We start from the raw sequence: 72,089 nt of genomic DNA on the forward strand, positions 1-72,089 counted from the left end.
TGAGGGTGGAGTTTTTTTATAGCGACAGAAACTGTGCTGGGGTAGGGTTTATTTATAGTCACAGTAACTGTGTTGAGGGTGGAGTTTGTTTATAGCAACAGTAACTGTGTTGGAGTTTGTTTATAGCACCAGTAACTGTGCTGGGGTAATGTTTATTTACAGTCACAGTAACTGTGTTGGGGTAGTGTTTATTTACAGTCACAGTAACTGTGTTGGGGTGGAGTTTATTTACAGTCACAATAACTGTGTTGGGGTGGAGTTTATTTACAGTCACAATAACTGTGTTGAGGGTGGAGTTTGTTTATAGCGACAGTAACTGTGCTGGGGTAGGGTTTATTTATAGTCACAGTAACTGTATTGGGGTGGAGTTTATTTACAGTCACAATAACTGTGTTGAGGGTGGAGTTTGTTTATAGCGACAGTAACTGTGTTGGGGTGGAGTTTATTTACAGTCACAATAACTGTGTTGGGGTGGAGTTTATTTACAGTCACAGTAACTGTGTTGAGGGTGGAGTTTGTTTATAGCGACAGTAACTATGCTGGGGTAGTGTTTATTTACAGTCACAGTAACTGTGTTGGGGCTGGAGTTTGTTTATAGCAACAGTAACTGTGCTGAGGTAGTGTTTATTTACAGTCACAGTAACTGTTGGGGTGGAGTTTGTTTATAGCACCAGTAACTGCTGGGCTAGTGTTTATTTACAGTCACAGTAACCGTGTTGGGGTGGAGTTTGTTTATAGCACCAGTAACTGTGCTGGGGTAGTGTTTATTTATAGTCACAGTAACTGTGTTGGGGTGGAGTTTATTTACAGTCACAGTAACTGTGTTGGGGTGGAGTTTATTATGTCACAATAACTGTGCTGGGGTGGAGTTTGTTTATAGCGACAGTAACTGTGTTGGGGTGGAGTTTATTATGTCACAATAACTGCTGTAGTGGAGTTTATTTATAGGGACAATAACTGTGCTGGGCCTGAGTTTGTTTATCCTGATATCAGTTTATTAGTTAAACGCTTATTATCTGGTTATGCATCTCAGTAGCAGCCTTGCTAAGTTGCATCTCACTGAAGTTCTGAGTTTTTCTCGTCGTACCATGTGGTTGCCTAGTTACCACATATGAACTTCACAGCCTTCTTCTAAATAGCCATGCATCCATTAACTCCTCTGCTGAGAATGCCGTTTTTTTCATGCGTACACTGGGTTAGAACCTACAGTACTGGGTAGTTCCAGTTTGCTTTATATCACTTTTTTTTTTTAAAAAACAACCGCGAGTGATGCTGTGCCACTTGGTTTAAAAAAAGAAAAAAAAAAATCACAAATAACCCTCTTTAAAACATCTGCTAACTACAGAGGAGATGTGGGTGCCCATTTAAAATAAGAGAACACTGCAAAATAAACACCACATGGAAACGAATGTTTAAAAGTTTTTTTTTAATAATAAGTCGACATTCAAACATTAGAAAATTTTTCAATGCGTTCCAATGGTAACCTGCCACACTCGGATCAGATTGTCAGTGTAGCCAGCGAAGAGCGTCTATAAAATAAAAAGAGAAATCAACGGTAAGGAACATGAACAGATGACTTACAAGGAAACACAAGACAATTCCATCTGGTCAGCAAAATAATCCCCTCATAATTGCAGGACTCTCACCATGTGGTTTCAGAATTCATGTGATTATAAAATCACTGGGGTCTCCAGAGATCAGTTAAAAAAAAAGTCAAACAAAACAAAAACGCATGTTAGAAACTGTACCTGTCCATCAGCAGACCAGGCCAGAGCAGTGCACTGTGGGGGCTCGGCCTTGCTACTGGTGCTGATCACTTCCTGTCTCAGTTCATCGACGATGACCTTCCCCTCGAGGTCCTGAAAAGCAGACAGTGAGTCAGAGCTTCCTTCAGTTACAAAAGAGCCATTAGAAAGCAAGCATGTGTTGATCAGTGCTCTCAGAAACAGCCTCTTTTATCATCACAGGATTGCAGAAGGCATTTACGTTTCATCACTGAATCCCTCATGCTGATTCGTTACCAAAACTGCCAATCATGTAACTAAAACCTCAGTCTAACAATTTTTGGGATTTTGCTTTAATGACCAAACTCAGAAGTGTGTGAGGTATGATCAGAGCAAAGAGCTCACCCAGATCTTGATGCTGGGGCCAGTGGCAGCACAGAGCCAGTAGCGGTTGGGGCTGAAGCAGAGGGCGTTAATCATGTCTCCTCCATCCAGAGTGTACAGGTGCTTTCCCTCGTTCAGATCCCACAGCATGGCCTGGCCATCCTATAAAACCAGACCGGAGACACAAACACACATCTGAGCAGCTAAACACCATCGTTTCACAAACAGACCTCCTCAAACGTCTGAGGAGTGTTCAGAAACAGCCTCTTTATCATCACAATGACACAGAAGGCATCAAGGTTTCATCAACACACTGGACCAGGTATGAGAACAGGAGGAGATTCACTATTCACTTGTAATAGTGAACTCATTAATGAATACTAAGCAGGTCAAAAAGCAGCAGCGTACAACATTTAACGAGAATTTTAATTAGAGCATACCTTTCTCAACCTGAAACGTCAAGGTTTCTATAAACCTGCTTTGTGTCAATATTTATGATTAAAAACACTAAGGTTAAGACTGATTTAGAGTTAAACCGGTATGTAAAATATAACAAGCAAAAACAAACTGTGCCCACATGACGCAAGAGGTAATTAATCTAATTTAATATATTTTTAGATTACAATACTTAAAACAGATGCTTGTTTATTCTGTCGCTCTTTAAAATATTACAATTATTTTTATTAAAGGGGAACAGAGGGCAATATATAGGCTACGTTCACACTGCAGGCTGAAGTGACTCAAATCCGATCTTTTCGCCCATACGTGACCTGTATCCGATCTTTTATTGACAATATGAACGACACAGATCCGATTTTTTCAAATCCCACCCAGGCCATTTGGATATGTGGTGCTAATTCCGATTCCTATCCGCTCTTTTCATATGCAACTTCAGTCTGAACCGCCAGGTCGCATTCATCCGACTCACACGTCATCAACAAGCCACAAACGTCACTATTCTGCGCTGAAGTAGGCGGCGGGTCTCTCAAAAAAAGTTACAACAACATGGCGCATAATCACGGGTGCAGATAGAGGGGGGGACTCGTCCCACCCAGATTTAAATTCACCTTGCTCGGTCCCCCCCACTTATAGGGAGGAAAAAACGTCTATGCTGTCTTTCTTTGCATAAGGCAAACCTCACGGAAAAATCAAAAGACTAATTACCATTCGGTTTATTGAGGTGCACGGCAGTGTATACATAGTTGCAACAATTCACATAAAACAAAAAGACTGATATTCGGTTGGTTGAGCTGCGCAGACTGCACAGGTTGCGAGCTCGAGCTTGGCTGCTATGGTAACCCACAACAAGTTTGACAGGCATATCGGGGTTGGTTTGCTGGCAGCTTTGTCCCCCCCAGTTTTTTGTCCCCCCCAGTTCAAAAAACGTATCTGCGCCCCTGCGCATGACATCAATGCGAGGGACGCTTCGGGCTGTGAAGGTTCTGAATCTTCTCAATGGAAGGACGCAGAGGTTAGGGAGCTGATTTCCATTTGGGGGGATGCAGCTATTCAAGCTAGATTGGATGGGTCATACCGCAACCGGGCGGTTTTACTTCCGTAAACACTGGCCATGCTCACTGCGTGTGACGTCGTCGTATCCTGCAATGCGCATGCGGAACACTTTTAGGTCGCTTTTCGTTCATACTGAGGATCACATACAAGTCGCATATATTTGTTAATGTGAACGACCTCACAAAAAAATCGGATTTCACAAAAAAATCGGAATTGAGCATTAAGCCTTGCAGTGTGAACGTAGTGATAAACATAACAATAAAACACACATTAACGAACCTTATTCAAGACTTACAAAAGTTTTTTGTTCTAAGGTTGGAAAGTTATAGTGTTTTGAAAGTAGCTCGAGCAAACTATTCCCGCAGTTTGAACAGCCCGCCATGATATTAATTTTATCCAGTCAGAATGCACGTTCATTTTCTCTGCGTAACGCTCATGACGTATGTATGTGCCCAGTTGTGTTGGCTCATTGAGGTTGGGAATAGCACGTGTGAAATACCCGTTTCTGCCTCTTGCGACGATTTCGCAAGTCCACGGGTGGCGCCCATCTCATTGCAGCAAATAAATTCTGCTGGACTCGTGAGCAACTCCACATTACATTTTCCGCACGAGCACCACGCCGTGTCACCTGCACGCAGACGCTCTGCCCCACGCTCGCCATGCCCAGCATCAGTCTCATCCTTGCCGTCATCCGAGCTTTCTTCTCTTATTTCATCACCGGAGTCGAGAGTACCTCTCCTAGCTATTTTAAGTTCGTTTCTTAAGACAAGGATTTTTTAAGATGTTACCTTGTTGACAGTTTCGGCGAGAATCTTCCGCCTTCTTCAAAACAGTCACCAGATGTGTCCTGGGGGGCAGGAGGCGTGAACTACCTGTCAAATTGGGCGGGACGTTCACGCCTCCGTAGCCTAACATCAGCTGATAAGGCACGTCACCACTCGACATCTGGTGACTGTTTTGAAGAAGGCGGAAGATTCTCGCCGAAACTGTCAACAAGGTAACAGCTTAAAAATCCTTGTCTTAAGAAACAAACTTAAAATAGCTTTAATAGTTAGACATAATGAACTTCCACTACATAGTACCTCTCCTAGGTTCAAACTGGTACCCTTCTAAGCCGTAGCCTGCTTGCGGTGTGTCTTGCGGTATCTCTTCGTATGATTCGACAGAGCTGTCGCTTTCACTTGATGCGCCCGACGCCATGATTACACGCTTATCTCCTCTATTTCGGAGAGTTCCGCTAGTGCAGTGGGTAGCGCTGACGTCACGGTCTTTTAAAAATGGCGACTCTTGTGCGGTTTAGCGTATAAAGTATTATATTTACAATTACCAAGATATTTCGTTGTTTTCTAGTATATAAATTTGATAGAATACGTTACTTTGTCACATCAGCAACTGTATATATTATATTTGGTACCCCTTTAAATAAATGTAGTGTCCTAATATAAATTTTAACTACTACTTTATACAATTAAAAAAAAAAAAAAAAAAATAGTCATTTTATTAAAGTGATCTTGCTTATTTATTTTGTAAGGAGCACAAATAATCAAAAGTTATTTACTATATAATCTTATAAGTCATTATTTTTCATGTTTGCTAATCATACTACAGCTCCTTAGGAAAAAAAATTCATTTCAGGGAATTATTTTATTTAGTTAAATTTGTCCGATATTAAATATTTATTATTTTGTGTAAACATTTTAATTATATCTCAGCACTTATGCAGTTTGTTACAGTTCCCTACAAAATAAATCAGTTTATTTTAATGTACAATATAATTTTTAATAATTTTATATTTCATATCAAGAATTTTGTTGTTTAGACTATAGCTCCTGCCCTCCAGAGGTCCTTGATTACATTTTTTTTTAAAAAACCTTTAACCAACAGACTAGAATTATATACACGTGTGCTTATACAAGTATATATAAAAAGTGTCACCGATTCTTGACACCCTCCGGACTGAATCAGAAATCCAGCGTAACGAAGTCGTACCTTTCCCCCGGATGCGCAGAGCGAGCCATCAGGAGACACGGTGACTGTGTTCAGGAAGCCTGTGTGGCCGATGTGGTTCGTCTTCAGCTTGCAGTTGGCGAGGTTCCACACCTTCACAAACAGACCAGGTTGAAAATACACAACAAATTACAACAGAATAATACGTAAAGGAAATTCCTTTAAACTTCAGGCTGCGTCTTGGGAGCGACATAAAACACATTAGCATTTTAATGAAGCAAACAATGGATCGAATAATCAGGGATAGTTTAGTTTATTTGTATTCTGAGGCTTTTTTAAAAAAAAAATAAAATAAATAAATAATATATTATAAGCATATTACTCATGTACATTACAAGCAACATATAATAACGTCCTGATAAAATCATTCAGTTCATTAAGACCAGCCCAAGTTTAACTGGTTTCGGAATGAGAGGTGGTTCCTAACCCTTTTCTCTACTCCTAGAGAATTCTCTGTTCCGATTGGTTGGTCAGGTGTTGACAGTCTAGTACGTTTCTATAGCAACAACTTAACATTTGTCCTTTTAAAAAAATAAAACCATCACGAGTATTAGTATTGACCGATACTATAGTGATGGTGTAACTGCGCCTGGGGGGTGGGGGGTGGAGAGGAAGTCCACTTATAAGGGGTGTTCACACGGCACATATTTGCATCGAGGCTGCACCGATGTATTTTGTTGCGATATATCTTACACCGGTGTAAATTTTGTGGAGCGTTCACACGTCACAAACCTGCTTACTAGAGAGAAGCGTGTTAGCACCGGTGCAGCCCCACTTGCGTTCACACAGCAGTTGTTGCGACCGTGCTATACGATAGTAATAATGCGGAAATGAAATATGCGCATGCGTGAAAATGTACTTCCTTTTCCCGGTTGTCATGGCATCACCAAGCGCCGGGAAAACAACGTGGATGAAGACACCAGTGTTGCCAGATACTGCTGACGTTTTCCAGCCTTCAAATCCGCCAAAATGCACTTAAAACCGCCCAATCTGGCAACACTGGAAGACAGGCAGTTCTGTTGTTGTTAATATTCGCCATTTTGAAAGCGCAAAATACCAGGATGCAAATTATACAATGCCCGTATGTAATCAACTCTCCTCACGCGTAGCGAGTCTACCCCTGTAGCATTCAGACATCCCATTTTATATCGGTGCTGCCCCGCAAACTAGCATTTACTCCAGAGTAAATTTCTTAAACCACCTCCCGAGCAGGGTTAGATTTGCACCGGTTTAAGCAGCTTTCAGGGGCTACACCGCTATAACTTTGTACCGTGTGAACTCCGGTGCTACACCGGAGTAAAAGTTGCCGTGTAAACGGGGGGTGGGGTGTCCACTTATAGCCACAGTAAAGGCCAATTTATGCTGACAACCCAGTCCTCGCAGATGGCGTCTGCGAAGCTCCCCCCCCCCTTCGCAGACGCTCTGCGCGCACCTCCCAAAAATTGTGACCACCGCAGACAGCCTCGCAGACAAGAGGGCTCTGATTGGTCCACTCTACATCCGCTGTACACGCACTTCCGCTTCCCTACTTTCCCGGTTTGTTTTGTTTTCACGACCGCCATTTTTAAAAACACGAGCGAAGATGGAGCAGCACGAAGAGCGACTGATCGAGGAAGTACGTACATCTATACGACTCCAGTTCTAGTCATTATAAGTAACCGGAGGATAAACACTCCACTAACCACACCCACCAACTACTCCTAGCGATTTCGTGACTTCGCGCCCCCTTGTGTTGTGGCGGTGAATAACATCACGCACGCCTATTACTCCCCGCTCAACGATAAATTACAACTGTCTACGAAAAGCCATCTGCGAAAGCCTTGTCGCAAGAGCATGCAGAGGCCCTAACTGCGCTCGGGGGGCGGGCAGAGTTTATCAAATGCAATTCTAAGCTGCTAGAAATAACTACCCATGTTTATTAATTAAAGAATAATTAGAATTGTTACAAAACATGCTGTTATTGGAAAATAATAAAAATAAACAGTATCTCCGCTTAGAGTCAGCCATCATTACACCACCCCAGTGCTGATTACTTTCCTATAACGGCATGCAGCCGAGTGCTTTATTCCTTTGATAATGTCGTATTATATATTTTTAAGCATTTGAAGCATGCAGTGCTGGTACAGAGACACTAATATTCATTTTTATTCACTTTATTCTGGGGTGTAAAGAAAGAGGTCGCACCATGGAAATGAGAATCCCTTCCACATCGCCGTTCTGAATAAGTCGCGAATGCGTTCATGTGAAAAACGTTACCCATCATAATTGCAGGACTTGTCCTCAGAGCCCGAGAGCTCAGACAGAAAGTCAGAGTTTTTTTAGTCATTGGGTAAAACGGTGTCAAAGAGCGGTATGCTGCAGGACGAGGACTGAGTGTTCCATTCCTACCTTGACCATCTTGTCCCAGCCACAGGACACAATGATGGGGTTGTTGCTGTTTGGGGAGAATTGCACGCAGGACACCCACTCCGCATGGCCCTCATCCTGCAGGAGAAAAATTCACAGGTCTCAGAATATTCCAGAAGAAACACTTGTTTGTAAGTGCTCATCTGTAAGGCTGGGTAAAATGACGATACTTTAACTGGAATGTAACAAAACCAAAAACCTGGAAAATGTGGTTACAGCATGGCTGTTATCGACTGCAACCGAAATAACAGTCTAGAGCTGGGAGAGGTGTTGGTGCTCATAGAAACATAGCTATAATTACATGTTCCTGCTGCACGTGATGATGGGTTATGGATTCTGACCTGGATGGTGTACTTGCAAACTCCCACGGTGTTCCACAGCTTGATGGTTTTATCCCTGGATGCAGACACGATCTGACGGTTATCTGCAGAGAAAGCCACGCTCAGGACATCTTTGGCATGGCCGACAAAGCGGCGAGTCGTCGTTCCACTGGAGGAACAAAGCAAACATAAAACCATGACGAAACTCATCAGGTTCACGTAGCAGCACGAAAAAGATGAACTAAAAATGGTAAATCTGTTCACTAGGATTTCGGTCAGCAACAGGCTGCATTTGTGTCTTAATTTCAAGACCAATTAAAAAAAAAAATTGGTGATGGAACGACTTAATGCTAACTATATAAAGCTGTCACAACGTTAACTGATGACAAACTAAATTGTAATTACAAAGGATGTGCTGTAACAGGAAAATAAATCAACTTCAGGGTAGTCACAGACCACATGACACCACCTCTGATCGTTTTCCAACAGCAGCACGTGGATTATAAAGACGCAGCAAATGGTTACTTCTTTAAAAAAAAAAAAAAAAGAGCAAGTAAAACAAGAAGAAAATACATGGAGTATTAAAACCGACCTGAAACAGATCATAAATAAAAATTTATTTATTTGTACCGTTTTTAAAATGTTCACAGTTAAAGGAGAACCGAAGGCAAATTTATCAAAATTCTATTTCTCGTTTTATTAAATATCGGAATGCATTTTTGATCGGCATTTTGTTACTGCTGTAGCAAGTTCTGAGTGTTTGAAATATGCTCTGTAATATATCAGTCCGTATGTCAAAGCGATGGCCGTAAATGAGATTCGTCGAGACCTGTGCGAGACATCGTAGGACGGAAGTAAAACGTACAGCGGAAATCAAAGCGACCGACATCTGCCGACATTGTCAAAAGACGCACGCGCCCTCTTTGGAATGCTGACGTAATCAAGCTGGAAGTTTTGTTTGTTTTGATAGCGATCAGGAAAGTTTGAAAAAAGTAGGCAGTAATCGTCATTTAAACTCATTTTTGTGCAATATTTCGTTTGGAAAACAGTTTTCAAAACGGCGGCACTGACACCTGGCTGACGCTTCACGTTTCGAAGTCTCGCACAAGTCTCGTGAAGATCGCGCGGATAAGCGACGCCTGCCGTGGACCAAACGAACTAAATTCAACACGGCTGACAACCGAATAGGCCGATAAGTATAATATTTAATTGCAAGTAGTTGCGAATATGAGTCACGATATAAGGTTACTAAGGCCCAATCCCAATTCTAATTTCTACCCCTACCCCTCCCCCTTCCCCTCCGCCTTCCCCTTGAAACTGAGCTACAAGGGATAGGGCTTGAAATTCAACCCTTACGTATTGGGATAGCCCTTCAACGATCGCATACGTCATCGCGTACCTCCGCCAGCGTTTACGTTAGCAAAACGCGACCAAATGCGTCATTGGCTGCGACCAGCCGCTACAGTCAGAGCCAGAACAGAAATCTCTGCTGGCAGGGTGTGATTTGTTAACTAACACCACTGAATGGGATATCTTTGGCGCTTCGTGCGCCACATCCGACAGAATGAGGTGTCAGAACACTCATGTAAACAATAAAAGCGAGAATAACAGAACAAAACGTACGCAGTCAAGCAACCGAAAACAATACTCACTCCCAAAGCTTTTTAGCAGCAGCTTGGATTTCAGAAATCGCTGCTCATTCTCAGCTCGAAAGCGAATCAAGCGGCGTGTTTCCTCTGGATAACAACTTAAAACACGTAAATAATGGAGAAAATACATTTATGACAATTTTTCGCCGCAGGAACCGCCATCTTTCTGAAATCCGCATGAAATCTCGCTGAAATCCGCATGGCATTGTGGGAAATCACTCAAACCCCTTCGTTCGGAGTCAGCTCCAGGAAAATCTCCGTTTGGAGGGGTACAGAAGCCCTACCCCTTCCCCTACCCCTCCGCGTTAACTGGGATTGGGATACCCCTACCCCTTCACGTGAACGCGCAAAATGGAGGGGAAGGGCCAAGGGGTTGGTCCAAGGGGTGAAATGGGATTCGGCCTAAAACCGAAAACGTAATTGAATAACACGTTAATTAAGAAATAAAGCAAGTTTAAAAATGACTTCAGTTCTCCTTTATCAGTGATACAAACGACCACACCTGATTTCTCAATTCTGATGATTGGTCACAAGGTGTAAATTACAAATGAATAAAAAAAAAAAAAAGACATTCGTTAATAAATCAAATTCTAATCATTGTCATTAGAGACAAATAAAACTCTTTGGAACATCCTGTTATATTCACAAAGGCACAAAATCAACCTGAATAAAATAAATGTTACAGTAATATGAATGAATTGTGTGTCGTGTTTTTTACCTCAATAACTCACTGCATTGTGGTGTGACAGCGAGACCAATAATGAGACACGCATCGCAGTTACGAATAAAGATTTATTCCTTTCTTTGACGCCACATGCCAGAAACACGACCATGACATTTATTATTGTGCGACTCTGCTGGGTGGCAGTGAACCAACGCCCTCTCTTTACATCACTACTCTCAAGTTACCATCCAAGATCAAACTTGAGATGTCAAACAGTCGTCTGGTTACATCCCTCACATCCACGCATGCAGCGCCATTAGGACTAATATCACCATGCACCTGTTCTGACTAGAGTGCAATCACAGCGCATACATATAAGAACTGAGTAACACACAGACTTTGTGAAGTAGCGCTCTGTACCCTGCGTCTGACGTTACCAAGCCGTGTATTTTGTATTGATTTTCTGGTTTTGACCCCGTTTGTGTTGTTGGACTGCGAGTACCTTACTCAACCACTGCCCATTTTTACATTTTGGATCCGTTTGCTCGTATGTTTTCAATAAAACTCTTCCTGCGATTACATCCGTCTGTCGCCCTTCCATGACACAAACTCAACTGTCCAATAAGCTAGTGGACTAATAAAACTGTTTTAACGAGTTTTATACAAAACTGTCGTGAATGTTTTCCGCAAAATGTGTTCGCAAATAAGTCCACATAATTATTTAAACAGCAAATTAAAAATAAGTGCCGGGAAAAAAAAAATCTCTCTTCTGGAAATAAGGATACAAATTTTGTTGTCTGGTGGTCAAGTGTTTATGAGATACGTGATCTTGCACTTATGATCGGGTTCCCTGTGGTGATACACGTTTGTCGTACAGATGTCATACGGTTGCAAAAATCAGGGCAAAGCATTACCACATTCTCTTAAATATGGAGCTCTGCCATTAAACTTCTACAGTGGCACTTGAAAGTTTGTGAACCCTTTAGAATTTTCTATATTTCTGCATAAATATGACCTAAAACATCATCAGATTTTCACACAAGTCCTAAAAGTAGATAAAGAGAACCCAGTTAAACAAATGAGACAAAAATATTATACTTGGTCATTTATTTATTGAGGAAAATGATCCAATATTACATATCTGTGAGTGGCAAAAGTATGTGAACCTTTGCTTTCAGTATCTGGTGTGACCCCCTTGTGCAGCAATAACTGCAACTAAACGTTTGCGGTAACTGTTGATCAGTCCTGCACACCGGCTTGGAGGAATTTTAGCCCATTCCTCCGTACAGAACAGCTTCAACTCTGGGATGTTGGTGGGTTTCCTCACATGAACTGCTCGCTTCAGGTCCTTCCACAACATTTCAATTGGATTAAGGTCAGGACTTTGAATTGGCCGTTCCAAAACATTAACTTTATTCTTCTTTAACCATTCTTTGGTAGAACAACTTGTGTGCTTAGGGTCGTTGTCTTGCTGCATGACCCACCTTTTCTTGAGATTCAGTTCACGGACAGATGTCCTGAGATTTTCCTTTAGAATTCGCTGGTATGATTCAGAATTCATTGTTCCATCAATGATGGCAAGCCGTCCTGGCCCAGACGCAGCAAAACAGACCCAAACCATGATACTACCATCACCATGTTTCACAGATGGGATAAGGTTCTTATGCTGGAATGCAGTGTTTTCCTTTCTCCAAACATAACGCTTCTCATTTAAACCAAAAAGTTCTATTTTGGTCTCATCCGTCCACAAAACATTTTTCCAATAGCCTTCTGGCTTGTCCATGTGATCTTTAGCAAACTGCAGATGAGCAGCAATGTTCTTTTTGGAGAGCAGTGGCTTTCTCCTTGCAACCCTGTCATGCACACCATTGTTGTTCAGTGTTCTCCTGGTGGTGGACTCATGAACATTAGTCAATGTGAGAGAGGCCTTCAGTTGCTTAGAAGTTACCCTGGGGTCCTTTGTGACCTCGCCGACTATTACACGCCTTACTCTTGGAGTGATCTTTGTCGGTCGACCACTCCTGGGGAGGGTAACAATGGTCTTGAATTTCCTCCATTTGTACACAATCTGTCTGACTGTGGATTGGTGGAGTCCAAACTCTTTAGAGATGGTTTTGTAACCTTTTCCAGCCTGATGAGCATCAACAACGCTTTTTCTGAGGTCCTCAGAAATCTCCTTTGTTCGTGCCATGATACACTTCCACAAACATGTGTTGTGAAGATCAGACTTTGATAGATCCCTGTTCTTTAAATAAAACAGGGTGCCCACTCACACCTGATTGTCACCCAATTGATTGAAAACACCTGACTCTAATTTCACCTTCAAATTAACTGCTAATCCTAGAGGTTCACATACTTTTGCCACTCACAGATATGTAATATTGGATCATTTTCCTCAATAAATAAATGACCAAGTATAATATTTTTGTCTCATTTGTTTAACTGGGTTCTCTTTATCTACTTTTAGGACTTGTGTGAAAATCTGATGATGTTTTAGGTCATATTTATGCAGAAATATAGAAAATTCTAAAGGGTTCACAAACTTTCAAGCACCACTGTACGTGGTTATTTTCCCATAACGGCAGGCACTGTAGTGTTTTTTTCCCCTCCCCGCTAACTTAACGAACCATACGATAGGGAGGTTAGTTTGACACAAACAAAACACAGTGTAGACTCAAGACACAGTGTAGAGGTCAGATCAGGCGGGGAGATGTTTGTAGGGGCACAAATGTCTCCCCACCTGATCTGACTCTACACTCACGTTGACAGGTCCCACAGGCGCAGAGTGCTGTCCCACGAGCTGGACAGCGCAAACTGGCCGTCGGAGGAGATCACGACGTCACTCACGAAGTGCGAGTGTCCTTTCAGAGCACGCTGAGGGACGCCATAGTTCGTCTCATCCCGGGTCAGCTTCCACATGATGATGGTCTTGTCTGCAAAATCAGGTCAGAAAACAGACACACAGAAATATCGGACTTAGTAACGGCAACGATGACAAACTGATTAGTAGCAAGCAAGCGCACGTTGTAGTGAGATCTAGCATTTAGACAGTGATGCAGCAGCACTTCAGTCCTTCAGTCTAATCCAGCTCTCTCGCCTCATCCAAATAGATCAGCCTCCAAAGCATCAAGACTTGCACTAAAACCACCATCAACACCCTTACACAGATTGTTAACCATCCACCCGAGTCTCTGCTGTAACTCCAAGCATCTCTATCATATTAGAGCTGAACTGTACTCTAAAACTCTGAGTCCAGCGTCTGCACCGTCGTCTCTACGACAGCCACGCTGAATTTCTCAACAGGACATTAAAGCTGTGTTCACATATATACCAGTATGATAGTGGTATAACTGTATCGATACAAAGTATACCGGTACAGTTTAGTGCATCTGTCCACACTAGCGAGAAATGTTTGCAGTTTTCTTTCACGGAAGTTGAACTGCGCGTGCGCGAAATGTTTCCGTGGTTACCGAGTAACTTCCTTCCGAGAATATGGCGGATGAAACAACGTGTGTGTGCTTTTTGTTGTCAATGTACAGTCTGTATTTCTGGTGGTCATTTATTCAGTCGAATCGTATAAAACGCGCGAGGCAGTTGAGAAAGAAACAAAGAAAACGAATCTCCGTTCTTCGCTATTTTATTCAGCGAAGACATCGATTGAGGTGTGTGACTTTGCGCATTACATTTGTATCGATACAGAACCGCTTCATCTGTCCACACTACAGCGAAGCGCTACAGTACCGATACTGTACCGGTACGAAACTCATACATTTGTGGGTTTCATACCGATACAGTTATTGAGGTATTTCACCTGATGTCACAGGGTCACGTGACACCCCGGTGTCCGCCATTTTGAAGGTCAAGCTAGCTAATGTCAACAACATAGTAGCTAGTATGTTACTGTAGCAATGTTTACGTTCAGTCATTTGGATGACTTAAAACCTTTCAGTCTCAAGTTTTTCCTTTACTGTATTTACTAGTTTACTGTAATTATGATCCGGCAGCTATTTACACCGGATCCAGTGTAAATAGCTGCCAGAGCGCGCTCCGGCTTGCTCCCCCTCAAATTAAAGGAACAGTCCAACGTATTTCCATAATGAAATATGCTCTTACCTGAGGCTACGTTTACATTACGTCGAATCAGCGGATCATCAGATTAACGTTCTTAAAACGATTCGCGTTTACACTAAAACCGTTAGCTGGGCACACAACAACGCCAATACACGGATACGCTCGGCTCTGCAGGCATCCTGCGCTCCAAATCACTCCGCCCTGAACAGCGAGTGCCCTCTGGAGGGTGCGCACTCCGGCCCTGCGCAGCTCACACAGCGCGCGAGTGAAGTGAACAAGCCACGATTCGGGACTGAGCCGCTGTGTGTGAGATCTCAGTGCATATCACTTACTACTTGCAAGTGGAAGGATGGCAAGCCTAAAGACAATCATAACTACACAATGGGCAGTATTTGCATCAGTATTTGCAGTATTTTCATACTTTTATACTCTTTAATGAAAGGTGATACAAGGCGGAAGTCCGCGCTGTTTTTCAGCAGTCGCGTCACATGACCAACACCAGCGAATCAGGAAGGTGGAGGTCACAGTGACGTTGTCCAATGAGACACCAGCTAGAGCTCAGCACAGCGTATCCGCGTATTTTGAATGTTTACACAGCACCGGAGCTGACACGATCTGGATTGAATACGTGGACGCTGGCGGATTCCCGTTTCCAGGCGTTTTAATGTAAATGGACAGTGCATCCGCGAAGAAAACGAGATAGATACGGTCTAGTGTAAACGTAGCCTGAATTGAGACGAGCTGCTCTGTACCTATCCGAGCTTTGCGCGACCTCCCAGTCAGTCAGACGCAGTCAGACGCGCTGTCACTCCTGTTAGCAATGTAGCTAGGCTCAGTATGGCCAATGGTATTTTTTGGGGCTGTAGTTAGATGCGACCAAACTCTTCCGCGTTTTTCCTGTTTACATAGGTTTATATGACCAGTGATATGAAACACGTTCAGTTAAAAAAAAATTGAAACGTAGCGATTTTCTATGCTATGGAAAGTCCGCACTATAATGACAGGCGTACTAACACCTTCTGCGCGCTTCGGCAGCGCATTGATATCTGAGCTCCGTATCAATGCGCTGCCGAAGCGTGCAGAAGGTGTTAGTACGCCTGTCATTATAGTGCGGACTTTCCATAGCATAGAAAATCGCTACGTTTCAATTTGTGTAACTGAACTTGTTTCATATCACTGGTCATATAAACCTATGTAAACAGGAAAAACGCGGAAGAGTTTGGTCGCATCTAACTACAGCCCCAAAAAATACCGTTGGCCATACTGAGCCTAGCTACATTGCTAACAGGAGTGACAGCGCGTCTGACTGCGTCTGACTGACTGGGAGGTCGCGCAAAGCTCGGATAGGTACGGAGCAGCTCGTCTCAATTCAGGTAAGAGCATATTTCATTATGGAAATACGGTGGACTGTTCCTTTAAGCAGCGCGCTCCGGCTTGCTCCCGGAGTGCTCTGGGCGAGGTTCTGGAGCGCGCTCCGGCTTGCTCCCCCTCAAATTAAGCAGCACGCTCCGGCTTGCTCCCGGAGTGCTCCGGCCGAGGTTCCGGAGCGCGCGCCGGCAGCTATTTACACTGGATCTGGTGTAAATAGCTGCCGGATCATAATTACAGTAAACTAGTAAATACAGTAAAGGAAAAACTTGAGACTGAAAGGTTTTAACAGTCATCCAAATGACTGAACGTAAACATTGCTACAGTAACATACTAGCTAGTATGTTGTTGACATTAGATAGTGCTGACAGCTAGCTGCTAGTGCACTGCTACAACACAGACACCGACCCTAATAATACAGTTCTTGGTCACTGCCTGGTAACAGCAAATTTATAACGGGCCATGTCTCAGACTAAGAAGTTATTTCAATGACATTTAATAACATTTTGTTTATCCTGAGGACCGAAAGTAAATGAAAATGTGAACAAACCTTAGCTGTAATCAGATGGCGACCACCGGCTCCAGGGACGACCTGCTGATGTGGGCATGTTACCCAGCCTGACACAAAATATTTGTAGGCATCCAAACTCTTATACGCTTTCAGATCAGTACCTGTGTATGGCGATGGGTTTTTAACGACATAGGTATACAGATCATGTGGGCCGAAGTCAGGTAAAGACGAGGGCTTCGTGTACTTCCGTACGTCAGTGAACAATCCTGGTGGAAGCAGGTAAACGTCGTTCTCTAAGCCTGCTAACTTCAATTTTTGCAAATACCTCTCCCTCTGCTCGCCCTGTAAATGCCCTACATCGCTGGATAGTGAAGGTGTTTTCTGCATCTCGCTCCTTTTTCTTTTATGTTTTTTGTTTGTCGCCTTCCTCGCATTCAAACTGATTCAAGCCGTGACGTCCAAAATGGCAGCCTAACGATGCATCACATGACTTGGTCACATGGGTGAAAAACCTCAATACCGCTACAGTACCGATCTAGTTGCTAGTGTGGACAGGTGTTGCGGTACGAAAGTAGTATCGTATCGGTACAAAATCCCTAGTGTGGACAGGGTATAAATGTGGGGAAAAAATGATGAATCTTGTATCTCAAGTCATCCATTTATGTACTACTGATTTTAATTTAAAAAAAACTCCTTAAACCTACCGGCAAGTCCGCTTTGAGTAACAATCTGCGTGGATTTTCTAGATTAAGAAATATTTTTGCTGCGCAGATCACGACTCATGACAACAGTCACAAGGACAGCAAAAAGTTGCACAGAGCTCATGGATGTGTTCAACATCACGGTGCGTGAAAACGAGATATTTTGGGGACGCTGTGGCCTAACGGTTAGAGAAGCAGCTTTGGCTACGTTCACACTGCAGGCTGAAGTGACTCAAATCCGATCTTTTCGCCCATATGTGACCTGTATCCGATCTTTTATTGACAATATGAACGACACAGATCCGATTTTTTCAAATCCGACCCAGGCCGTTTGGATATGTGGTCCTAATTCCGATTCCTATCCGCTCTTTTCATATGCGACTTCAGTCTGAACCGCCAGGTCGCATTCATCCGACTTACACGTCATCAACAAGCCACAAACGTCACTATTCTGTGCTGAAGTAGGCGGCGGGTCTCTCAAAAAAGTTACAACAACATGGCGCATAATCACGGGCGCAGATAGAGGGTGGGACTCGTCCCACCCAGATTTAAATTCACCTCGTTCGGTCCCCCCCACTTATAGGGAGGGAAAAACGTCTATGCTGTCTTTCTTTGTATAAGGCAAACCTCACGGAAAAATCAAAAGACTAATTATCATTCGGTTTATTGAGGTGCACGGCAGTGTATACATACCGTAGTTGCAACAACTCACATAAAACAAAGACTGATATTCGGTTGGTTGAGCTGCGCAGACTGCACAGGTTGCGAGCTCGAGCTTGGTTGCTACGGTTACTAACAACAAGTTTGACAGGCATATCGGGGTTGGGGTTGGTTTGCTGGCAGCTTTGTCCCCCCCAGTTCAAAAAACGTATCTGCGCCCCTGCGCATGACATCAATGCGAGGGACGCTTCGGGCTGTGAAGGTTCTGAATCTTCTCAATGGAAGGACGCAGAGGTTAGGGAGCTGATTTCCATTTGGGGGGATGCAGCTATTCAAGCTAGATTGGATGGGTCATACCGCAACCGGGCGGTTTTACTTCCGTAAACACTGGCCGTGCTCACTGCGTGTGACGTCGTCATATCCTGCAATGCGCATGCGGAACACTTTTAGGTCGCTTTTCGTTCATACTGAGGATCACATACAAGTCGCATATATTTGTTAATGTGAACGACCTCACAAAAAAATCGGATTTCACAAAAAAATCGGAATTGAGCATTAAGCCTTGCAGTGTGAACGTAGCGTTTGAGACCAAAAGGATGCCAGTTCGATTCCCTGGACCAGCAGGAATGGCTGAAGTACCCTTCAGCGAGGCACTAAACTGCTCCGGGTCCTGCTGTCTGTTGCTCTAGATAAGAGCGTCTGCTAAACGTATAAAAAATGTCTAATAATAATACTAATAATGATAAACTGAACACCTGTCGCATCAACAACAAACTGGTAAGTTAGGAGGAAGGTTCTTTCGCTGACGTCATATAGCTCCTCCTCCTCTTTCGTCTCCTGGGTGCTGCAGCCCCGTCAAATTTGCCCAAATAGCCGCGTTTTTTTATCATAACTTGTAAAATAGGCGCCTTCATGAATTAATATATGGATCATCGGGAATTACTTTTTATGTTATAAAACATCGCCAAAGATGTCAAAAACGTGTCATCAGCACTTTAAGGGGAGATGAAACAAGGAGGAATCTTAATACAGTATCAGGCTGCCAAAAATGAAACCTGCCAAGTGTGATACTTGTTTGAGATTACTTCAACCTCTCACAGGAAGAGAGAAAATATGGCAAAAAAAAAAAAGATTAAACTAGGAAGTGAGCTCATTAGTATAAATACTAATTAGTTTTTCTTGTAAGCAGGTTGCCAGATTAGGACTGATTTGACATCAGGAAGTTTGGAATACTGTAAAGATATTACTCTTAATCCTAGTCTAATTTGGTGGGTAAATATAGTTTTTCCTTTCAGTGCATAGTTGAATTAGTGTCATTTGTTAATCCCTACTACAGCAGGTGGAAGGATTTGTGTGAATCTGGCAACCCGTCGGCGGGGCTGTGTGCGAGCTTACCCCGTGAAGCGGACAGGATCATGTCAGGAAACTGCGGCGTTGTGGCGATCTGAGTGACCCAACCACTGTGGCCCTTCAGGGTCCCTCTCAGGGTCATCTGTTCCGCCATTCTGATCACGTTTTAGAAGAACCGAACAGACAGATGGAACCGGATTGTACCGGAGAACTAAACCTCTCCACACCTCTCACCTCACTGCAACAGGAAAAGGACAGAGCACACCGGAAGCAGAAACTTTGAGCGCGTTCTTCTTCATTTGTTTCCAGGAGTCAGAGTTAGCGCATATACCGCCATCTGGCGGCCAATTATGGTAAAATCAGGGTTTTCTGTTTTATATATATACACTAGTGCATCTCAAAAAATTAGAATATTATGAAAAAGTTCAATATTTTCCATCAGTTATTTAAGAAAGTGAAAATGTTATATATTATAGACTCATTACACATAAACTGAGGGTTGTTTTACAATCAGGGTACGCAAGCTAAAAATCACATTTAACACTTATTATCTTCAATATCAAAAGGCTTGACTAAATAAACTTGGTTGTTTATTGTAGCCCTGTGATAGCTCTATTTACCATGCAAAAAAAATTAGGTGATAACGTTATTTTTGATGAATGTATGACAATATATGTCATATTTAGCAAAATTACTCGTGTCATTTAGAAAAAGTGCTTTTTTGACCACAGGTAGCTCCAAAAGGGATGCACTTAAATCATTCTTTATACCATAAAACACATATTTGGTTCCATATCATTGGAAACATAGTTAAGTTTTAATGTTGAATGCCAGGAAGTTTTCAGACTATTTTGATCAAATTAGTATTGTGTCAAAAAAATGTCCTCTCCGAGACAGCTAATTTTTCAATATAAAATAACATATCTAAAATGATTATTTTCATCCTAAAATGTGGTCAAGATATTGGGACACAAATGTGGATTCTGAATTGTCAAAAAAAAAAAAGTCCTCTCCGAGAATCACTTCATTTGTTTCTCCCAGCCCTGCTTAAAGCTACATTTAATCTTGTTATAATACAAACTATTACACATGCCTATGTTCATATGTGTATTAATTTCCAAAAGTGCAGATTTGATAGTTTTTTTTAAAACCAGTTTGAATCAATTTGAATTTTGGACCCCTGTGACACAAACTTTGTACCCTGATTGTAAAACAGCCCCTAAAATGTTTCAAGCATTTTTCTATTTTAATTTTAATCAGTATGGCATACAGTACAAAAACATAAAAAAAAATCTCAGAATATTAGAATATTTCATTTCGAGTTTGAGTAAAACAGTATGAACACAGTGTATCTCTCGGTCTAGTTCAGTACACACAACCACAATCATGGGGAAGACTGCTGACTTGACTGTTGTCCAGAAGATGATCACTGATGCCCTCCACAAGGAGGGTAAGCCACAAAAGGTCATTGCTGAAAAGGGTGGCTGGAAAAGGTGCACAAGCAACAGGGATGGACGCAGTCTTGAGAGGATTGTCAAGAAAAGTTGATTCAAGAACTTGGGAGAGCTTCACAAGGAGTGGACTGAGGCTGGTGTCAGTGTATCAAGACCCATCACGAACAGACATCTTCAAGAAAGGGGATACAACTTTCGCATTCCTAATATCAAGCTACTCCTGAGCCAGAGACAATGTCAGAAGTGTCTTATCTGGGCTAAGGAGAGAAAGAAATGGACTGTTGCTCAGTGGTCCAAAGTCCTCTTTTCAGATGAAAGTACATTTTGCATTTGATTTGGAAATCACGGTTCTAGAGTCTGGAGGAAGAGTGGAGAGGCACAGAATCCAAGGTGTTTGAAGCCCAGTGTGAAGTTTCCACAGTCTGTGATGATTTGGGGTGCCATGTCATCTGCTGGTGTTGGTCCACTGTATTTTATCAAGTCCAAAGTCAACACAGCCATTTACCAGGAGATTTTAGAGCACTTCATACTTCCATCTGCTGACGAGCTTTTTGGAGATACTGATTTCCTTTTCCAGCAGGACTTAGCACCTACCCACAGTGCCAAAACTACTACCAAATGGTTTGCTCACCATGATATTACTGTGTTTGATTGGCCAGCCAACTTGCCTGACCTGAACCCCATAGAGAATCTATGGGGTATTGTCAAGAGGAAGATGAGAAACACCCGACCCAAAAATACAGATACGCTGAAGGCCACTATCAAAGCAACCTGGGCTTCAATAACACCTCAGCAGTGCCACAGACTGATCACCTCCATGCCACACCGCATTGATACAGTAATTCATGGTAAAGGAGCCCCAACCAAGTATTGAGTGTATAAATGAATATACTTTTCAAAAGTTGGACATTTCTGTATTGTAAATCCTTTTTTTGATTGATGAGCTATAAGCCATAATCATCAAAATTGAAACAAAAAAGGCTTTAAATATTTCACTTTACATCTAATGAATATAGAATATATGAAAGTTTACCTTTTTGAATTAAATTATGAAAAAAAAGGAACTTTCTCATGGTATTCTAATTTTTTGAGATGCACTAGTATATATATATATATATATATATATATATATATATATATATATATATATATATAGTGCTCAGCGTAAATGAGTACACCCCCTTTGAAAAGTAACATTTTAAACAATATCTCAATGAACACAAACAATTTCCAAATTGTTGACAAGACAAAGTTTAATATAACATCTGTTTAACTTATAACGGGAAAGTAAGGTTAATAATATAACTTAGATTACACATTTTTCAGTCTTACTCCAATTAGGGTGGTGCAAAAATGAGTACACCCCACAACAAAAACTACTACATCTATAGTACTTTGTATGGCCTCCATGGTTTTTAATGACCGCACCAAGTCTTCTCGGCATGGAATGAACAAGTTGGCGACATTTTGCAACATCAATCTTTTTCCATTCTTCAACAATGACCTCTTTTAGTGACTGGATGCTGGATGGAGAGTGATGCTCAACTTGTCTCTTCAGAATTCCCCATAGGCGTTCGATTGGGTTCAGATCAGGAGACATACTTGGCCACTGAATCACTTTCACTGTGTTCTTCTTCAGAAATCCAACAATGGCCTTAGATGTGCGTTTAGTCATGTTGGAAAAGTGCACGACAACACATCTGTGAATTCATGATGCCATCAGTGAAATGCAGCTCCCCATAAGGACACTGCCACCACCATGTTTCACTGGAGGCACCATGCATTTTTCTTTGTATTCCTCACCTTTGTGACGCCATCCAGTTTTGAAGCCATCAGTTCCAAAAACATTTATCTTGGTCTCATCACTCCAGAGTATAGAGTCCCAGTAGTCTTCATCTTTGTCAGCATGGGCCCTGGCAAACTCTAGGCGGGCTTTTTTGTGCCTGGGCTTTAGGAGAGGCTTCTTTCGTGGACGGCATCCATGCATGCCATCATTCCCCTGCAGCGTACGCTATATTGTGTCACGGGAAATAGTCACCCCAGTTTGGCTTTCTGCTTCTTTAGATAACTGCAGTGAACTTGCATGCCGATTTTCTTCAACCCTTCTCATCAGAAGACGTTCCTGTCGAGGTGTTAACTTCTGTGGATGACCTGGACGTCTCTATGAGATGGTTGCAGTTCCATCTTTCTTAAATGTTTGTACCACTTTTGTGACAGTATTCTGACTGATAAGTAAAGCTTTGCTGATCTTCTTGTAGCCTTCACCTTTGTGGTGTAAAGAAATTATTTTCTTTGGGGAATTCTGAAGAGACAAGTTGAGCATCACTCTCCATCCAGCATCCAATCACTAAAAGAGGTCATTGTTGAAGAATGGAAAAAGATTGATGTTGCAAAATGTCGCCAACTTGTTCATTCCATGCCGAGAAAACTTGGTGCTGTCATTAAAAATCATGGAGGCCATACAAAGTACTAGATGTAGTAGTTTTTGTTGTGGGCTGTACTCATTTTTGCACCACCCTAATTTGAGTAAAACTGAAAAATGTGTAATCTAAGTTATATTATTAACCTTACTTTCACGTTATAAGTTAAACAGATGTTATATTAAACTTTGTCTTGTCAACAATTTGGAAATTGTTTGTGTTCATTGAGATATTGTTTAAAATGTTACTTTTCAAAGGGGGTGTACTCATTTACGCTGAGCACTGTAGATAGATAGATAGATAGATAGATAGATAGATAGATAGATAGATAGATTGATTGATTGATTGATTGATTTACTTTATTGATCCCAAGCTGGGAAATTGTTTTGTTGCAGCAGCAAATTATCAGACATGAGCAAAGAAAAAGACACACACTGTACAACATAAAATCCATCCATTATCTGTAGCCACTTATCCTGTGCAGGGTCGCAGGCAAGCTGGAGCCTATCCCAGCTGACTATCAGTGAGAGGCAGGGTACACCCTGGACAAGTCGCCAGATCATCGCAGGGCTGACACATAGAGATAAACAACCATTCACACTCACATTCAGTCAATTTAGAGCCACCAATTTAGAGCCACCAAACCTACGTCTTTGGACTGTGGGGGAAACCGGAGCACCCAGAGAAAACCCACGCAGACACAGGGAGAACATGCAAACTCTACATAGAAAGGCCCTCGCCAGCTGCTGGGCTCGAACCCAGGACCTTCTTGCTGTGAAGCAACGGCGCCAACCACTACACCACAATATAAAATAGAATAAAAAAAAAGATCCTAAGAACAAGCCGACTATACAATGTACAGATAAAAACGTAATGATAAAAATATTTAACAGTTATTCCACGAAATTGAGTCATACATGAGCTGATAGTCAATGAGGCACGTAGTGCCAAGTTGTCTATAAGCCATGTATGACAAAATTGAGTGGAATAACTGTTTTATTCTATCCACATTCACTGGATTTTGATAAACAGAGCATTTTTATTTTTATTTTTTGCAAATTTGATGAATAAAAACTTTGTACAAAACATCTGACAAAATAATTTCTGCTTAGAATGTAAACAAACCGGCGAAATGACAGGAGCAATTAGTGAAAAATGCGATAATAATATCCATCCATCCATTATCTGTAGCCACTTATCCTGTTCTACAGGGTCGCAGGCAAGCTGGAGCCTATCCTACTGACTATGGGTGAGAGGCGGGGTACACCCTGGACAAGTCACCAGGTCATCACAGGGCTGACACAGAGACAAACAATCATTCACACTCACATTCACACCTACGGTCAATTTAGAGCCACCAGTTAACCTAACCTACATGTCTTTGGACTGTGAAGGAAACCCACACAGACACGGGGAGAACATGCAAACTCCACACAGAAAGGCCCTCGCCGGCCACTGGGCTTGAACGCAGGACCTGCTTGCTGTGAGGCGCCAGTGCTAACCACTACACCACTTGGTTGGTTTGGTTGGTGGGCAGCGTGGTGGTGTAGTGGTTAGCACAGTCACCTCACAGCAAGAAGGTTTCGGGTTCAAACCCAGCAGCTGGCGAGAGCTCTCCCCCCCCCATGCCTGTGTGGGTTTCCTCTGGGTGCTCTGGTTTCCTCCACAGTCCAAAGACATGCAGTTTGGTTAATGTGGGGCGGCCTTGGGCTTAAGTGCCCTTGAGCAAGGTACCGAACCCCTGACTGCTCCCCGGGCGCTCTAGTGTGGCCGCCCACTGCTCTGGGTGTGTGTGTTCACTGCTTCAGATGGGTTAAATGCAGAGGATAAATTTCACTGTGCTTGAAGTGTGCATGTGACAAATAAAGGTTTCTTCTTCTTCAGCAACACGATCCGCCATTTTGTTTTTCTCTACTCACAGTATATGAGCTGATATCCTAGTAGTAGAATAGCCAATCAAAGCATGCGATTGCTCATATCCAGTGAATGCGGATAGAATATGAGAAAATGAATGTTAGGAATTCTACACTCTTGTTTTTCCTGTGGCAATAATACAGAAGCCATCAAATAAACATACAGGACAAAAATATTTAAAACAATTATGTGCAAATACCACCTTTTCATATTTTTGTTGTCAGAACCAAATATTACATGACTGGAAATCAGTAACCATAATTTTAATTTGCATAATCATGCTTAACTCTGATGGTGTACTGATCAGCACCATCACCTCACAGTGAGAAGGTTTTGGGTTACTCCCTTCGCCATGTCAGATTGGGAAAGTCCATTATGACAAGGGAAACATTTTATTTATATACTCAAAAACCATGAATATATAAACATTATTATTACTTAAAATATTTTCCTCATATACATACACATATATTACAGTGCTCAAATATTGAATCTTATTTGTTTTGAATATTTAACCTTTACAGAGTTTGCCTTCTCTGTAATGGACTCTCCCAAGCTGAACCGTCTACGTACTACACCTTCTTCCCACCCGTATTTACACAAACCACACCCCTGCCACAGGATTGGCTATTACTGTCTTATTTGCCGGAAGCTTGACGATTCTAGCCAATCCTAGCGCAGAAAGCAGATGCTACTAGCCAATCTGAACTGGTATATGAATGCGGGTGGGAAAACGTTGGAAGACTTGTGCAGAATTTTCTAGAAGAAGAAGGCAGCCATTTTAGAACGGATTTGACAGAACAAAGGAACAGCAGTGTCGTCAGCCTTGGGGAAAAAAAAATTAAAATTTCCAAGGAAACGTCTTGTACTTCAGTCATTATTTTAATCACGTAAATAGCTCAACTAAGGTGAGATACGTTTGTTTATTTAGATTATGGTTTATAACTTAATATAACGTAAGTTTGTTTCGTTATTATTCAACGCTCGAGCGCTGTTGGTGACGTAGTTAGCAAACTAGCTCATCGATTATACTAGCTACATTATCGGTTTTTTATTCAAATATATATCAGAAATGTATATTTTCCCATTCTTTTACTCATATTCAACATTATCTTACATTATATTGTTTAATTAAAAAAAAAACTTGTTGGGCTAATTTCCTTGTCATTGTACGAAGGTTAGAATGTTGCGCATGCGCAGTAGAGTTGTGTGACTTATCTATGTAAGTAAATACAAAATTGTTCTTTCTAAGCTTTAGAGGTCTGTTATTTACTTACTTTTTTGAAACCTAGATTCAACATTGAATCAAATGCTTCGGTTTCAAATAGATGCCTTGTGTTTTTTATACTGTTATTGCTGCTTGTGGCTTTATTAAATAGCTTTAGATAAAAAGCAATAAATAACACAGTAGCAGTTAAAAAATCACCAAGTCTAATTTATTTTTATCCATGAAGGAAAAATAGTTTACAGAATATTGTGCACTTGTGTTAAATATCTTGAATAGGAGAGGAGTGTTGCTTGGGAGACACCACCTGAATTCCTTTTGTGTGAACATATTTGGCCACTAAACATTCTGATTCCGATTCTGATTTACCGTGTAACTTCAAGTAATTGTAAATCCATCATAAATGGTAAAACCCCAGTATAGTTGGTTACCTCCGTATCAGTGTGTCGTGTGTTTTTTCTTTTCATGGAGCTGTATTGGGGTTTTTTTGGCAGATGAGGCAGCGAGAAATCACAAGTCATTCCCTGGCTAGTAGAGAAAACAGCTGGACAGAAAAGGCTTGGAGAAGAAAGCGCCATCGAAGAGAGTCACACAGCAGTGAACGGGAAAATAAGTACCGTAAACAACATCATCACAAATGCAGTGACGGGTAAACCTCATCTTTGATTCTAAACTTTAACTTAAATCTCAATGGCCAGATATGTGTTAAAAGATGGATTTTCAAAACTTAATTTATAGATATATATCCGATGTTAGCATATTCCTGATTTTGATTTTATGATTTTTTTTTTTTAAAGAATAAAGGCTAAACTACATTTTAAATGGCATTTGTAAAAATGTTTTTGTTGGTGGTATAGTATGAGGTGTATTACTAGTTTGGATAGTGTATAAAGGTAGACTAAGTTTTACCCTTTGGTTTTAAATGCTCTGCAGAGCGTCTGATTTAATATTAGCTATTTGATGTTCCTGTTTTTTTTCCTGGAAGAAACCAGACACTAACTTTTGATTTGACATGTAGACCACACTTGATGGACTAAACATGCTGAAAGGGTGCAGTTGGTGGTGGCCTGATTTGTGGCGATGATGCATGACTTATGTTAAAGGCCTCCCTGAGTGGGTCTCGCGTTTCATTCTGGGTTCAGCAGCTTCCCAGCTATATTTGAACCATATTTGAACTGTCTAGCTATGCGTTGTTGTGAAAGGCAGAACCAGCACAGATGCCATTTACTCGATATTTGCTTTTCGGAAGGTCCGCTGGTTGACTTCCTGGTTTGTGTTAAGAGTCAGCAGAAAGGCTGTTTGATAAACGCACCATAAGTGGCATTTAGAGTTCTTATACACATTGACTGACTTTGACTTCATACAGTATCACCACAATTGGTGTTCATGTTACTAGTCATACATTTATGACAACCACAAATGTACAGTTCGCCTGAGCAGAAAACAAAAGGCAAAACAATGGTGCAAAATACAAAACTTGAATGTTATAGTGTGGGTCATAATAGCTAAGGTGTTATTTTATTATGACCTGCTCTACGGTAGGCATTACCTGGAGAGCCGGAGTCTGAACGAAAAGCAGGACGTTAAGGTCCGAGCCGTGGATTCAGGGTGCGATAAGGGGAGCCATGGGAGCGTTTCAAGAGAGAAGGAGAGGCATCGGGTGCGCCACAGAGACCGTGATTGGCACCACTACAGCAAGTCATCGGGATACAGTGGCCAGAGCAGCCGGCATGGGCGGAGACAAAGCCGCAGCCGGTCTCGTCACCGTCGCTCTCACTCGGTATGAGTGCCGTCTTGTTTCCTTTCATCACGCCACCATTTTCTTTTTGTTTGTGTAGATGGACTACTGCAGTCACCCACTTTACATTAATGTCTAGTTGAATGCCTGATGACTTATTGTTATTCCAGTAAACAGGAAAATGCTAGGAAAAAAGTCAGGCAATACATGGGAGTGGGGGAACAAAATCTTAGTTTAAGGTTATTATAAACTGTCAATGATGTCTACTTTAAATATATTTTAAGTATCCTGTCTGAAAATGTGTTGCCATTGTTTTTCTTCTGTAACACACACTATGTGGTGGGCCCCCTGTGCTTATCTCTGTCGCGGACTGAATTTGCGTTGGCTGCACCCTGTGGCCGGGCCTGACTGCTGCGGTATCTGAATGGGCCGAATCGCTTCCCCTGTTCTTCCCTCGCTGAATGAATGAATGCCGTGTTCTGGTCTCCCCTGATTCTCATGGGTTATTGATGATGATGGTGGTGATGCTGATGGTGGTCCGAAAACCTACAGAGGAGCCATCGCAGGAAAAGATCCAGAAGTGTTGAGGATGATGAGGAGGGGCACCTGATCTATCACAGTGGAGACATACTCAGGGCGAGATGTATAGAATATATACTTTTTTGTATACCTTCTGTATCTGTTGTATTTTTGTCTCACATATGCAATGAAATGAAGAAATGTCACGTGTAGTGCTTTAGGATAAATGCTTTTGGGAGCATGATTATATCAGCGCTACAGAAGGGGAGAAGTCATAGCCTTGTTTTTCCTGTATTTTTCAGTTATAGTAGCCTAGTACTGATTTGCTTTGTATTCATGTATGCCATGTATCGTATTTTTTGAGCGATTTATTATCTACAGTTATATCTTAGATGGCTCAGCTATGTCTCAGTTGTGTTTATACTGGAGGTTTGGTGTGTCTAACTGCCTGTCTTTACACCCTAGATGAGATCGTGTGCACGTTAGGAGAGGGTGCTTTTGGGAAGGTAGTCGAGTGCATCGATCACAAAAGGTAAGATGAGTATCTGAATTAAAACATTTAGTAATGAGGTTCATTTATGTTTACAGCGATTGCAATGATGTGTCCTTGTACTATGACCTTTGCAGTCGAGGTGCTCGTGTTGCACTGAAGATTATTAAAAACATTGAACGCTATCGAGATGCAGCCATGTCTGAGGTCGAAGTGCTGGAACACGTGAACTCTCTTGACAGCAGCAGAAAATAGTGAGTAACTTGTATCAGTGCTGGAGGAAGAGGTGAAACGTGTATCTTTTTTTTTTTTTGATGAGTTTTCTGTCAGTTACATTTAGGGGTAAAATAGGAGTAAATGCAAATACAGGGTTAAATTTAGTACGTCCCTGGTAACGACTCAGCACGCGACATTGAGTGAGTAAGCGCCGTTGTTAGCCAATAAGAATGGTGGTTTTTAAATTAGGCAGTTTGTGGTAATGCCACAGCTGTTGTTGCATGAACTGTGTTTTCTTTTTCATCCAAATGAAGATATTTCAAGTACATTAGCAGTAATCGCATGACTAATCCTGTTTGTACTCGAGTTCGCATGAAAACTACCTGCGTCATCGATTAATCATTGCATGATTAATTAATTGGCTTATTAGTTTTTCCAAGATCAATACTTTGTCGACTTAAATAAGGCAAGTTTATTTAAATAGCGCATTTCATACACGGTGGCAGTTCAATGTGCTTTACAGAGGTAAAAGCAATACAGTAAACAATAGAAAATAAAATTACATAAAATAAAGGGGGAAGAAGAGAGAAAAAAATAAGAATTAAACAATAGTAGAAATACAATAATAAAATGAAGTAAAAGTTCAGTAAAAAACAGCAGAATAAAATAGAATAAAAGTTAAGTTTAAAACTTGCAGAGACTGTAAAAGTTAAGTAAAGTTTAAAACATGTAAAGATGATATTCATCAGTTAGCAGAAAGCACCTGAAAACAGCTTGGTCTTTAGTCTAGATTTGAAGCTGCCAACAGCAGGAGCATTTTTAATGTCCTCTGGGAGTTGGTTCCATAGCTGTACTGCATAGTAGCTAAAAGCTGCTTCACCACACTGTTTTAACAACAGGTTTTACCAGTAAATTTTGCTGCTGCGATCTGGTAGATCTGATTGGGTTAGGCCGCTGCAACATATCAGAGAGGTAACTGGGCTCTGTACCATTTAGAGATTTGTACACCAGCAGCAATACTTTAAAGTCAATTCTGTAGCTTACTGGAAGCCAGTGAAGGGATCTTAGACCTTAAGCAACACTGATCTGACCTTCATCTGGTCTTGGGTGTCTTTTTTAAACTAGCTGTATAAAAACATACTGGGAATTTACCCTGGCTTGTAATTCGAGCTGTGTGATATGATATTGATATTTTAATTAATAATTTAACAATCCACTTTTCATATTAGGATATTATGGGCGTCATAAAATGACTGCAATCAACTCTAGAGGCAGCTTTTTTTTTTTAAATTGTAAAATATTAACATTAATTCAAATTTTAACTTTGAAATAAAGGAATTTTTTAAAATTTATAAAGTGTTTATTGTAACTGCAAAAAAAAAAAAGTTGAAGTGTCATTGGTTTTGTGTTAAAATTCATATTGTTTTTAAATGCAGCACTAGAATTTTGCAGGCAGTGAACCAACCTATAAATTATGATGCATGTAGTGTGGGGCAGTTCAGTAGAAAGGCCAAAATTATGAAATTGCCTTAACTGGTCAGTGCAGAGTTTCCCAAAAGCATCATAGCACAAAGATCATCACTGAATGGTTGAGTGAGCAGCACAATGAACACACACTCTCCTTGTTAAGAGGCTTTTGAGAAACCCACCACAGCTCAGTGATATTGCTAAAGTATGGAATCAAAGGCAAAATGTTCTGAAAGCATATTTAAAAATCATCATCCCAGTTATAGCAGTGTCGCTTCAGAGAGATCGTGGTTTGAATTTTAAGAAATGAAAGTTACATTTTTTTTTCCCTGATATAACTGCAACTAAAAAAAAAATTACATTTTACTGTGAACGTAATTCCGTTACCAAAGAACCACCCTGTTTTTTGTTGCATCACCCATCCTCTGCTTTAAATCAGGTCAGAATAAGAAACTGTGCAGCTTGACAGCACTCCCACTTCTGAATGCTGTTTCTATCTTCTGTTACAGCTGTTGTGTGCGTATGCTTGACTGGTTTGATCACCACGGCCATATTTGCATTGCGTTTGAACTGCTTGGATTAAGCACGTTTGACTTCCTCAAAGAAAACAGCTTCCAGCCCTTTCCAATCGACCAGATCAGGCATATGGCTTACCAGATCATCAAAGCAGTCAAATGTAAGTAGTATAACATCTGACACGTGTAACTGTTTTTAATCCATTATTATAGGTTTGTATGCGTTTCATTTGACTGTTCTGTTCTCTTCAGTCATGCACAGAAACAAGCTGACACACACAGACCTGAAGCCAGAGAACATCTTGTTCGTTGATTCGGCGTATGACCTGGAGTACAATGCAGAAATGGTGAGCACCAAGTATAACGCTAACTATTATATTTATTATATAGCGCTCTCCATGTATGCTGGTTTAAGAAAGTTAGAAGTTGAAGGAACATCTTGACCTTATTGTTACGCAGAAGAGAGACGAGAGAACGGTGAAGAACCCAGATGTGAAAGTGGTCGATTTTGGGAATGCTACATATGAGGACGAGCATCACACCACCGTGGTGTCCACGCGGCATTACCGTGCACCTGAAGTCATTTTGGGTAATTCTGAACTGCTCTTTATGTGAACGTGTGTATCTGTGGTCACCAGCGGTGACGCTTTGGCACTGACGGTATTTTCTTTACTTATTTTGTTACACAGAGCTGGGTTGGGATTATTCCTGTGATATATGGAGCATAGGTTGTATTCTTATTGAATATTACCTTGGAACAACACTCTTCCAGGTGAGTGCAAAGCTAATGAAAATATGCAGCCTGTTCATAACTTCAGATGAATAACCAGATCCTAATAACAATGCTCAGAATGTTCTATAACATGGCTTGTGCTTGTTTCAGACCCATGATAGTAAAGAACATCTGGCCATGATGGAACGAGTTCTGGGTCCCATACCAGTGCACATGCTCCAGAAAACAAGGCAAGTCTCTCTCTAGCGGTCTATCTTTTTTTTTTTTATATATATTAATCATAAAATCAATCTGTAACCTTTAAAACATGTTATCACTCACTGATTGCGCATGGAGTTGGTGTGTATCCTATGGCATCGAATTAAATGTCATATTCCTGCAGGAAACGGCGATATGTCCATCGTGACAAACTGGACTGGGACGTGCACTCGTCGTCAGGACGATATGTTCGGAAACATTGCAAACCTCTCAGAGTGAGCATCGTTACTCCATAATGCGGTTTTGTATTTGTTAGACGTTCTGCATCAGTATGGTGTAATTATTTCTGAGTATACGTCACACTCCTAGTTTGATAAGAGGAAGAGATGTGCTTTAAAATTTGCTTTTTTTCTTGTAAACTATAACACAGTTGTATATTACAATACATAATGGATCTGCACCATAACTGCTGATTTTAAAACCCAGAATAGACACATTTTATTTAGCTCATATTAGGAAGTGTGCTGTCACTAGACAGTTTAGAGAAATCTAAATCTGCATCACATGAGCTGTGCAAATATGCCCCTCCCACCCTTAGAGTACTTTTTGACTCCTGGCTCTGGATAACTGACATTTTCACAATATGCTTTCAAACAACTTTTTCCTCCTCCTCCCCCCCCATAAGTGGTTCTGTTGTGTATTGTTGTGCACTAAAGTATTTATACAGTGTTGTTAAACTCGTGTGTGTAATCTTGGTTTACAGTCTGTTTTTACTGTCATGCAGTGTAGCAGCAGCATGTGGTGAACTTTTAACAGGCTATTAATGGCGCTTTCCTCCCCCCCCTTAACTTTCTCCAAACAGAACTACATGGTCTCTAAAAGTTCAGCCCACGAGGAGTTGTTTGATCTCCTCGAGAAGATGTTGGACTACGACGTGACCAAGCGGATCACTCCAGACGAGGCTGTTCAACATCCTTTCTTTGATGCTCTTAGGAAGGGCCACAAGTGAAGAACTCTTGAGGTTTTGCTTTGTTTTACTCTCAAAGAGAGATTGTGTTCAGACGACTGCATCAGTCCCACATGTCCAGTACTGTCTTGCTTTGTTTTCCCTTCATTATAATGTAATTTATGATCTGTAACTTATCTTGTATTTTCCACAATCATTAAACAAGGGAGAGCTGAAGATGAAGGGTTTGTGGCAAATCTTATTCTCATTTGTTGAATAACGTATAGCTTTATTAATTCATTGTGTAGCCATGTTTGTTTTTTTGTGGATTCTTTTCATTTTCAATAAAAGGGTCAATGGAGAAAAGTTCAGGTTCCTTTTTGTCTCGCTGCAGTTGCACATTTTAAACACTAGATGGCAGCAGAGATGGAATTTTGACCACTAGCTCAAGGACATCAAAATACCTAAAATTATTTTCTAGTTCTAGTGATTGATTATAATTAGATGCAAGGTTTGCAAATCAAGTTTGGTGAACATGGGGTAAATTTCCTTTTTTTTTTAAAACCCAGATTCTTTTTTTTTTTAGTGTTTAACATTTCCATTAATATCATGAATTACATAAACGTACACATTCCTTCATAGCATTATATTTTAGTTTCTCTCCATCACATGAACGTCAGTTTATTTAAAGTTTACATAATTATTCTGAATCAATTGTTCCACCATCTAGTGCTACAAAAAATTCTCAGTCCTGGTTGATCCGACCAATCAGTGATTGATTTTCTGTAACTGCAGTGTTACTAACAACTTGTACGGCAGACGCTGCTTATACTCTACAGCTAATAAACTGGTTATGTAAAGAGTCTCCAGTATTGGCGCTTTAACAGTCAGTAAAGGATTTCTGATACAGAAAAGCCTTCAGAAAATATTTAAAAAGTTAATGCTTTTCGTTTTACTTTAACATGACCCCCCCCCCCTTTTTTTTTGTCTTGAGGGTTAAAAAAAAAAAAGCAATAAACAGGGACTACTTTGTCTTCAGGATGTGTTCAACATTAAAAGCAACTATAAACGGATAAAAAGTGTGCTGTGGTGGTTACTTGTAGGCCAAATTTAAAATAATCACTGGTGCTTGAGCAGGAATAAAACGTTACAAGACGTGCTGTTAAAGATAAATGATCATCTGGGTTTAAAAAAAAAAAAATTCTTACGTAACTCTGGTTGAATGAATGACGTCACGGACCCCTAAGGAAACTTTGTGACGTGACGATTCTTAAAAAGCAGCGTGAACTTGTACAGCTCTGGTAACTATGGTAACCAATAGGTGGCGTACTGTTTGGGCATCCTATTTAGTGTAAGAGTGGACTGCACACACGCAGAGTCTGCTGCCAGCTGGTTGAAGGAGCTCGGGAGGTTTTATTTCTCCCCTCGTTTCACGGTCCACAGCAAACACGCGTGCACACTAACGCGCGCTCTACACGCCGGAGTCCCCGGTGAGCTGCAGAAGAGTTTGTGATCCTCACCGACAGCAGGAGCGGATCTCCTCCAGCGGTGCTCCCGGTTCAGTATGGATACACACCCGGAGGAGAGGAAAGCATCCCCGGAGCACGGCTCCTCGCGCCGCTGGCCCGCCGCCGCCGCTGCCGCCGCGTGTCTCGCGCTGTCGCTCGCTGCTCTGGCCACGTGCTGGCTCGCGGTGATTAAGACGCGCGAGATGGAGAGCAGAGTGCGCGCGCTGGAGCGGCTGAGCGGCCCCGGGACCGAGGAGCTGCGACTCTCCGTCCGAAGTCTGGTGCAAGAAGTGAGTCGAGTCCAGAGTCAGAAATAAATAAACCTGCTCTCAGGATTTTACATCCTACAGTTTATAGCATCAAATCAGATACTTTATTAATTTTTCTTACTATTTTATTTAAAGAAATATAAAAATGGGTCCTGTTAGTCTACCCCCCAAAAGTTTGAAAACTTAACTTATTATTACACTTACAATTCTAGGTTATATAATGTATAACATACTTAAGTTTATCAATTATAAAACAATTTATCCTGACAAACATTTTAATAAAACATGCCACTAAATCATTTAAAAATGTTATTTTTGAAAAGTGTTTTTGTTTGTTTGGTTGCTTATTGATTGATTGATTGATTGTAACTTTGTCGTTGTTAGATTTTGTGTTTTGCATTATTTATATCTGCTAAATGGAAAAAAATATATAATATAGTATATATATAATGAATGAGTAAGTGTGTGTTCCATCCTTTTATGAAAATCAGGTCAGTATCAGTCCTGTTTTTCACATTTTTATTTTAAGTCTTTGATTTTAGTATTCATAAAACACTGTGTAAACTAAAATATATGACACTTATTTTATTTCTTTCAGTTTTAATGGCGGTGAGTGTCCGTGTCAGTGAGCACACAGTAGTTTACATGTTCGCTTATTTAAAATAATTTTTATTGAGTTTATATCAAGCCAGCAGCAGGTGTGTGTGTGTGTGTGTGTGTGTTTATACTACTGGGGATCAGATGTCCCTACAAGGATAATAAAATTTGACAATTTTGACCTTGTGAGGACATCTGTATGGTCCCCAATAGGGAAATTGCTGCTATGTTTTTTTAAACAAAAAATAAAAGAGCCAAAACGTTTCCTTTTCATTACTGAGATTAGCATTAGGTTGAGGTGCAGCACAGCATTAATTAACTGCAATAATAATTATGTCAATGGAAGGTCCTTACAGGGATAGTGAAACAAACGTGTGTGTGTGTTAAATTAAATACACATTTTATTTTCAGTATTGGCGGCACGGTGGTGTAGTGGTTAGCGCTGTCGCCTCACAGCAAGAAGGTCCGGGTTCGAGCCCCGTGGCCGGCGAGGGCCTTTCTGTGTGGAGTTTGCATGTTCTCCCCGTGTCCGCGTGGGTTTCCTCCGGGTGCTCCGGTTTCCCCCACAGTCCAAAGACATGCAGGTTAGGTTAACTGGTGACTCTAAATTGACCGTAGGTGTGAATGTGAGTGTGAATGGTTGTCTGTGTCTATGTGTCAGCCCTGTGATGACCTGGCGACTTGTCCAGGGTGTACCCCGCCTTTCGCCCGTAGTCAGCTGGGATAGGCTCCAGCTTGCCTGCGACCCTGTAGAACAGGATAAAGCAGCTAGAGATAATGAGAATGAGATTTTCAGTATTTCTGTTATTTCTATATTAATTTCCCATCTAAATCATTATTAAAGCCCTATTCAGGCAGGATTAGTTTTACACATGGAAGTGTTGTAAGGTCTGCGGTTTTAGTTGCGTCCTAATCCATCATGTCACTAATTATTTCTTGCGTGTGGTATAAGATTGCGCCTTATTTTCCCTTCTATAACCAACACCAAGCCAAAAATTATATTTATTTTAATTTCACGAGTGATTTATTTTGTTCATTTTATTCAGAGCTTGTTAATAGTTTCAATGATTTGAAATGACAGTATTAGGCGCCCCCCGGGGTTTTCAGTGTTTCATCTTTATATGAAAATCAGGCCAATATCAGTCACATTTTTTAACAGTTTTATTTTAAAAGTCTTTGATTTTAACAGTTAAATATATGAGAGTTGTTATTTTATTTCTTTCAGTGTTAATGGCGGTCAGTGTCAGTGAGCACACAGTAGTTTACATGTTCGCTTATTTAAAATAATATTTTATTGAGATTATATCAAACCAGCAGCAGCTGTGTTGTAATTGTGAAGACCTGGATGACTGAAGGAAAAAAAACCCAAACACACCCAGACTGTATTAATTTTCTACACTAAATCTAATGTATTTAAGTCCTGGATCTTTACCAGTGAGAATTAAACAAGATCATACATGTTCAAGTGGAAGTGCACAAGAGAGCAGAATGAGCAGCTTGAAACTCTCACTTTTACATACTTTTCGTGATATTACTTTTTTCTTATATTCCTACATTGGATACCTATATAATCCAGGTTTTTTTGTGATGAGTCGGTATTTTACATCTAGACAGATCGATAGAGCAAATCATACATAATGCACTGTTATACATTTTGTAAGGGATAAAGGACTCTTGGGCATGCAGTCATAGGAAATTAATCCACAGCAGGGTGGTGTGAGAAAGCAGTGTTCCTGTTCCACCTGATTCTTTTCTGAAACAGGCATGCTTTATTCCACTTGCACCACAGCACATTGTCCTGATTATACACTCACTGGCCACTTTAATAGGAACTTGATTCTAAGATCCCTGTTCTTGGCTGCAGGACTGGAACCCAATGTGTTCTTCTGTTTTTGTTGCATGCTGAGATACTGTTCTGCTCACTACGGTTGTAAAGAGTGATTATATGAGTTACTATATCCTTCCTGGCAAAAAAAAAAGCTTGAACTGTTCAATCTGGCCATTTTCCTCTGAGCTCTCTCATCAACAAGGCGTTCGTTTCCACTCACAGAACAGTCCCTCACTTAATGTTTTTTGTTTTTCGCACCATTCTGTCTAGAGACTGTTGTGTATGAAAACCCTAGGAGGAGATCAGCAGTTTCTGAAATTCTCAGACCAAAAATACTCATCTGGTTGAAACCAACACCCATGCCACAGTGAAAGAAAGAAAGAAAGAAAGAAAGAAAGAAAGAAAGAATGTCGCACTTCACTTTGAGATCACAATTTTTCCCATTCTGATGTTTGAACATTGTGAACATTAACTGAAGCTCTTGATTTGTATCTGCATGCTGTTATGCATTGTGCTGCTGTCAAGCGATTGGCTGATTAGAGAACTGCATCAAACAGCAGGTGGATGTATGGGCATTTCTAATAAAGTGGCCGCTGAGTGTATATGTCACACTGTACTTTTTATCCAAATATTGTTACATGTAATGTTGTCGAAGATGTTCATTCTTGTTATATACAATCTATAAATAGTCATTCCTTCACCATGCCAGCCTCTCTCTCTCTCTCGTTTATCTCTCTTGATGTTCGTATATTGCTTGTCATGTTACCGAGAAACCGGAAAGCGTAAAATCCTTTCCATGGCAGAAACAAAGACCTGACACCAGAGAATCCTTCTATAGATGTTACATAAACGTCTCCTTATGGAAAAGGATTGTGTGAAATTAAAAAAAAAAATCTGTTTATTATTAGCCTTGGATTAGGTGGATCAGGTTTCCACTCTACAAGTCCCTGTGTAAATTATTGTAGAAATGATAACGTATAGAACGTGCACATTGATTTAAACCAGTGATTTGAATTATGTTTGGAAATGCTGTCCGAACTGCTGTTATAGAAAATTAATCAATACCTTTTGACCAATCTTGATCAAGAAAAAAAGACATCACTGTGGTATAAAATGATTAATTGATATACTCTGTGTTGTATCTGCAACCCCGATTCCAAAAAAGCTGGGACAAAGTACAAATTGTAAATAAAAACGGAATGCAATGATGTGGAAGTTTCAAAATTCCATATTTTATTCAGAATAGAACATAGATGACATATCAAATGTTTAAACTGAGAAAATTTATCATTTAAAGAGAAAAATTAGGTGATTTTAAATTTCATGACAACAACACATCTCAAAAAAGTTGGGACAAGGCCATGTTTCCCACTGTGAGACATCCCCTTTTCTCTTTACAACAGTCTGTAAACGTCTGGGGACTGAGGAGACAAGTTGCTCAAGTTTAGGGATAGGAATGTTAACCCATTCTTGTCTAATGTAGGATTCTAGTTGCTCAACTGTCTTAGGTCTTTTTTGTCGTATCTTCCGTTTTATGATGCGCCAAATGTTTTCTATGGGTGAAAGATCTGGACTGCAGGCTGGCCAGTTCAGTACCCGGACCCTTCTTCTACGCAGCCATGATGCTGTAATTGATGCAGTATGTGGTTTGGCATTGTCATGTTGGAAAATGCAAGGTCTTCCCTGAAAGAGACATCGTCTGGATGGGAGCATATGTTGCTCTAGAAGCTGGATATACCTTTCAGCATTGATGGTGTCTTTCCAGATGTGTAAGCTGCCCATGCCACACGCACTAATGCAACCCCATACCATCAGAGATGCAGGCTTCTGAACTGAGCGCGGATAACAACTTGGGTCGTCCTTCTCCTCTTTAGTCTGAATGACACAGCGTCCCTGATTTCCATAAAGAACTTCAAATTTTGATTCGTCTGACCACAGAACAGTTTTCCACTTTGCCACAGTCCATTTTAAATGAGCCTTGGCCCAGAGAAGATGTCTGCGCTTCTGGATCGTGTTTAGATACGGCTTCTTCTTTGAACTATAGAGTTTTAGCTGGCAACGGCGGATGGCACGATGAATTGTGTTCACAGATAATGTTCTCTGGAAATATTCCTGAGCCCATTTTGTGATTTCCAATACAGAAGCATGCCTGTATGTGATGCAGTGCCGTCTAAGGGCCCGAAGATCACGGGCACCCAGTATGGTTTTCTGGCCTTGACCCTTACGCACAGAGATTCTTCCAGATTCTCTGAATCTTTTGATGATATTATGCACTGTAGATGATGATATGTTCAAACGCTTTGCAATTTTACACTGTCGAACTCCTTTCTGATATTGCTCCACTATTTGTCGGCGCAGAATTAGGGGGATTGGTGATCCTCTTCCCATCTTTACTTCTGAGAGCCGCTGCCACTCCAAGATGCTCTTTTTATACCCAGTCATGTTAATGACCTATTGCCAATTGACCTAATGAGTTGCAATTTGGTCCTCCAGCTGTTCCTTTTTTGTACCTTTAACTTTTCCAGCCTCTTATTGTCGGCGGCACGGTGGTGTAGTGGTTAGCGCTGTCGCCTCACAGCAAGAAGGTCCTGGGTTCGATCCCTGTGGCCGGTGAGGGCCTTTCTGTGCGGAGTTTGCATGTTCTCCCCGTGTCCGCGTGGGTTTCCTCCGGGTGCTCCGGTTTCCCCCACAGTCCAAAGACATGCAGGTTAGGTTAACTGGTGACTCTAAATTGACCGTAGGTGTGAATGTGAGTGTGAATGGTTGTCTGTGTCTATGTGTCAGCCCTGTGATGACCTGGCGACTTGTCCAGGGTGTACCCCGCCTTTCGCCCATAGTCAGCTGGGATAGGCTCCAGCTTGCTTGCGACCCTGTAGAACAGGATAAAGCGGCTAGAGATAATGAGATGAGATGAGCCTCTTATTGCCCCTGTCCCAACTTTTTTGAGATGTGTTGCTGTCATGAAATTTCAAATGAGCCAATATTTGGCATGAAATTTCAAAATGTCTCACTTTCGACATTTGATATGTTGTCTATGTTCTATTGTGAATACAATATCAGTTTTTGAGATTTGTAAATTATTGCATTCCGTTTTTATTTACAATTTGTACTTTGTCCCAACTTTTTTGGAATCGGGGTTGTAGTACACGGGATTAGTTAGTAGGTTATTATATGTACAGGATACGTATATAATAGTGCGTTATAAATCAGTTGCAGTAAACACGCTAAAACAGACTGACACTGTCTCTTTCTCAGTGCTTCTCTGTCTGACGGTTATATGTATCGGCTTTTCTGTCCCAGACGCTGAGCGAACTGATGCCCAAACAACGCACAGCGAGAGACGTGAATCACGAGTGCGCGTGTCCTCCAGGTACGTCCACGCTTCTGTCCGTCAGTCCAGATCTCTGAGAGGTTTCAGTATGATCCGTGTTAATGCTCCATAAGCTGTAATCATGGTGTGTAATACAGTAGACTGAGATGTAGTTACTGTAGTGTTTCAGATATGGAAATAGAAACGATTGTTGATCAAGATCTCAACATAAAAATGGGTCCAGCTTGGGTTTCACACTTACCACAAGACAATCACGCAGATTTCCAGCACAAACACTGACTGATATAGATTATGCTGACGATTTAACCCTCTCGGCAGATATCATTGCCAATGCTACGATGCTCTTACACCAACTAGAAACCGCCGCCCAAGATGTTGGTCTGTATGTCAGTGCCTCAAAAACGAAATACATGTGTTTCAACCAACAAGGCTCAGTGTAAACCCTAGTAGGTGAATCCATTGGACACGTCGAATCTTTCTGTTATCTTGGCAGTGAAATAGCATCCAGTAAAAACGACCCCAGCATTCGTATTGCTAAAACCTGGACTGCCCTCAACAAAATGGAAATCCAGTCTTCCCAATCACCTAAAACGTAGCTTCTTCAGAGCAACTGTTGAATCCGTATTGATGTACGGCACCACAACCTGGACTCTAACAAAATCACTTGAGTCAAAGCTCAATGAGACATACACGCGCATGCTGCGAGCCATATTAAACATCTCATGGCGTGACCACACCACCAAAGTGTAGTTATATGGAGATTCACCCCCTATATCAGAGACTTTGAGAGAGTACAGATTGCGATTCGCTGGGCATTGCTTCAGAGCTAAACAAGAACTTCCTAGTGAATTGCTTCTTTGGACCCCCTGACATGGCCATTTTCGTGTGGGTTGTCATATATTGATCAACTCTGTTCAGACACTGGGTGCGAACCAACCAATCTCCCAGCAGTGATGATGGATCGTAATGGATGGCATTGGACGGGTCAAGTTTATCAGAGTTCGCTCGACCAATGATGATGAGGTGAGGGTGAAACTCCTCCTCATGCCAACATTACTGATTTACCTTTTTTATTTCGGATTTCACAGGTCTCATATTAGACAGAAGGCTGTTTAGTGACTGTAATTCTAAGGCGTGCTGGAACAAGCGCTACGACAAGCGATTACTGGTGCAACACTTTCCTTCTAGAGTCTTCTCTTTGAATATGAATCTGTGAATTTGTGATAAAGAGACTTTACTTCCATGCACATCTTTTATCAGAGTTCATCTAATAAACCCTGTTTCTCAGGAGTTTCTATGTGGTACATTGGCTTGCATAAGTATTCACCCTTCCTAGAACTTTTCCACATTTTGTTACAAACTTAAGTTGTATCATGAATCTACACAAAATAGCCATGATAACGAAATGAGCGAGAATCAGTATAGTTTCCAAAATGATTTCAAACTAAAAAGTGTATAAGCATGAAGTTGTTTGCAGAAGCAGTGGCTGCTCCTTTGACTAATCCTTTCTAAGCAGAGCTTCGGTTGTGCAGTATTATTTCCATTTAAAAAAAAAGTAATTGACTTAATGACGCTCTGTGAGATGATCAAAGTTAGGAATAATCTTTATAACCAAGCCCTGATTGATACTTTTCCAGAACTTTGTCCCGGACTTGTTTCGACAGCTCCTTATACGTCATGATGCTGTTTCTTTAGGTATGGTCTCTTACAAACTCACGAGACACTTGAATTGTGGACTCCATCCAACTAATCATCCGACTTCTGATAGAAACTGGCTAATGACAATTTAGGGGTTTTACATTAATAGGGGGTCAATACTTATTATGCATTGTAACTTATACATTTTAAAATTTGTAAATAATTTTGTAAATTATGTTGATCTTTCCTGTCCAATTCAGTATTACGGCATATCAACCCAGTTAAGTCTATTTCAGTTCAGGGTTTTCACTATACAAACGGTAGGAAAGTTCAAGGGGGCAAATACTTATGCACAGCACTGTAAGAGTTGTAGGTTAGTGAAGGACAAAGAACAGCAGCTTCTGTTTATAGGTGATGAAAGCGTGCGTGTGTGTGTGTGTGTGAGTAGCACCTCAGAACTGTAACGGTAGAGAGAGATATAGAGAGAGAGGGAGAGACAGAGAGTGTGAGAGAAAGACAGAGAGAGAAAGAGAGAGGGAGACAGAGAGAGAGTGTGTGTGTGTGTGTGTGAGAAAGAGACAGAGAAAGACAGAGAAAGACAGAAAGAGAGACAGGGAAAGAGAGAGAGAGAGAGAGAGAGAGAGAGAGAAAGCGACAGTGAGAGAGAAAGACAGATAGATGGAGAGAGAGAGTGAGAGAGAGAGAAACAGAGAGGCAGACAGAGGGAAAGAGTATATTTTTGTCTTCACAACAGATGCCGTGTCATTGATGAGGCATTGATGTACTGGACTGAGGAACTCATTAGGTTGCCAGTGATATTAAAAATCCCCTATAATGAATACGCACCCTGTTGATCACATGACCAGCTCACAGCTTCTTCAATTGAAAACCTTAAAGGATAAGGCAACTTTTGTACAAAATCACCACAAATAGATAGATAAATATATAAAGTAATCGATCATGGAATGTATAGAGAAAGAACAGACCGCATAACAGTATCTTTTAACTTTTAATAATATGGGCTTGCGCTGAGCTCAGCGAAGATGCGTTCCGCCATATTGATCTACTGCGTGACGTCATGCGGCCCACCACTGAAAATAACTCTTCAGTGCTTCATGGTAATAAGGTAAAAAACCAATACAATCGCTTCTTCAAAGTTTCACCAAATGGTTTTATTTATGCAACTTAAAGCTCATAATACTGTATAACTTTGGTTGAGTAAAAACACGGAGCAAAAACGTGGCTGAATCCTGAATGACTCCTATTTGGATTTGTCCTACCAAGCCTACTGCGCATGCGCGAAGCAGCTCGGCTCGGTTTTCCCTTTCGGGCGCTCTCGTTTTCTGTTAGAATTTGGTAAAGAAAAAAATAAATAAATATTATTTACCAGCTTACCGGGTCCATGAACATAAATCTGACAGCTGACAAGGTCGGGATATAAACGCATCGAATACAAGCCACCCGCCGGGACTCCTAATCACAGTGATCTGTCTGTAAACACTGTTTTCATGGGCCCAGTGACGTCACAGATCAGAGGGAGGCGCATTAACGAAAGATTCTGATTGGTTTATAGTTGCCCACAATCTCAAAATGGCTGACTCCTCCAACTTCGACTCCTCTGTGTCAATTCATGATTTCAAAGTTAAAAATATTTTTTCATGTTCGATATATAATGGAAATAATTAACGGAATTGATTACGTATATGTTTTTCTCCTATTACACACCTGGTTTTGTACAAAAGTTGCCTTTTCCTTTAATTTGTGCATTGTTAATTCCAAATAGGTGTCATAAAAATGTATAATTCTTCGACGTAATCTCCATTTCATTCAATGCAACTTAAAAATGGTCTGAATTCCCCTGGAAAAAGACTTCAGTTGTAATTCATGTCGCGCTTTTAAAGTTTTCACACTGCAAAAAATAAAAATATTAGGAAGTTTATTTGTCTCTTTTCAAGTCAAAACATCTACCCACCCTTATTATAAGACATAATTGCCCAACAAGCAAAACCTCATTTAGCTAGAAAGGCTAGTTTTTAGACAGTCCATCTTGAAAATCTTGTATAGACAAAATGTCTTGAAAAAGTCTTATTTGGAGCACCTTTGAAAATAAAACAAGTTTTTTTTAAAACAAGTAAGTACATTTTGGAAATTTGTCAAATGCGGTTCATCTTGTTTCAAGAAAAAAAAGTATGCTTGTTTTGGGAATAATTGAACTTTACTGAAATCTTTGAATCTTTCATTACAGTTAAACTCCACCTTACAGATCCTAAGTTTACTGTGACTGTTTTCTCAGTCATTCAGAGTGAGCTCCTTCTAGATGCTGTACAGACTCTAGACCAGGCAAGTGCCTTCAAAAAGGCTATGAGTGAGTGGAGGGCGTTTTAGTGAGGGCTTTTTGGAATGCTGTGAGTTAAGTTCAGTGTTTTTTTTTTTTTGTGCCTGATCTTGTAAACCCCTCGTACACATGAATAGTCAGTGCCCCCAGAATGCACTGTTGCTTTGGCGTTGTGTAAGTACTGTAAGTCAAAATGCGTAGACTTCTTATTTTTTTGGTGCCTGAGGTCCTGGGGAAGTGGAATCTTAAGAGATGTTTTTATGTTTGAATGTTGAAATGGGAAAAAAAAAAACTTGTTGCAATGCTACACGTGTCGTCAACTTGATTCAAGATAGTCTCTGGTCTCATATCTAGAGTATTTTACTAATTACAGGTCACAAAAGGAGAATCTTTTACGCTAGCAATGCTTTGTTGTAGAATTTAACAATCCTAATATTAGTATATTTATCTTAAATTCAGTTTTTTACTGCTAAGACTTTGTCATGAATTTAAGTGAAATACCCTTAAAATGAAATAAATAAAAATGACTTGAATGGCTAAATGTAAGAAGTACGATCTTGTTATAAGAACTATTTTGATTATTTTGAGTTAATCAGATCTCGCATAATAAGTTCCCCAATCTTATTTTGGAATTATTTCATCTAAAAACAGGTCAGATTTTTCATCTTACTTTAAGAAATCTTACCAAGTCAAATTTGACTCGTTCCATTGGCAGATTTTTTTCACCTGATTCAAGCAAATATGCTTTGTTTTAATCTTTTATTTCTTATTTTTGAAAGGCCATTTTTTGCAGCGCATTTGACTCCCCCTTATACAGTCCATCCTCTAAATCTTCACTGAGAAATCTTTACAGTTTCAACTGAATATGACCGATAGGAACGTCTCTTGCTCAGTTTCATATGACCAAAGCAAGAAAAAAAAGTTATTGACCCTGTCCCCAAACGCTCATTTTAATCTTCGGAACTTTTTGTACAAACTGAGTCATGTAAATTAAAATTTGTGAGCCCATGTAGACTTGCTTTATTTGAGCATTTATATGAACTACGGCTCCATCACGCCCCTGATGAAGATAAAACAGCGAGTGAAGACGAATGCAGAAATATAAAATGTTCTCTTGTTCACGACCTCAGCGAATGTTTTGTTACAAGGCTAAAAGTAGCACGCAAGCCAGCTAACATGACCTAGCTAGCTAGAAGAACACGTGTGTGGATTTTTTTAACTGTCAGGTTTGTTTTCTTATCTTATTTGGTTTGTGTTTTAGCTAGGTCACGAACATCAGCCAGCCATGAGACTGAACTTTTCTCTCTTGAGGGTCTCTTATGTTTTTGCATCCCGTTGTGATTAGTGACTGCTTTTAAACTCATCACCATCATTATTAATTATTCTACTGCCTTATTCAGAAATATGATCCCTTCTTACTCAAATAAATATTAGCCAGCGTCAGAAGGGGAACCCAAGATCCTGCACCCCAAGCAGATACTGACTGGCCACCATATGTATAAACTAATGCATCTAAAAAAATTAGAATATCGTGAAAAAGTTCAATATTTTCCATCAGTTATTTAAGAAAATAAAAATTTTATATATTCTAGACTCATTACACATAAACTAAAATGTTTTAGGCATTTTTCTATTTTAATTTTGATAATTATGGCCTTTAGTGCAAAAAAGACCCTCAATATATTTGAATATTTCATTTCGAGTTTGAGTAAAACAGTATAAATACCGTGTATCTCTCAGTCAAGTTCAGTACACGCAAGCACAATCATGGGGAAGACTGCTGACTTGACTGTTGTCCAGAAGATGATCACTGATGCCCTCCACAAGGAGGGAAAGCCACAGAAGGTCATTGCTGAAAAGGCTGGCTGGAAAAGGTGCACAAGCAACAGGGATGATTGCAGCCTTGAGAGGACTGTCAAAAAAAAGTCGATTCAAGAACTTGGGAGAGCTTCACAAGGTGTGGACTAAGGCTGGTGTCAGTGCATCAAGAGCCACCACGCACAGATGTCTTCAGGAAAGGGGCTACAACTGTCGCATTCCTAATATCAAGCCACTCCTGAACCAGAGACAACGTCAGAAGTGTCTTACCTGGGCTCGGGAGAGAAAGAACTGGATTGTTGCTGCTCAGTGTTCCAAAGTTGTCTTTTCAGATGAAAGTAAATTTTGCATTTCGTTTGGAAATCAAGGTCCTAGAGTCTGGAGGAAGAGTGGAGAGGCACAGAATCCAAGGTGTTTGAAGTCCAGTGTGAAGTTTCCGCAGTCTGTGATGATTTGAGGTGCCATGTCATCTGCTGGTGTTAGTCCACTGTGTTTTATCAAGTCCAACATCAATGCAACATCTACCAGGAGATTTTCGAGCACTTCATGCTTCCATCTGCTGACAAGCTTTATGGAGATGCCGATTTCCTTTTTCAGCAGGACTCAGCACCTGCCCACAGTGCCAAAACCAAATGGTTTGCTCACCATGATATTACTTGTGCCAGCCAACTTGCCTGACCTGAACTTCAGAGAGAATCTATGGAGTATTGTCAAGAGGAAGATGAGAAACACCTGACCCAAAAATACAGACGAGCTGAGGGCCGCTATCAAAGCAACCTGGGCTTCCATAACACCTCAGCAGTGCTACAGGCCGATCGCCTCCATGCCACGCCGCATTGACGCGGTAATTCATGGTAAAGGCGTCCTAACCAAGTATTGAGTGTATAAATGAACATACTTTTCAGAAGTTGGACATTTCTGGATTGTAAATCCTTTTTTTAAAATTGATCTTAGGAAATATTCTAATAATTTGAGATACTGGATTTCTGATTTTCATGAGCTATAAGCCATAATCATGAAAATGAAAGCAAAAAAGGGCTTGAAAAATGTCTGCCACATTATGTGTAATGAATATAGAATATATAAATGTTTATCGTTTTGAATTAAGTTGTGAAAAAATGAACTTTTTCATGATATTCTAATTGTTTGAGATGCACTTGTATATACTGTATATGATGTCCAGATTTCCAGAAGTCCTTCAAATTGGCTCAGTTTTTTTTAACACTCAAAAATGAATTGATGGACATCACTCTAGAGACAAAATATCTTTCATCCTCCATTTTGGTTCATGAAATGGCACCCAAAACCCTAAAATAGTTTATTCCCAATCCTCACTCTTACGTCAGTGAATAATGTGATCGGATTTGAGCTCCTGACTGTCCCGTGCTCATTCCAAGGACAAGACGATTCCAGAAACGAATGAACAAGAACTTGTATTCTGTTCAGCCCACGATTCGTCATTTCAGTCAGCCGGTTTGCTGTAACCAATCTCCAGACATCACGACTAATATTGCATTTACGACTACATTTACCGGTACAGGATTTGTCAGACGCCCTGGCTTTATCCAGAGCGACTTAGAGAAGCTTCATCAGCTGATTAAAGTAGAAATGAATGGTAGATACTAGACAGAAAGGTGTGGGAAAGTCTTCTCCATAAATCCTGGTTGAACAGCAGTGAGTAATCGGAGAGGTTTTTTGGGTGTGGCAGGAGCTTCTGATGAACATAGCACTGTATTTACTTTCATCTCTCCAAACGGTTCGGCTTAAAATATCCTACCAGGGCTTGGCTGCATGTGTTCTGTGTGAAATATGCCACTAGGAAGTTGTGCAATAAGATACGATCGTCATGCCAAGGGAAAAGAGACGGGACCCGGGCGAAGAATCGGCTCGTTTTAGCTCTCATGCATGATTTCAGCTTCATCCGGTTCTACTATTAGTACATTAGGAGCAGCGTAGATGTTCGGTGAATTTGTGAATGGGTGTGGATGTGGCATGGCTGCTGGATGCTCAGGACTCGCATCTTACACAGGAGCTTTTTAAAGACATGACTGTGTTAGTCCACACACACACAGATGCATAGCCACTTCTATTCAGCCCATACTGCCTCGTCTCTCATCGGTCATCTTATTAAAGTTGACGCTGTAAAACCGCATGATTTCTCTGCCCCGCTCACTCTACATCTTTCCCTTTAGAAAATAAACACGCAGGGAAGTAAACTTTAATATTAATGATCATACTTTTTAATTTATACAGTGCTGTAGGCCAGAGTGAAGAGCTCAAGTCACGCAGAAGAGACACAGGATAAGGCCTATGCTCAGCTCTGGACAAATTTTATTTTTCTAGGTGACATTTAATTGACAAGACTTTCATTGCTCGTTACTCATTATGTATAACACTTTCATTGCATGGACCAGGGGTGGCCAACCAGTTGGAGACCAAGAGCCACATTTTTTACTGTATTACCGCAAAGAGCCACATCATACACATGGGCACACGAACATCACCCATCCCTTCCTCTCTCTCTCTCACACACACACACACACACACACACACACACACACACCTCTGCTCAGCCAGATTAATAGTAAATGTCACACACCAACATATTTACTCCTACAGTACTAAGACCACAGGCTGAGGCCAGTCATTTTTAACAATGAACATTGTGTGCACTTACTATGCATGCTGCTTAGTGGGACTCATGGCATTACCAAAAAAAAGCCACACCATACACATGACCACACATGTGTGGCCTTTTCAGTTGTATATCACGGAACCGGGTTACAAAGCTTTCGTGCAGGTTTTCAATTAGTGTTGCATATCTGGCTCCTTGCTTATTCAGGGAGGCGGGAAGCTTTGAAATGAGCTAATGACGACTGACATATAAGGCAGAATGGCTTGCCATTACGTTCAACAAAAAGTATAAACTCTCCCACTCTGTTAAAAATGTCCTATGTTCGTCTTCATATTTTCGTTTTGCTGTGCATTTTTTCATTGCCATTTTGAGAGGCTACTTGACACAAGATACACCTTGCCCAAAAACTTAGCGATTATCTCACGCACATGCGCATTTGACATGACCTGAAAATACCGTAATGTACCCAAGCAAAGCGAAGATGTATTTGACGAAAATACCATACTGAACTCAAGCAAAGCGCACACGCACATTAAAAAAAAAACAAACACAAACTTCGATATGAACGTAAGAGCCGCATGACACCGGGCAAAGAGCCGCATGCGGCTCGCGAGCCGCGGGTTGGCCACCCAAGGCATGGACAAATTAGAAAATATTATTTGCACTCTTGTTGGTGATGCGTTTGGTTGCCATGACCAAGAGCAACACATCTGTAAATGCATATAACATCACAGGGGAGTTCTTCGGTAACGGAATTACATTCGCAGCAAAATGTGATAACTTTATTAGTTGCAGTACTCAAGATAACAGTATTAAGTTCTATTAAGTTCTAAAGTCTCTTCGCACAACTCTAAGTTCTTTAGCACAAGATCCAAGAACGCTTAATCTTTATTATGAATACTTACTGATCCTGTTTAAAGATGTTTGATGGATTTTTTTTAATGAAAGTTGCCGAAATTCCGATTGAAAATGAGCGATCGTATTTCGCCATTCCGCCATCTTGAAGCCGGGATGTTTGATGTAGCCTGTATGTTAGCAGAGGTGGATAAAGTACCCAACTTCATGACTTAAGTCAAAGTACAGATCCCACTGGTTAAATGTGACTCCGATACAAGTGAAAGTTGTCCAGTCAAATTTTTACTTAAGTTAAAGTACTGAAGTACTCGCTTTTAAAAATACTTAAGTATTAAAAGTACATTTTCTGTCAACACGTCGTTGTATTATTGCCACAACGCTTACAAAACCTAACACCGTTACCAAAGGCAGAAATGTGAATTCAGAAGATGAACGCATGCTGTGCCATCATGGTGGTTTAACGTTAAGCTAGCTAGTCAGTGAAGCTCCACCTGACATGCTAGCAAAGTCTTTTCAAACTCGAAATCATATTGGGTAGCTAACGCTACTAGAAAAGAAAGATTTCTACATTGTTTATTTGGCAAGATTATGCTAAAACATATTTCTGAAAGGACCTCAGATAAGTTAACGTTATTCATGTTAGCGTAACTCCGTTTTTACATGCTAACTAACAGTGTTCAGGGTAACTAGCTATGTGTTAACGTTAGCCGTGGACAAGGCTACGGCAACTTGGTGGACAAATCCATAGAAAGTCATTTGACTAACCAGACTGCACAGCTATTGCAACGTTATCGCTAGCTCTAAAAGCACAGACAACTTCGTTGCAAGCTTTCTCTTGGAATAAAACGTTTATATACCTCAATATGCTTCTGCAGGCTGGACGGCGAGTTTTTGTAGGCTGTGATGTGGTTAGTTTTCAGCAAACAAAGCAAACATTTAAAACAAAATGAATCTTTAATCCTTTCAGAAAACTGAAACATGGGTTCACGGGCCATGGGTGCATGCATTCTCCAGAAGAACCGCCTCCTTCCGTTCTGCCATCAACTGATTGTGTTCAAATAACGCTGCTGAGAAATCACTGAACTTGATTTTATACAGTCTATGGACGTGACGTGACCCTAGTGATTACTGATTGGCTGTCTCAGTGTCACCTGCAAAAACAACAACAACAACAACAATCTCGCTTTAGAAAAAAAAAAGAAAAAACATCCATTTTCAAAGCTGCTTCATAGTAACGAGTAACGAGGACCTTGATAGAAATGTAGTGGAGTGAAAAGTACGATATTTGCCTTTCAAATGTAGAGAAGCTAAAGTCATAAGTTTCCAAAAAAAAAATACTCAAATAAAGTACAGATACTCAAAATGTGTACTTAAGTACAGGACTCAAGTAAATGTACTTCGTTACTGTCCACCTCTGTATGTTAGTCACCAATCCTCCCTCCAGATGATTTAACCCAGCACGTACCCTGACCCAGTACACCACTACAGCCAAATTCCAGGTTTGTTTTGTCTTTATTAAAGTTCTCATCTCATCTCATTATCTCTAGCTGCTTTATCCTGTTCTACAGGGTCGCAGGCGAGCTGGAGCCTATCCCAGCTGACTACGGGCGAAAGGCGGGGTACACCCTGGACAAGTCGCCAGGTCATCACAGGGCTGACACATAGACACAGACAACCATTCACACCTACGCTCAATTTAGAGTCACCAGTTAACCTAACCTGCATGTCTTTGGACTGTGGGGGAAACCGGAGCACCCAGAGGAAACCGACGCGGACACGGGGAGAACATGCAAACTCCGCACAGAAAGGCCCTCGCCAGCCACGGGGCTCGAACCTGGACCTTCTTGCTGTGAGGCGACAGCGCTAACCACTACACCACTGTGCTGCCTCTTTATTAAAGTGCCAAGCTTAAATTATATCATGTTTATTATTTACAGTTTGCTAATTTGATAAAGAATGAAAAGTCAAGTGAAATTTACAAGATGATAAGAGTTTAAAGAAAGCTTTTTGTTTGTTCTTTATTTTATTTATTTTTTACAAAAGGAAAAAGGTCGAAAGAAAGGAAAACTATGGACAGCTATTTCAATTATTTTATTAAGCTATTTACATTTTAGATCATTGCTGTGAAAGGCATTAATGGTGAATAATTGGCTAAATGGGTTTCTGACGAGCTTAAATAAAATACCCGTAGAGATAAAAATGTACATCAGTCAGAGGAATTTCACTTCACACACACACACACACACACACACACACACACACACACACACACACACACACACACACACACACACGAGAAATTCCATCTTCCAATCCCTAAGCAAGCATAATAAACCCCTTCCTATATCAAGATGAGGATTTTTTTTGATTATTGTGACCATAATCTAGAGTTGTGCTAAAGAACATAGAGTTGTGCTAAAAGACTTTAAATTTGTGTTAAAAGACTTTTGTGCTAGGCGGCACGGTGGTGTAGTGGTTAGCGCTGTTGCCTCACAGCAAGAAGGTCCTGGGTTCGAGCCCCGTGGCCGGCGAGGGCCTTTCTGTGCGGAGTTTGCATGTTCTCCCCGTGTCCGCGTGGGTTTCCTCCGGGTGCTCCGGTTTCCCCCACAGTCCAAAGACATGCAGGTTAGGTTAACTGGTGACTCTAAATTGAGCGTAGGTGTGAATGTGAGTGTGAATGGTTGTCTGTGTCTATGTGTCAGCCCTGTGATGACCTGGCGACTTGTCCAGGGTGTACCACGCCTTTCACCCATAGTCAGCTGGGATAGGCTCCAGCTTGCCTGCGACCCTGTAGAACAGGATAAAGCGGCTAGAGATAATGAGATGAGATAATTTGAAGTGATATCAAAGCAAAAAAAAAAAATAAAAATTATACATTAAATAAGGAGGTAAAGCAAAAACACTAAAATCAAACACACATATGGTGTATAAATAAAAATAATGATGAGAATGAGTTCAGATTAAAATGTTTTTAGCTCCGACTGGTTATTATTCTTCGATCGAGATTGGAAAGTGTCTTACAGTGCTTTCACACCTCTTAGAGTCCTAATCAGAGTCAAAATTTTACTTTGCTGTTTGGTTTTGTTTCATTTCACACTATGTATAAATGCAAGAACCAAAAAAAAAAAAACCCAAAACAGTGGTTGATGTGCATGCAATGCTGACCTTACACCAAACAACCTTTCAAGCATTTTTTTTTCCAGTGTTGCATTTCAGTGAGAAATTTCCAATGTCAAAATAAAATCACGGAAGCTTTGCTAGAGCTATGACACACCCCTGTCGTCTTGATCGTTTGGTATAAGGTGGATATCAGGATAGCTGTGTTAATTCAGTCTTTTTCTCGTCCTGATATTCCGATAAAATCGAGCGTGTTTAATATTATCATAATGTTTGGATCTTGGTTCATGGAGATTGGTTGTTAACAATCAGTGAGCTCTTTCCAAACCCAAACAGGAAGCAGCAAAGCGGGAACAGGACATCTCTCAAAAGTTATCTGGTTGCAGTCTTGCGAATAATTACCCTGCAAGATCCCCAGGCTTTGCAAAATCATAGTCTATAACTAAAAACTCATGGGACTTGATGACACGTTGTCCTTAGATGTGAGAAGGTGTCAGATTTGAGTCTTTTAAAAGTCTTCTAGTGTATAGTCAGCATAACGCTGAAATTGTCCTCTTAAAACTCTTTCATTTGTTGGTCTGAAACGATCTAAATGATAAATTGATTCATTTATCATTTCATGTGTCATAATAAGACTTTATTTCCAGAACGCGCGACTTTTCTGCAGTGCTACAGCTCTGTCCTTTGGCGCAGTTTAGCAGCTCACACCGACAGAAAAACAGGACATCAGTAAAAACACCACAATTTTGATTCACTTCCTGCAAGCGAGTCAAATAGCTTTCTTACTGCAGTTGAAATATGTTGGAGTCATGGGTTGAGATTAACTTCTTGTTTTGGTTCACACCCGAGAGTCATTACTGTGTTCTGAGGAACCGCACAGAGGAAGAAATCACACCAGGGCTCCGTTAAAACGGACTAAACAATGCAACCTCAAATAAGTCCACTGATATATTTTTATTGTATTTTGAATTTAAATTTCAAATTTAAATTTATTTTTATATCATGTAAATAAAATAAAATCTCAAATAATTGCGCTGACATTTATTTTTATACAAATGTAATTTATTTAAAAGTTTAATTTTATTTTTTTAATTTATTTTCATAGCATGTATATAAAATCAAATCTCCTCAAATAATTTCACTGATATATTTAAAAAAAAATTATAAAACATTTTTTATTTAAAAATTTAAATTTGTATTTAAATTGTATTTTAAATTTAAATTTATATTTATTTCATATCATGTATATAAAATCAAATCTCAAATAATTTCAGTGGTATATATTTTTATAAAAATGTATTTTTTATTTTAAACTTTTATTTTTATTTGTAATTTTAATGTATTTTTATACCATGTATATAAAATCAAATCTCAAATAATTCCATTGATATATTTTTAATTTTACTTCAAATTAATTTTTTATTTTAAAATTTAATTTGTTTAATTTTTATTTATTTTTTATCATTTATGTAAAATCAAGTCTCAAATAATTTCAGTGATGTATATTTTTTATAATTTTTTTTATTTTAAATTTCTATTTAAATTTTATTTTAACTTAATTTTATCTCATGTATAAAAAAAATCAAGTCTCCTCAAATAATTCTACTAATTTTTTATTTTTAATACAAAATTAATTTTATTTTAAATTGTATATTTCAATTTTTATATTTTGATTTTTCTTTAACTTTTAATTTAAATTTTAATTTATTTATCATATATATAAAAAATCAAATCTCCTTCAAATTTTACACAAGATGTGACTTTCCCAAGTGATGATGCTGTGATGAGGAAGTGTGCAACAACAAGAAAATAAAAATCTTGTGTTTATTGAACGACTGACACACGTGTCGTGTATCTGTTTGGGTTCAGATTTGCAGCCTGGACTAAAAGCCACATAATTGCACTGAGTTGGAAGTGAGGTGGTTTGGAAGTGATTAGATGATCATTAGAAGTCACATCAGCAGCTGTAGTTACAGGTGACATGGAAAATCGTCATAAAATTTAATGAGGGAAAGCGAGAAAACGCTTAACACCTTCACAGACGTGTGTATCGGGTTGCTTTGCATAATTTACCACCTTCACACACATCTACTTAAAGTTTGTTCCTAAATCTATTAGCTAGTGTTTTGCAGTGGATCACGTTTCTCCCTCACACCAACAAGGAGCGGAAAAGCGTCAAAGACTTACTCACTTAACCTGAGAAGATGGGCGGCAAAAATCTACTTGAGTGAAAGTGATCTAAAAAAAAAACAATTTTAAAAAGTATGAACACACTTGATTGGCATCGCAGCTGGGAAAGAGAAAAAAATTAAAGTGTATTTTGAAATTCGGAATAAAAATTGTACATTTTTCACAAAATACACTTACTCAAGTATTTCCACCCATGACCCATTTCCATGGTGTCACTTTAGTTTAGTGCTAAGTTCTACCAAGCTCGCATTGTACACCCTCAGAAAATAAACTACATTATTGTACCTTTCGGGGTACAAGGGCTTGTCACTGGATCAGGACCCTCTAAGGTACTTATTTGTACCCTTTATATACTAATTGGGAACTTATATGTACCTTTGTGGCCCTAAAAAGTTACACATAGTTACCTTGAGGTCCAAAAATGAGCCCTAAAGGGTACAATAGTGCAGATTGGACCTTGTGGGACAGAAATGGACTCCTGCTGTTAAGTTCATCTGCAGATATTTTGTGGATGTCGTTTCATGAGAGAAATCACCAACAAGACAGATATCAAAATCAGACATTAACACTAAATAAACTTGCATTTTTTTATTTAATTATTTGTTGTTTTTTTTTGTTACATAGTCAAAAGAGGTGTCGGATCACCGGATCCAGTGTAAATAGCTGCCGGAGCCAACGCCCGAGGTTCCGGAGCGCGCTCCGGCTTGCTCCCCCTCAAATTAAGCGCTGTTTGTAGGACACTGCCTCTGATCTGTCCTACAGTCTACCAACAGCAAAGGAACACAACGCTAACTAATAGCTACTACAGAAGAACAAAGAGGTTACAATGGGTTATTTTACTGTAGCCTATTTGGTTACACACTCGCCGCCACAGAATGTTAACAGCAATGTAATGCCTTTTCTGGCTAATTTTATTCGTCTTACCTCCAACAAAGTGGTCACTGCACAAGCGCTGGTATGCCAAGGGCTGCCAATCTTTCCTGTTTATGGCCGCTATCCATCTTCTCCGTCGGTCAGCATCTACCGGGATCCGATAAAATGATAACCCTTGCCTTGTTTGTTGATGGTTACTACATCCAGGTGCACAACAATATAGTGGCATGATGGAAGTCTTGCTGAAAATAAACACTTTCTTTGCTGCTGTTCCTCAATGCTGGCTGTGGTAAACTACTGGTAGTACATGTCCAAAATGGCGGCCACGTTTGTCGTGACGTCACGTGAAAAGGGTCCATTTCTGACAGTCTATGCTTTAAAGATGGGGGCGGAGTGAAGGGTCTTTGGGGGCGTGCCTTTGACATGACTGACTACAGGGATGTAAACATGACCAGCACGGAATTAAAGACAGATTTTTCTTTGTTTTGTTTTTAATCAAACATTTATGGAAGGAGTCTCCAGTGTCAGCATGTTGTAATGGAAACTCTTCCTGTTATTGGGAAATAATCCAATTCGTAGTGGTTACAGTAACTCTGCTTTATCACACCACCCTGTTTGTTGATTATTTTCCAATAATAGCACACCTCCAAGTGATTTATTCCTTACTTCTCACTTCAAAGGCCTTTTGTCTTGTGTGATTCATATCTGATCACCTGCATGAGAGTAAAAACTGCCTGCTGACGTAATTATGAATTATTGTTGGTTCCTGTAGGATCCTGGTCCTGATCCACACCTCTATGGTAAGAATACCGGTCCAGTGATATGTATTTCTATCTTAAAACCTCAGTTAATGGATTTAGAGTGTTAACTAAATCCTTCTTGTCATCACTAGTGTTATAGCATTCTGTGTGTTGTGCTATGTTACAGTGCCTTGCAAAAGTATTCATCCCCCTTGGTGTTTGTTCTGTTTTGTTGCATTACAAGCTGGAACTAAAATTGATTTTTGTGGGGTTAGCACCATTTGATTTACACAAAATGCCTACAACTTTAAAGGTGCACATTGTTTTGTTGTTTTTTTTTTTTATTGTGACACAAACAATAATTAAGATGAAAAAAACAGAAATCTGGAGTGTGCATAGGTATTCACCCCCTTTCGTATGAAACTGCTAAATAAGAGCTGGTCCAACCAATTCACTTCATAAGTCACATAATTAGTTGATTAAGATCCACCTGTGTGCAATCAAAGTGTCACATGATCTGTCACATGATGTCTGTATAAATCAACCTGTTCTGGAAGGATCCTGACTCTGCAACACTACTAAGCAAGCAACATGAGAACCAAGGAGCCTCCAAACAGGTCAGAGACAAAGTTGTGGAGAAGTATAGATCAGGGTTGGGTTATAAAAAATATCCCAAACTTTGAACATTCCAGGGAGCACCATTAAATCCATTATAGCAAAATGGAAAGAACATGGCACCACTACAAACCTGACAAGAGAAGACCCCGCCCACCAAAACTCACAGACTGGGCAAGGAGGGCATTAATCAGAGACGCAACAAAGACACCAACGATAACACTGAGGGAGCTGCAAAGATCCACAGTGGAGATGGGAGTATCTGTCCATAGGACCCACTTTAAGCCATACATTCCACAGAGCAGGGCTTTATGGAAGAGTGGCCAAAAAAAGGTCACTGCCTAAGAAAACCTGTTTGGAGTTTCCCCAACAGCATATGACAGACTCCCCAAACACATGGAAGAAGATTCTCTGGTCAAATGATATAAAAATTGAACTTTTTGGCCATCATGGGAAACTCCATGTGCGGCGCAAACCCAACACCCTGAGAACACCATCCCTACAGTGAAGCATGGTGGTGGCAGCATCATGCTGTGGGGATGTTTTTCATCTGCAGGGACAGGAAAGCTGGTCAGGACTGAAGGAAAGATGAATGGCACTAAATACAGGGCAATTCTGAAGGAAAACCTGTTTGAGTCGCACAGAGGTTTGAGACTGGGACGAAGGTTCACGGTCTAGCAGGACAAGGACCCTAAACATACAGCTAAAGCTACACTGGAGTGGTTTAAAGGGAAACATTTAAATGTCTTGGAATGGCCTAGTCAAAGCCCAGACCTCAATCCAATTGAGAATCTGTGGCATAACTTGAAGATTGCCGTACACCAACGCAACCCATCTAACTTGAAGGAGTTGGAGCAGTTTTGCCTTGAGGAATGGGCAAAAATCCCAGTGGCTAGATGTGCTAAGCTAATAGAGACACACCCCAGGAGACTTACAGCTGTAATTGCAGCAAAAGGTGGCTATACGAAGTATTGACTTTTAGGGTGGGTGGGTGAATATTTATGCACACTCCAGATTTCTGTTTTTTTCATCTTAATTATTGTTTGTGTCACAATAAAAAAACAATTTTCACCTTTAAAGTGGTCGGCATGGTGTGTAAATCAAATGGTTCTAACCCCCCAAAAATCCATTTTAATTCCAGCTTGTAATGCGACAAAACAGGACAAACACCAAGGGGGATGAACACTTTTGCAAGGCACTGCATGTCTGTTACGTTATGTTGTGTCTATTATTTTTTTGTTTGAGTAGTTTAGATTAGACTCTACCAGATCAATGTTAGTGTGTATCGCACCATTACTTTTCCTCCACCTGAATGTGCGTGTATCCACACACACACACACACACACACGCACGCACGCACATTCTAATTTTACCAATCTGAACACGTTTATACATAGAATAATCCTCAACCAGTCGAGGTGTTTATAGCAAAAAGGAAGAGAAAATAATGAACCCAGAATGGCGGCTCTAAACGAGCACCGTAAACTAAGCCAACGACTCATTCATTCATGTCCAACGTCCAGCATGTGAATTTATATTCCAGCGTAAACACGGTAGCAAATTCCCCGTAACAGATTTCTTTGTCTCACTGAACTGAATGGATTTAAAACAATTCCCAATGAGGTGATGAGTTTACTGAGCGTCACCTCATCAGCATGGAAAAGTTTATGGTGTGGAAAAGCTTTATGGCAAGTTTGTTATTATTGTAAATATGTTAACGTTCAGACGTCTGGCACCGGAAGAAAAAAAAACAAGAAACAAGGTAGTATTTTGAGGAAGAAACGCCTCCATGCCTCCATGTCCTGAGGGCACATGGTAATTCTGAGTATGAAACAGGCCTATTTTGCAGCATAGCACAATTAGGAAAATTGACCTGCGTCTGGTTGGAGTTTGCCAGCGAGCTATGTGGACACAGAGACGGCTGCCAGTCCTCACATGAGGACAGACTTCCAGCCAGCGCAGCCTCTCCAGTCGATCATTATAGCTTTATTTAAAGCCAGAGGTGACAGCCAGTAATACACATACCAGTAGAAGTTCAGGAGAGTTCAGTAAAGTGAACTTTGCGATTCAGAGTATGTACGGTTTAACCTTAAGCAAGACTTTTAGCAGGAAATGTGAGTTGAAATAGCTGGATTTGAATCAAATCGACTCCGTGATTAATGTTTATGTCCTGTTACACTGGACAGCACAAGTGTAAAATATTTTAAAATGCACAATATATCATACGTACAGTGTAATTCTTAGTAGTATTGATCATATTGGTGAGGAAAGACGGCTATTTTGGGTATTTTTGGGAAGTTGTGTTTATGCACATGTAGAAGGGAATATGACTTCATGACGTCCACATCCACAATTCATCTTTTATTTAGTTTTATATTTAACAGGATTGTGCCAATAAATGTAATTAATACGTTTGCCAGATTGGAATCACAGTGAGATTTTTGAATTCTTCTCAATTTATGATAATACTGTATATTCTATCCACATTCACTGGATATGAGCAATCGCGCACTCTGATTGGCTACTCTACTTCTAGGATATCAGCTCATATACCGTGAGTAGAGAAAAACAAAATGGCGGCGCGTGTGGCTGAACCAACCGCAGATGAAATAAAAACTCTACTCGAAAACAAAATCCCAAAAAATACAAAAAAGCAACAAAATATTAAATAAAATTATTTCATGGTAAGAATGTGTCTTCCCCCCCAAAAAAAAAAAAAAAAATAATAATTCTTATTATTATTGCATTTTTCACAAATTGCTAATGTAATTTCGCTGGTTTGTTTACATTCTAAGCGGAAATGATTTTGTCGGATGTTTTTATTTCTCGAATTTGCAAAAAATAACAATAAAATGCTGTTTCTCAAAATCCAGTGAATACTGATAGAATAAAACAGTTATTCCGCTCAATCTTGTCGTACATGGCTTATAGCCAACTCGCTGCTACGTGCCTCGTCAGCTATCAGCTCATGTACGCCTCGATTTTGTGGAATAACTGTTAAATATAATTAACAACTAGGGCAGTCCATATGTCCAGTCTATCTGTCTATTAAAATCCAGTGGGACTGTCATATCCGCTGACTCAATAACCGTGGGTTCAGTTATCCGCGGTTGACCCCAGGCCAAAAATATTAAGCGGAAATGTCAGAATACTGTTCATGAGAGAGAGAGAGAGAGAGAGAGAGAGAGAGAGAGACAAACTACATTCACATCACTTTTATTAGTCTATTATTATAATGTTTTATTTTATTACTACTTACTGTTTTTAATGTCATATTGTGTGTAATTTATAAATGAAATTTTATCATAGGTATGTACGTATATACAGTACCAGTCAAAAGTTTGTACTTCCCATACTCTACTCTTTCATAGGTTTTTCTGTATTTTGTATTTTCTACGTCGTAGAACATCAAAACTATTAACATATGAAACATGTATGGAATTATGTGGTGAACAAAAAAAAGTGTTGAAAACCCCCCAGTATGTTTGATATTTTAGATTCCTGAAAGTATCCAGCGTTCACCTTGATGATGATGCTTTGCACACTATTGGCGTTATCTTAACCAGCTTCATGAGGTCGTCACCTGGAATGCTTTTCAATTAACACAGGTGTGCCTCGTTAAAAGGTAATTAGTGGACGAGTTTCTTGCCTTCTTAATGTGTTTATGATCAAACAGCAAATAGTAAATAATAAAAAGACGAAGTAAATAAATAGCCCTATTCTACAACTGTAGTAATCCGTATTATGTCAAGAACCGAACAACTAAGTAAAGAGAAACGACATCCATCATTACTTTAAGACATTAAATGACTTTTAATTAATAAAAATAAAAAAATAAAACATTGAGTTAGAAAGTGTGTCCAAACTTTTGTCTGGTACTGTATATTATATATACATGGCCTTGGAACGTATCCTCTGCAGATATGGGAGTCCCACTGTACGTGATTCTGTTCAACAGGAAATTAGGTGATGTTCTTTAATCAGATAGTAAATTCGCTGATCTCAGACCTGTTCTATAATATGGCTCAATAAGCCCCTGATGATCAGCTGAAAGTATTACACTGGATTGAATCGAGCACTCGAAAGACACTGTAGCAGAGCTGATTAACAAGTATGAAAAAAAACTCTCCACAAAACATTGTGACGTCTTTAGCGGATCCTCTGTTCCCTCCAATCAGAAGCGTTTGTGTAAATTATTTAGCTATTTTATTCACCGACTCACCTTTTTACAAAAACAAAAAAACATTAATGTGGTTAAAAAGCAGAATGTTTAAAAATGACTGAACAGAGAAGTGTGTTTATTTTTCGCTTTATCTGTTCAGGGTCTGTGGCACTTGTCAAAACTGGTAACATGAAGCGATACTATGAGACAAAACATCACCGGTTTAAATTCATACGTAGGTATGAAATGGTCCCTGATAGCTGAGCATTAACAGGTAACTGTTGTCGCCATTCATTCATGTTTGAATGAATGGATCCGCCCTGGATCCTTTCCAGTTTGCATATCAGTCCAACTGTTCGACTGATGACGCCATCTCCACTGCCCTCCACTCAGCCCTCACCCACCTGGAGACAAAAGACTCGTATGTCAGAATGCTGTTCATAGACTTTAGCTCAGCATTCAACACAATCATTCCTCAGCAGCTCATTCACAAACTGGACCAGCTGGGACTCAACACCTCCCTGTGCAACTGGCTGCTGGACTGCCTGACGGGGAGACCACAGTCTGTACGGGTCGGCAGCAACTCCTCCAGCACCATCACACTAAACACGGGGGCCCCCCAAGGATGTGTGCTAAGCCCCCTCCTCTTCACTTTGCTGACCCACGACTGCACACCAACATCCAGCTCAAATCTCTTCATTAAGTTTGCGGATGACACGACTGTGGTGGGTCTCATGAACAATGGCGATGAGACAATCTACAGGAGTGAGGTGAGCCGCTTGGCCATGTGGTGCAAGGACAACAATCTCCGTCTGAACGTGGAGAAGACGAAGGAGATTGTTGTGGACTTCAGGAGAGCGCACACCCAGCATGCTCCACTATCTATCGACGGTGCTGCAGTGGAGAGAGTGAGCAGCACCAAGTTTCTGGGTGTGCACATCTCTGAAGACCTGTCCTGGAACAACAACACCGCATCACTGGCCAAAAAAGCCCAACAGCGTCTGTACTTCCTCCGCAAACTGAGGAGAGCAAGAGTCCCGGCCCCCATCATGCACACATTCTACAGAGGCACCATCGAGAACATCCTGACCAGCAGCTGCATCACCGTGTGGTACGGCGCCTGCACCGTGTCCTGCTGCAAGACTCTGCAGCGCATCGTGAGAGCAGCTGAGAGGATCATTGGTGTCCCTCTCCCTTCTCTTATGGATATTTATAACTCCCGCCTCACCCGCAAAGCCATCAGGATCGCAGGTGACCCCACCCACCCATCTCGCAGCCTCTTCAGCCTGCTGCCGTCGGGGAGGAGACTGTGGAGTCTCTGGGCCAAAACCAGCAGGCTCAAGGACAGTTTCTTTCATCAGGCGGTCAGGAGGCTCAACTCCCTCCCTGTTCTGCCCCTCCTCCCCCCCGCCCCCTGCCACAGATTCTGCCCGCACACCCCCCTGCCCCCCCTTCAGCATCTGACATGTCATCCTCACAGTTTCCCCCCCCAACACACACACACACACACATACATCTCATCGTTCATTAACACACTGAACTAAGGGACCGCACATCACACTTTACCTCGTTCATTAACGCACTGAACTCAGGGACCGCACATCTCACTTTACCTCACTCATTTGCACTACCTCACCTTAACAGCTGCTAGTTTGTTTATACTGCTTATTTCATGTTTACCTGCTATACCTCAAGTGCCCTTGACTGTTTGGTTATTTGTGTGTGTATATATATATATATATATATATATATATATATATATATATATATATATATATATATATGAGTGTTTAGTCTAGTTCATATCTAGAGTGTTTATACTGTTTATATTGTCTGTTTGAGTGTTTAGTCTGTCTTGTTCTTATCTAGTGTTTATACTGTTTATTTATACTGTTTATATTGTTTGAGTGTTTAGTCTATGTCTAGTTGGGTGATTCTCATGAAGACCTTCACATTAACATAAAAAAGTTTTTCACCTTATTTCAGTTTTTTTTCAAGTTGAGAGCCTAAAATAGAGTGTGAACTTTACTATGTTGATCTTTTTTTAATGGAAAAATATTTTAATAGAATTTTATTCTTATTTGAGGCTTACATGATCCAGAATAATTCTCATCACCGTTACAGTAAATGATGAAGCTAGATCATGAGTTAAAAACATTTTTTGACAATTTATTTCATATTTCCACAAAATATCCCATTAAATGAACAGCACAGTCCATGACAATTACTTTATATATTTTTTGACATTTATTTATTGCCCTCACAGTGCATGGTAATGAGAATATTGAATAACGGTAATGAGATACTCTTGGCTAATTTCACAAATAACCTGAAATGCTAGCATGCTAGCAACCTATAACTTTGCCACATGTTAAAGCCTTATATTGTGATAATAATCATAAAATAAAATATTTTTTTATTTTTAAAAGTAATGAGTATTAAACCATAACGGTAATGATAATAGACAGTATAACTGAGGACAGATTTAGCAACATTAATATAAATATCACAAAGTAAGAGAAGAGTGAGCAACTGACCTTGTCTCCAGTTTGAATCTTGTATCTGAAGTGATGCATCATGGGATAGCTGATCAATTTAAAGGCACGGTGTACTTTTTATAGGGGGGTGAAATCATGAAACGGTAATGAGAAACATTTGGTGTGGACACAGTTATTTTGTTTAAAATCAAGTACCTTTTTTGTTCAACACAAAAAATATTAATATTATGCATAAATATAGATGTTTTAAAATAACTTTACACTGTATTTTTTTTATATAATTAGGAATTTTTATATGATTTAAAGTAAACATTTAAAAAAAAAGGGATGCGGACACATAACGGTAATGAGAATTTCCATAGATTTTTTTGTTTAATTGATATAAAAATTAGTTTATATGATGATGAAAACCATTTTTCCATACAGTGCTCCCTATTTTCTTTACACAAAATATCAGAGTTTATGTGAATTAAGTATTGATTTTTGAAAATGCGTCCTGGACATGTTCACTGCAGCTTCATGAGAATCACCCAGTTCCTATCTAGAGTGTTTATACTGTTTATATTGTTTGTTTGTTTTCAATTATTCTATTTTTAGTTATTGCATTGCCAGTTTGCACTGTGGGTCAGAGAGGACTGATATTTCATCTGTGCTGTATGTCGAGCATGTATAGCATATTTGACAAAGTTGACTTGACTTGACTTTAGTTGCGTGTCTGGTGGATCTTCATACATTGTTAGTTACCCCTGCACAAAACCTGACGTCTTCTGTCCTCAAAACATGATCGTAAGATCAGTGCCGAGTTTCCCAAAAGCATCGTAGCACAAAGATCATCGTTAAACGGGAGAACGAGCAGCACAGTGAACATGCTCTCTCCTTGTTAAGAGGCTCTTAGCGTTAAGAGGCTTTTGGGAAACCCACCACTGATTGGTTGGCTGTATTTCAGAATCTCTGCAATAAGGACTTCTGTTAATCACGAATTTCAAGGCTGAATGTGCTGAAATTTGATCAGGCTTTCAGTTCCTCTCTAACAGTGTGTAATATCTCAGTCCAGTTCTCTAAAATTAGGTTATTGGTTTGTTTGCTGTTACATTACTGTAACAGTTTGTATGGGTGGGTGGAGCACAGAGGACGGCAGGACAGAGATCAGGTTCGGCAACAGGGGTTTTATTGCCACACTTTTCAGTGAACAACTCGAAAACTAAACAGACACACACACACACACACACACACACACACACACACACACACAACCGGCGTCTGGTTCGGGGATGAGCTCCTCTGCTTTCGCTCTCCCTCCTTAAGTAGGGCGTGGTCACTGGGAAGACACACACACACAGGTTACTTGACATCAGGTGTAGTGATTCTGCCACTTACCTTCCCTGACTCCGCCCTCCCGTCACAGACCGGCGCTTGACCATGCCCCCGCTGCCACATACCCCCACCACCCGACTCAGGCCGGGCGGCCGTCCGGCCTGCAGCCGACTCCCCCCCCCCCCCCCCCCCCCCCCCCCCCCCCTTGATGGGAGAGGAAGTCCGCCATGACCATCTGCGCCCCCGGCCTGTGGACCACCTTGAAATTAAAGGGTTGGAGCACCAGATGCCAACGGGTGATCCACGCGTTGGCATCCTTCATGCGGTGGAGCCACTGGAGGGGCGCGTGGTCCGAACAGAGGGTGAAAGGGCGTCCCAGCAGGTAGCAACGGAGGGCGAGGACCGCCTACTTGGTTGCCAGGCACTCTTTTCCAGTAGTGCTGTAGCGCCCCTCCCGCACCGACAGCTTCCTACTGATGTATAAGACTGGGTGGTCCTCCCCCTCCACCTCCTGGGACAAAACAGCCCCCAGCCCTCTGTCCGACGCATCCGTCTGTAACATAAAGGGGAGAGAAAAGTCAGGGGAGTGTAAAAGTGGCCCCCCACACAGTGCGGCCTTTACCTCAGAAAAAGCCCGCTGGCATTGCTCCGTCCACTGGACCGGATCTGGTGCCCCCTTTTTAGTCAGATCAGTCAGCGGGCTGGTGACGTCCGAATAATTAGGTATAAACCTACGATAATAGCCAGCCAGCCCCAGGAACTGTCTCATCCCCTTTTTGGTCTTGGGCCTCGGGCAGGCCGCAATTGCTGCGGTCTTGTTAATTTGGGGACGCACCTGGCCGTTGCCCAAGTGGAAGCCCAGATACTGTACTTCCACCCGCCCAATCGCACACTTCTTTGGGTTGGCTGTGAGACCCGCTCGCCTCAGCGACCTAAGGAAGGCCCTCAGATGTTCGAGATGCCTCGGCCAGTCATTACTATAGACAATAATGTCATCGAGGTAGGCGGCCGCATAGGTGGCGTGGGGGCGGAGGACGCTGTCCATCAGCCACTGAAACGTAGTGGGCGCCCCAAACAGCCCAAACGGAAGTGTGACGAATTGGTGTAAACCAAATGGTGTGGAAAAGGCCATTTTTTCTCGGGATAGTGGAGTCAAGGGGCTCTGCCAATATCCCTTCGTTAAATCCAGCGTCGAATAAAAGCGAGCCGTGCCTAGTCGATCGAGCAACTCATCAATACGAGGCATTGGGTACGCGTCGAATTTAGACACCGCGTCGACTTTTCTCTAGTCCACACAGAACTGGACCGACCCGTCGGCCTTGGGTACCAAGACCACCAGGCTGCTCCAGTCACTGTGGGACTCCTCGACGATGCCCATTTCGAGCATGGCCTCGAGTTCCTCCCGAACCACCTTTTTTTTGTGTTCGGGTAGCCTGTAAGGGCGGCTACGCACTACCACCCCCGGGGGCGTCTCAATGTGGTGCTCTATGAGGTTGGTGCGGCCGGGCAGGGGCGAGAACACGTCCGAAAACTTGGTCTGCAACTGGGCAACCTCCACGAGTTGGGTCGGGGAGAGGTGGTCTCCACAGGGGACCGGAGAGGTATGCGTTGTCAATGCACCTTTTTGAACCTCCGGCCCCAGCTCCGTCTTCTCCGGAACCACCGACACCAACGCTACGGGGACCTCCTCGTTCAAGAGTTTGAGTAGATTGAGGTGGTAAATCTGTAGCGCCCCACCCCTGTCCGTTCGCCTCACCTCATAGTTGACGTCCCCGACTCGCCGTGTGACCTCAAAGGGTCCTTGCCACTTGGCGATGAATTTAGAGCTCGATGTGGGCAACAGTACGAGTACTTTATCTCCCGGTGTGAACTCTTTAAGGCGCGTACCCTTGTCGTACAGGCGGGTTTGCCGTTCTTGGGCCTGCCGCAAATTCTCCTGGGTTACGTGCGTGAGGGTGTGGAGTTTTGCGCGCAGGTCAATAACATATTGAATTTCGTTTTTACTTGGTGAAGGTCCCTCCTCCCAATTTTCTTGCAGCACATCTAGAATGCCGCGCGGCTTACGCCCATATAATAATTCAAACGGGGAGAACCCCGTGGAGGCTTGGGGGACCTCTCGCACTGCAAATAATAAGGGTTCGAGCCATTTATCCCAGTTACATGCGTCCTCACGTACGAATTTTTTAATTATGTTCTTGAGGGTGCGATTAAACCGTCCGTTTGTGGGTGATACACACTGGTGCGGATTGGCTTAATACCTAATAACCCATACAGTTCGTTCAGTGTACGTGACATAAATGAGGTGCCTTGATCAGTCAGAATCTCTTTCGGGATTCCAACTCGGGAGATGACACGGAAGAGTGCCTCCGCAATACTGCGTGCTGAGATATTGCGAAGAGGCACGGCTTCCGGGTATCGCGTTGCATTGTCCACCAGAACTAATATAAAGCGGTACCCTCGTGTTGACCAATCTAATGGCCCGACGAGATCCATCCCAATTCTTTCGAACGGGGTCTCAATTAACGGTAGGGGGCGCAAAGGCGCTTTTGGAATGGCCGCAGGATTTACTAACTGGCATTCGCGGCACGCCGTACACCACCTACGGACATCACCGCGAATCCGCGGCCAATAGAATCGGGCCATTATTCGGGCTAGTGTCTTATCCTGCCCTGGGTGTCCAGCCATGGGATTAAAGTGAGCCGCCTGGAATACCAATTCCCGGCGGCTCTTCGGAATTAAAAGCTGCATGACTCGCTCTTTAGTCGGGTGGGGGGACGGGCCCGCGGTGGGGGCCCTGGTGGACCCCGCCGACGCGAGGAGGTGCCGGAACGCCTGACGATCTTCTTGCTGGGCCAGCACCAGGGCCTCGAACCGCTGTTCCTGCTCCTTTCGGAGGGTGACTAGCGCCTGGTGCTGGCTTTGCTGGGCCATGGCGAGGGCGTGGACCAGTTCGGCGAACGAGGAGGACTCCATGGGGCTGTTCGGCTGCTGTGCTCCAGAACCCGGGTTTCGGCACCACTGTAACAGTTTGTATGGGTGGGTGGAGCACAGAGGACGGCAGGACAGAGATCAGGTTCGGCAACAGGGGTTTTATTGCCACACTTTTCAGTGAACAACTCGAAAACTAAACAGACACACACACACACACAACCGGCGTCTGGTTCGGGGATGAGCTCCTCTGCTTTCGCTCTCCCTCCTTAAGTAGGGCGTGGTCACTGGGAAGACACACACACACACTCAGAGAAATGAAACATGCATGTTGCTGGAGTTAAATAACTAGTTCATGTTAAATTTATTAAATATTGTCGTGTTTAACGATTAAATCAAGTGAGTTTTGTTTTAATAACCTAACAGTATTGGTTTTTATGATTATTAGACCTTATTGAGTTGGATTTATGTAATACAGTTAATTAAACTGCATTAAGGTTGCCCCAGTGCGCTCTCCGTACTTTCTTGCACACGCTCAGTAAGGCAGACGGGGGGAGCAACGGCCATTTTTGTAGAATTCCAGCGCATGGTTCGGCTTGATGCAGATCAGTGTGAAGACATAATGGTTTTCTTGGTTATATGCAATTAAAGATGCCCATGCACTTTACAACAAAGGTGAAGGCTTTTTTTTCTTTAAAGTAACTTCAATCACCTTTCTATTTTTTTGACATTGTAATCTGCCAAATGTTTAGTTTTTCAAATTGAAAGATGCACTTGGGCAAACAAATAAAACTGAGTTAAATAGTTATTTTGTGTTGTGTACGGTACTTTAAGTAGATATTGTTGGAACAAATGCAGACAGTACAGAACGCAGAAATGTAAATTAAACACAAGTTTATTAAATGAATCCAACATAACTCTGTTCACAAAATGCAACATGATGCTGTTAATTAAATCCAACATAACTTTGTCAGCTAAATCCAACATGGCTTTATTTAATACTGTCCATGCAACTTTGTGTAGTAAATCTAACATAACTCTGTTGAATAAACTCAACATAACTGTATTCAATACATCTAAATTAACACAGTTTCGTGGGACCGGTTGCCATAACTCGGTTAAGTAAATCCAATGTATTATTTTTTTGAGTGCAGGTTAATTGACATCAGGTGTAGTGATTCTGCCACTTACCTTCCCTGACTCCGCCCCCCTGTCACAGACTGGCGCTTGACCACGCCCCTGCTGCCACAATTACATTACATTACATGGCATTTAGCAGATTCTCTTTTCCAGAGCGACATACAACAAGTGCAAAAGTCAGGTACAAGAAATGCTGAACTTCTAGATAAGTACGTTCTAGTGCCAAATGAACAAGTGACATAATAACATCTAGTGTAATATTCTGTTGAAGTAACAACAATCAGCAAACAGCCAAGAAAAACAATTCAACCATACAAAGAGCTGACAAAGAACAACTAAATAGAGAAAAATAAAACCCCAATGGCTAACCCCAGGGTGGCACGGTGGTGTAGAGGTTAGCACTGTCGCCTCACAGCAAGAAGGTCCTAGGTTCGAGTGCAGCAGCCGACAGGGGCCTTTCTGTGTGGAGTTTGCATGCTCTACCCGTGTCTGTGTGGGTTTCCTCCGGGTGCTCCGGTTTCCCCCACAGTCCAAAGACATGCAGGTTAGGCTAACTGGTGGCTCTAAATTGACCGTAGTGAATGGTTGTTTGTCTCTATGTGTCAGCCCTGTGATAACCTGGCGACTTGGCCAGGGTGTACCCCGCCTCTCACCCATAGTCAGCTGGGATAGGCTACAGTTTACCTGCAACCCTGTACAGGATAAGCAGCTACAGATAATGGATGGATGGCTAACCATCCATCCATCCATGGTTGGTCAAGATGCAGGTATACAGTGGGCAGCGAAGCAAGGGAGAAGAGTCTTCAGTCTGCGCTTGAAGGTGGTCAGGAAGTTGGCAGTTCTGACCTCGATGGGAAGGTCATTCCACCAATAAGGAGTCAGGAGGAGCCAGGACAGACAGCATTATTGAGTGGGCTGGGCAGGAGGAAAGAGAAGGAGTGGCCAAGCGACCAGTAGCAGCTGAGTGTAGGGATCTGGCTGGCATGTAGAGTCGGATCAGTCTCTAGAGGTATACTCGCTCTAACCCCTTGACAGCCCGGTAAGCTAGCACCAGTGTCTTAAATTTGATGCAAGCTGCGACAGGTAGCCAGTGAAGGGTGACAAGCAGAGGGGTAACAAGGGAGGTTGTAGACCAGGCAGCCTGCAGCGTTCTGGATGAACTTCAGGGGTCTGATGGCAGATGCTGGAAGACCAAGCAGGAGAGGATCAGCGCTTGGACTAGGAGCTGAGTAGAGTAGGTGGTCAGGAAAGGGCAGATCCTTCTGATGTTGTAGAGGAGAAATCTAGACGTCCAGGTCACTGCAGCGATGTTCGCTGAGGAGCAGAGTCTGTCTTCGAACCCCAGCCCTCGGTTCTTGCTGTTGTGGGATTCAAGGCATCAGAAATATTCCTCGGTGTCTGCACTTTTTGGTTGGAGGATTTCTCCTTGAAAATCTGTTCAGTTTGATGTCAGAAGCTTAAGTTGCCTGAACTGATAGAGTACGTCAACATGCTGATATGGCAGAGGGGCTCAAAGAGAGATTAACTAGTGGGAGATCGGCAGTACAAAGTAAAAATCCAAACAGATCAGACGAGGTTAGTTACAACATCTGGCTTTGTTTAGCTCACATCCTGATTGAGCTGAACTGTGTTTAATTGTAATGTCTTTTCCCCCCAAAAGACAGCTAAGATGACTCCTGTTGCTTAGGTATTATAAACAGTGAGCAGAATTGTTAAGTAAGGAATAAAACTCCGGGTCGTGTTGTTATAGCAAAAAAAATCAATGATGGTGTTGTGTGCTGAAGCAAAGTTACTGCTACCATGCTGTAACAATAAGTTTATTATTTTCCTATAACAGTACACAACGAAGTCTTTTATTCCTCTTACATCACAAAGATTTGCCAAAGAGCACTTTTTTATTTATGGATGAACAACAAATCACACTTTTATCCATTTACAGTTAAATTTAATGTTGTGAAACATTCACAAGACACGTTAATTGTTAATATCATGTATGCATTTGCAATGATAACTAGTCATTCCATTAACAGCGTCACTTTCTTTTTTCTCTTAAATTCGATAAGACTAAAATAGTTCCGTGCCATTTTACAGAGGAACCAGAAAGCAAAAACTCTAAACTTCTAGACTTTTTCTAGAAGTGTCCAATAAATATCTCCATACAGAAAACATCATCATATTTAACAGTTATTCCACAAAATCGAGTCGTACATGAGCTGATAGCTGATGAGGCACGTAGCACCGAGTTTGAGTGGAATAACTGTTTTATTCTGCCCACATTCACTGGATTTTGAGAAACAGAACATTTTCATTTTTATTTTTAGCAAATTCGATAAATAAAAACTTTATACTAAACGTCCGACAAAATCATTTCCGTTTAGAATGTAAACAAACCAGCGAAATGACAGTAGCAATTTGTGAAAAATGCGATAATAATAATTCTTGAAAAATAAAAAAAGATACGTTCTTACCATCAAATACTTTTATTCCATATTTTTTTGCTTTTTTTTGTATTTTTTGGGGTTTTGTTTTCGAGTGG

The 72,089-nt window shown here is 41.1% G+C and overlaps 2 protein-coding genes across 3 annotated transcripts; one reads left to right on the plus strand and one right to left on the minus strand.

Annotated features, from left to right (window-relative positions):
• Positions 1-1,411: 1,411 nt before the first annotated feature.
• On the minus strand, positions 1,412-19,592 carry LOC132890426 (small ribosomal subunit protein RACK1-like). Its single transcript, XM_060927249.1, has 8 exons — positions 19,373-19,592; positions 13,428-13,599; positions 8,375-8,522; positions 8,016-8,111; positions 5,610-5,720; positions 2,130-2,270; positions 1,749-1,859; positions 1,412-1,529 (listed from the first exon to the last, which is right to left on the minus strand). The coding sequence occupies exons 1-8, from the start codon at positions 19,479-19,481 to the stop codon at positions 1,464-1,466; spliced, it is 954 nt and encodes a 317-aa protein (XP_060783232.1). The 5' UTR covers positions 19,482-19,592; the 3' UTR covers positions 1,412-1,463.
• Positions 19,593-25,891: 6,299 nt separating this feature from the next.
• On the plus strand, positions 25,892-33,528 carry clk4a (CDC-like kinase 4a). Of its 2 annotated transcripts, XM_060927251.1 has the most exons (13): positions 25,892-26,023; positions 26,835-26,989; positions 27,883-28,120; positions 28,631-28,721; positions 29,063-29,129; positions 29,225-29,341; positions 31,280-31,446; positions 31,538-31,632; positions 31,745-31,874; positions 31,975-32,057; positions 32,169-32,248; positions 32,401-32,491; positions 33,079-33,528. In XM_060927251.1, the coding sequence occupies exons 2-13, from the start codon at positions 26,835-26,837 to the stop codon at positions 33,223-33,225; spliced, it is 1,461 nt and encodes a 486-aa protein (XP_060783234.1). In that variant the 5' UTR covers positions 25,892-26,023; the 3' UTR covers positions 33,226-33,528. The 2 variants fall into 2 exon arrangements, with proteins under 2 accessions (XP_060783234.1, XP_060783235.1); XM_060927252.1 differs by lacking the exons at positions 25,892-26,023; positions 26,835-26,989; positions 28,631-28,721 and having other exon boundaries at positions 28,035-28,120.
• Positions 33,529-72,089: the final 38,561 nt, after the last annotated feature.

Source organism: Neoarius graeffei, chromosome 8, assembly GCF_027579695.1.
Source record: "Neoarius graeffei isolate fNeoGra1 chromosome 8, fNeoGra1.pri, whole genome shotgun sequence".
NCBI classification, from domain to species: domain Eukaryota; kingdom Metazoa; phylum Chordata; class Actinopteri; order Siluriformes; family Ariidae; genus Neoarius; species Neoarius graeffei.

Bases quoted from the DNA above. Each gene is read 5' to 3' on its own strand.
- LOC132890426 (XM_060927249.1), bottom strand. From the start codon at position 19,481: ATGGCGGAACAGATGACCCTGAGAGGGACCCTGAAGGGCCACAGTGGT. The intron at 13,600-19,372 runs GTAAGCTCGCAC...CTGATTTTGCAG, and splicing joins GATCCTGTCCGCTTCACGGG to ACAAGACCATCATCATGTGG. The intron at 1,860-2,129 runs GTGAGCTCTTTG...TCTGCTTTTCAG, and splicing joins GCCCCAGCATCAAGATCTGG to GACCTCGAGGGGAAGGTCAT.
- clk4a (XM_060927251.1), top strand. From the start codon at position 26,835: ATGAGGCAGCGAGAAATCACAAGTCATTCCCTGGCTAGTAGAGAAAAC. The intron at 28,121-28,630 runs GTATGAGTGCCG...GAAAACCTACAG, and splicing joins GTCACCGTCGCTCTCACTCG to AGGAGCCATCGCAGGAAAAG. The intron at 28,722-29,062 runs GTATAGAATATA...TTTACACCCTAG, and splicing joins AGACATACTCAGGGCGAGAT to ATGAGATCGTGTGCACGTTA.